The 60,948-nt window shown below is 47.2% G+C and overlaps 2 protein-coding genes across 3 annotated transcripts; one reads left to right on the forward strand and one right to left on the reverse strand.

Moving 5' to 3' along the window:
• The first annotated feature begins 28,048 nt into the window (after positions 1-28,048).
• LOC140197913 (beta-enolase) lies at positions 28,049-36,165 on the forward strand. Its single transcript, XM_072258511.1, has 12 exons — positions 28,049-28,150; positions 28,660-28,753; positions 28,996-29,091; positions 29,572-29,630; positions 30,536-30,605; positions 30,692-30,825; positions 31,012-31,234; positions 32,655-32,852; positions 33,181-33,382; positions 34,909-35,017; positions 35,139-35,197; positions 35,820-36,165. The coding sequence occupies exons 2-12, from the start codon at positions 28,669-28,671 to the stop codon at positions 35,887-35,889; spliced, it is 1,305 nt and encodes a 434-aa protein (XP_072114612.1). The 5' UTR covers positions 28,049-28,150; positions 28,660-28,668; the 3' UTR covers positions 35,890-36,165.
• Positions 36,166-40,767: 4,602 nt separating this feature from the next.
• Positions 40,768-60,543, reverse strand: spag7 (sperm associated antigen 7). 2 transcript variants are annotated; one of them, XM_072258513.1, is made up of 7 exons: positions 60,434-60,543; positions 52,644-52,711; positions 49,553-49,641; positions 48,674-48,758; positions 47,014-47,103; positions 45,519-45,678; positions 40,768-40,990 (listed from the first exon to the last, which is right to left on the reverse strand). In XM_072258513.1, exons 1-7 carry the CDS (start codon positions 60,516-60,518, stop codon positions 40,875-40,877), a joined length of 693 nt encoding a protein of 230 aa, XP_072114614.1. In that variant the 5' UTR covers positions 60,519-60,543; the 3' UTR covers positions 40,768-40,874. The 2 variants fall into 2 exon arrangements, with proteins under 2 accessions (XP_072114614.1, XP_072114615.1); XM_072258514.1 differs by lacking the exon at positions 60,434-60,543 and adding an exon at positions 53,120-53,172.
• Between the last annotated feature and the right edge of the window lie 405 nt (positions 60,544-60,948).

A 60,948-nucleotide genomic window follows, 5' to 3' on the forward strand; every position in this document is an offset into this window, starting at 1 on the left:
CTGCTGTAACTACGGAGGCTGATGTTCCCTGTTGTAACTACAGCGGCTGTTTTCCCTGCTGTAGCTACGGAGGTTGTTGTTCCCTATTGTAACTACAGCGGCTGTTTTCCCTGCTGTAACTACGGAGGTTGTTGTTCCCTGTTGTAACTACAGCGGCTATTTTCCCTGCTGTAACTACGGAGGTTGTTGTTCCCTGTTGTAACTACAGCGGCTGTTTTCCCTGCTTTAACTACAGAGGCTGTTGTTCCCTGTTGTAACTACAGCGGCTGTTTTCCCTGCTGTAGCTACGGAGGTTGTTGTTTCTTGTTGCAACTACAGCGGCTGTTTTCCTTGCTGTAACTACAGAGGTTCTTGTTCCCTGTTGTAACTACAGCGGCTGTTTTCCCTGCTGTAACTACGGAGGTTGTTGTTCCCTGTTGTAACTACAGCGGCTGTTTTCCCTGCTGTAGCTACAGAGGTTGTTGTTCCCTGTTGTAACTACAGCGGCTGTTTTCCCTGCTGTAACTACCGAGGTTGTTGTTCCCTGTTGTAACTACAGCGGCTGTTTTCCCTGCTGTAGCTACGGAGGTTGTTGTTCCTTGTTGTAACTACAGCGGCTGTTTTCCGTGCTGTAACTACGGAGGTTGTTGTTCCCTGTTGTAACTACAGCGGCTGTTTTCCCTGCTGTAACTACGGAGGTTGTTGTTCCCTATTGTAACTACAGCGGCTGTTTTCCCTGCTGTAACTACGGCGGCTGTTGTTCCCTGTTGTAACTACAGCGGCTGATTTCCCTGCTGTAACTACGGCGGCTGTTGTTCCCTGTTGTAACTACAGCGGCTGATTTCCCTGCTGTAACTACGGAGGTTGTTGTTCCCTGTTGTAACTACAGCGGCTGTTTTCCCTGCTGTAACTACAGAGGTTGTTGTTCCCTGTTGTAACTACAGTGGCTGTTTTCCCTGCTGTAACTACGGAGGCTGTTTTTCCCTGTTGTAACTACAGCGGCTGTTTTCCCTGCTGTAACTACGGAGGCTGATGTTCCCTGTTGTAACTACAGCGGCTGTTTTCCCATGCTGTAACTACGGAGGTTGAGCAGTGCTATAGCTACAGAGGCAGTTGGAGAGATGGATGGGGAGAGAGTGATGCGGATATGGAGATGGGGAGTGAGGCAGATCGGGATGGAGACAGATGGGGTGGAGGGAGATGCAGAGAGAGAGATGGGAAGAGTGAAAGAGATGGGGAGAGAGAGGAAGATAGAGAGGGTGGGAGATGAGGAGACGGGAAAATGGGGAGAGAGGCAAATAAGGAGTTGAGAGACAGGGAGAGGAAAATGTGAAGGGTGGGAGGGAGAGAGAGGGAGGCGAAAGGCAGAAAGGAAGAGAAAGAAGGGAAGTGATACAGGGAAGTGATAGAAGGGGAGAAATAGATGAGGTGAGATAGAGCAGGAAAGAGAGAGGTTGATATGGAGAGCAATAAGCTGAGTTAGAGAGTGAAGGATAGAAAGAGATGGCGAGCTGGAGAAAGTAAGAGAGATATAGAGAGAGAGAGAAAGAAAGCAAGATCGCTAGCTTGCTGGCGGTCACCTGTGTTTTGCTCCACCAGTGGATTATTGATAATTATTATTTTGTTTCTATTATTACTGCATTAACCATTTTTCTATCTTTCTGTATTTTATTCTTTATTTAAAAATTAGGCTGATCTTAGAGGTTTAAGGATCAGCACAACATTGTGCGTCAAAAGGGGCGGTGTGCACCTGAGCCCAAAGGTTACCAATAACCTTGTGGGCAGATTTTCTAGATCTGTGAGGGAGTATTAGATTAATTTGTCAGGAAAATGGGAACTGGAGTAATAGGGCTGTGGATGGCTGGTTGGTTTACAAACAGGCAGTGTGCAGTTAGACTGCAAGCAAGCAGAGGCTGATAATAGGGTAAAATTGCAGTTAATGGGATCAGTTGCAATATAAAAGGGTATGAAAATCGAAAGCTGTGATGAATGCAGGACTGAAGGTGCTATGTCTGAAAGCACGCAGTATACAGAATAAGGTAAATGAACTTGGCACACAGCTACAAATTGGCATGAATGACGTTGTGGGCTTTATTGATTGTGGCTGAAAGAAGATTATAGCTGGGAGCTTAATGTACAAGGATACACATTGTGTCAAAAGGACAGGCAGGTATGCAGATGGGATGGGTGGCTCTGATGGTAAAAAAAAATGGGTTGATTTGGAATTGAAAGCTGCGAAACAATTTTATTTAACTTCGTTATTAGGAGCTTCTTTACCTGTACAACTAGCCAAAATTTCTAATCTAAATTTATATCCTATGATTAAGCAGTCATTACGAATTTGGTACCAGTTTCGTAATTTTTTTAATCTCAAAAAATTTAACCTTTTTAGTTTAATTTATCAAAATTATTTATTTAAACCTTCACTAAGTGATACTACCTTTTTTCTTTGGAGGAGTAAAGGAGTCTATTCCTTCATGGATCTATTCCAAGAAGGCCAATTGATGTCTTTTGAGAAATTAGTAACTAAATACTCTCTCTCGTACTCACATTTCTGGCAATATCTTCAGGTCAGACATTTCTTACAAGAATATTTAAGTAATTTTCCATATATACCAGATTCTGACCTGTTAGACATTATTTTTAAAATGAATCCTTTAGTGAAAGGTTTTATTGGGAAAATTTATAATTTACTATTACAACAGTATGATTATCCTTTACTTAAGATTAAGCAAGATTGGGAAAGAGTGCTTAACATGACCTTGATAACAGAGGATTGGTTGCGAATTTTGAAGTTGGTTAACTCTTCTTCAATTTGTGCCAGTCACTCTTTAATTCAATTTTAAATTGTACATCATTACTATTTGAAAAAGTAGAGACTGTCTAAAATATTTCCTAATGTTGATAGTCAGTGTGATAGAGATAAAACTGAGACAGCTATATTGACACATATGTTTTGGTCGTATTCTGTATTGAAACAGTTTTGGAAATCTATTTTTCTCTACAATTTCTAAAGCTTTAAAAATTAATTTACAACCTAATAAATTGACAGTTTTGTTTGGTATAATCCCTCAATATATTCATGGTATTTCTATCAGACCAACGTGTAATTGCATTTGTCACATTATTGGCCAGAAGGGCTATTTTATTGAAATGGAAAGATGCTCCTGCTCCCACTTTGGTACAATGGTTCTCTCAGGTGATGCTATGTCTTAGTTTGGAGAAAATCAGAAGTCGAACTTTTGATCCTTGATTTGACTTTGAGAAAAGGTGAGGTTCTTTTACCTGCTACTATCATTTAATTTGAGTTAATTAAGGTGGTTCCCTTCTGATTCTTGTTTGAATGGATTTGAGTTGGCGGATTGATGTTTTTCTTTTATGGAAGCTTGTACGGCGTGTAGCTCCGGGGTTGTGCTCCCAATGGTTTTTTCTTTTCTTTTTGTTAGTAGGTTTTTTTTGTTTTAGTTTGTAGGGATTCTTTTTTCCAAAAAGAATAGTTTTAACATTTTATTTTTTCTTCTTATTATTGATATATTGTTTAGCTTTGTTAATCAGTTATTTGATAATTTAATTTCTCATTGTACATATTGACATGTTGACTTGATTACTTCAATGCATTTTTGTTGATCTTCAATTATAATTAATAAAAAAGATTTAAAAATGAAAATGAAAAAATTGAAATCAAATCATTAGAAAGAGGTGACATAGAATCAGAAAGTGAAGCATCATTGTTGATGGAGCTAAGAAACTCCAAGGTAAAAAGATCCTGATGAGAGTTATATACAAACCTCCAAACAGCAGTAAAGATTTGGTCTATAAATTACAATGGGAGATAGAAAATGCATTTCAAAATAGCAATGTTACAATAGTCATGGGGGGTTTCAATATGCAGGCAGATTGGAAAAGTCAGTTTGGTGCTGGATTTCAAGAGAGGAAAATTCTGAAATGCCTACAGATGGCCTTCTAGAGCAGTTTGTGGTTGAGCCCACTCAAGGATCTGCCATTTTGGATTGATCCTGTGCAATGAACGGGAATTGATTAGAGAAAAGGAACCCTTAGAGACCAGTGATCATAATATGAAAGAATTCATCCTGCAATTTGATAAGGAAAAGCTAAAGTCAGATGCATTAGTATTATTGTGGGAAAAGTGGATTAGAGGCATGAGAGAGGAGCTGGCCAAAATGGATTGGTAGGGAACACCAGCAGAGATGATGGCAGAATTTTTGGGAGCAATTCGGAAGGTGCAGGATAGATCCATCCCAAAGAAGAAGTATTCTAAAGGCAGGATGACACAACCATGCTGACAGGAGTAGTCAATCCAACATAAAAGCCAAACAGAAGGCTTATAACAGAGCAAAATTAGTGGGAAGTTAGACCATAAGACTTAGGAGCAGAATTAGGCCATTCAGCCCATCGAGTCTGCCCCACCGTTCCACCATGGCTGATCCCAGATCCCACTTCACCCCATACACCTGCCTTCTCACCTAATCCATTGATGCCCTGACTGATCAGGAAGTGTTCAACTTCCACCTTAAATATACGCACAGTCTTGGCTTCTACCGCAGTCTGTGGCAGAGCATTCCACAGACTTACTACTCTCTGGCTAAAAAAAAATCCTCCTTACCTCTGTTCTAAAGGGTCGTTCCTCAATTTTGAGGCTGTGCTTCTGGATACCCCACCATAGGAAACATCCTCTCCACATCCGCCTTATCTAGTCCTTTCAACGTTTGTAGATTTCAATGAGATCTGCCAGCATTCTTCTAAATTCCAGTGAGTACAGGCCCAAAGCTGACAAACACTCCTCATACGTTAACCTCTTCATTCCCAGAATTATCCTTGTGAACCTCCTCTGGACTCTCTCCAATGACAGCACATCCTTTCTGAGATATGGGGCCAAAAACTGTTGACAATACTCCAGGTGCGGCCTGACTAGTGTCTTATAGAGGCTCAACATTATTTCCCTTTTATATTGTATTCCCCTTGAAATAAATGCCAACATTGCATTTGCCTTCTTTATCACAGACTTGTCCTGTAAATTAATCTTCGGGGAGTCTTGCATGAAGACTCCTAAGTTCCTCAGCATCTCTGATGTTTGAATCTTCTCCCCATTTAGATAACAGTCTGCACTATTGGTCCTTTTAGCAAAATGTATTGTCACACTTTTCGTAACAAGGTGGATGAATTGAAAGTGCAGATTGTTATTAATGATTATGATATAGTTGGGATCACAGAGACATGGCTCCAGGGTGACCAAGGATGGGAGCTCAACGTTCAGGGATATTCAATATTCAGGAGGGATAGACATGAAGGAAGGGGAGGTGAGGTGGCGTTGCTGGTTAAAGAGGAGATTAACGCAATAGAAAGGAAGGACATAAGCCGGGAAGATGTGGAATTGATATGGGTAGAGCTGCATAACACTAAGAGGCAGAAAACGCTGGTGGGAGTTTTGTACAGGCCACCTGACAGTAGTAGTGAGGTTGGGGATGGTATTAAACAGGAAATTAGAAATGTGTGCAATAAAGGAACAGCAGTTATAATGGGTGACTTCAATCTACATGTAGATTGGGTGAACCAAATTGGTAAAGGTGCTGAGGAAGAGGATTTCTTGGAATGTATGCGGGATGGTTTTTTGAACCAACATGTCGAGGAACCAACTAGAGAGCAGGCTATTCTAGACTGGGTTTTGAGCAATGAGGAAGGGTTAATTAGCAATCTTGTTGTGAGAGGCCCCTTGGGTAAGAGTGACCATAATATGGTGGAATTCTTCATTAAGATGGAGAGTGACATAGTTAATTCAGAAACAAAGGTTCTGAACTTAAAGAGGGGTAACTTTGAAGGTATGAGACGTGAATTAGCTAAGATAGACTGGCAAATGACACTTAAAGGGTTGACGGTGGATATGCAATGGCAAGCATTTAAAGGTTGCATGGATGAACTACAACAATTGTTCATCCCTGTTTGGCAAAAGAATAAATCAAGGAAGGTAGTGCACCCGTGGCTGACAAGAGAAATTAGGGATAGTATCAATTCCAAAGAAGAAGCATACAAATTAGCCAGAAAAAGTGGCTCACCTGAGGACTGGGAGAAATTCAGAGTTCAGCAGAGGAGGACAAAGGGCTTAATTAGGAAGGGGAAAAAAGATTATGAGAGAAAACTGGCAGGGAACATAAAAACGGACTGTAAAAGCTTTTATAGATATGTAAAAAGGAAAAGACTGGTAAAGACAAATGTAGGTCCCCTGCAGACAGAAACAGGTGAATTGATTATGGGGAGCAAGGACATGGCAGACCAATTGAATAATTACTTTGGTTCTGTCTTCACTAAGGAGGACATAAATAATCTTCCAGAAATAGTAGGGGACAGAGGGTCCAGTGAGATGGAGGAACTGACCGAAATACATGTTAGTAGGGAAGTGGTGTTAGGTAAATTGAAGGGATTAAAGGCAGATAAATCCCCAGGGCCAGATGGTCTGCATCCCAGAGTGCTTAAGGAAGTAGCCCAAGAAATAGTGGATGCATTAGTGATAATTTTTCAAAACTCCTTAGATTCTGGACTAATTCCTGAGGATTGGAGGGTGGCTAATGTAACTCCACTTTTTAAAAAAGGAGGGAGAGAAAAATCAGGGAATTATAGACCGGTTAGCCTAACGTCAGTGGTGGGGAAACTGCTGGAGTCAGTTATCAAAGATGTGATAACAGCACATTTGGAAAGCGGTGAAATCATCGGACAAAGTCAGCATGAATTTGTGAAAGGAAAATCATGTCTGACGAATCTCATAGAATTTTTTGAGGATGTAACTAGTAGAGTGGATAGGGGAGAACCAGTGGATGTGGTATATTTGGATTTTCAAAAGGCTTTTGACAAGGTCCCACGCAGGAGGTTAGTGTGCAAACTTAAAGCACACGGTATTGAGGGTAGGGTATTGATGTGGATAGAGAATTGGTTAGCAGACAGTAAGCAAAGAGTGGGAATAAACGGGACCTTTTCAGAATGGCAGGCGGTGACCAGTGGGGTACCGCAAGGCTCAGTGCTGGGACCCCAGTTGTTTACAATATATATTAATGACTTGGATGAGGGAATTAAATGCAGCATCTCCAAGTTTGCGGATGACACGAAGCTGGGCGGCAGTGTTAGCTGTGAGGAGGATGCTAAGAGGATGCAGGGTGACTTGGATAGGTTGGGTGAGTGGGCAAATTCATGGCAGATGCAATTTAATGTGGATAAATGTGAAGTTATCCACTTTGGTGGCAAAAATAGGAAAGCAGATTATTATCTGAATGGTGGCCGATTAGGAAAAGGGGAGGTGCAACAAGACCTGGGTGTCATTATACACCAGTCATTGAAAGTGGGCATGCAGGTACAGCAGGCGGTGAAAAAGGCGAATGGTATGCTGGCATTTATAGCGAGAGGATTCGAGTACAGGAGCAGGGAGGTACTACTGCAGTTGTACAAGGCCTTGGTGAGACCACACCTGGAGTATTGTGTGCAGTTTTGGTCCCCTAATCTGAGGAAAGACATCCTTGCCATAGAGGGAGTACAAAGAAGGTTCACCAGATTGATTCCTGGGATGGCAGGACTTTCATATGAAGAAAGACTGGATGAACTAGGCTTGTACTCGTTGGAATTTAGAAGATTGAGGGGGGATCTGATTGAAACGTATAAAATCCTAAAGGGATTGGACAGGCAAGATGCAGGAAGATTGTTCCCAATGTTGGGGAAGTCCAGAACGAGGGGTCACAGTTTGAGGATAAAGGCGAAGCCTTTTAGGACTGAGATTAGGAAAAACTTCTTCACACAGAGAGTGGTGAATCTGTGGAATTCTCTGCCACAGGAAACAGTTGAGGCCAGTTCATTGGCTATATTTCAGAGGGAGTTAGATATGGCCCTTGTGGCTAAAGGGATCAGGGGGTATGGAGGGAAGGCTGGTGCAGGATTCTGAGTTGGATGATCAGCCATGATCATACTGAATGTCGGTGCAGGCTCGAAGGGCCGAATGGCCTACTCCTGCACCTATTTTCTATTTTTTCTATGTTTTCCCAACACTGTATTCCATCTACAATCGCATTGCTTCCTCAGCACTACCTACCCTTCCACCTATCTTCATATCGTCTGCACACTTTGCCATAAGGTCATCAATTCCATTATCTAGATCATTGACAAACAATGTCAAAAGTACCATTCCCAATACTGACCCCTGAGAAACAGCATTAGTCACTGGCATCCAACCAGAAAAGCCCCCTTTTATTCCCACTCACTGCCTCCTGCCTGTCAGTCATTCCTCTCTCCATGTCAGTATATTTCCTGTAACATCATAAAATGTTATCTTGTTAAGTGGCCTCATCAGAATCAGAATCAGAATCAGGTTTATTATCATCGACATGTGACGTGAAATTTGTTAACTTAGCAGCAGCAGTTCAATGCAATACATAATCTAGCAGAGAGGAAAATAATAATAATAAAACATAATAAATAAACAAGTAAATCAATTACATATATTGGATAGATTATTAAAAAATGTGCAAAAGCAGAAATACTGTATATTAAAAAAGTGAGGTAGTGTCCAAAGCTTCAATGTCCATTTAGGAATCGGATGGCAGAGGGGAAGAAACTGTTCCTGAATTGCTGAGTGTGTGCCTTCAGGCTTCTGTACCTCCTACCTGATGGTAACAGTGAGAAAAGGGCATGCCCTGGGTGCTGGAGGTCTTTAATAATGGACACTGCCTTTCTGAGACACAGCTCCCTAAATATGTCCTGGGGGTACCTTGTAGGCTAGTGCCCAAGATAGAGCTCACTAGATTTACAACCTTCTGCAGCTTCTTTCAGTCCTGTGCAGTAACCCCTCCATACCAGACAGTGATGCAGCCTGTCAGAATGCTCTCCACGGTACAACTATAGAAGTTTTTGAGTGTATTTGTTGACATGCCAAATTGCTTCAAACTCCTAATAAAGTATAGCTGCTGTCTTGCCTTCTTTATGACTACATCAATATGTTGGGACCAGGTTAGATCCTCAGAGATCTTGACACCCAGGAACTTGAAGCTGCTCACTCTCTCCACTCCTGATCCCTCTATGAGGATTGGTATGTGTTTCTTCGCCTACCCTTCCTGAAGTCCACAATCAGCTCTTTTGTCTTACTGACATTGAGTGCCAGGTTGTTGCTGCGGCACCACTCCAGTAGTTGGCATATCTCACTCCTGTACACCCCCTCGTCACCACCTGAGAGTCTACCAACAACGGTTGTATCGTCAGCAAATTTGTAGATGGTATCTGAGCTATGCCGAGCCACACAGTCATGTGTATACAGAGAGTAGAGCAGTGGGCTAAGCACACACCCCTAAGGTGTGCCAGTGTTGATCGTCAGCGAGGAGGATATGTTATCACCAATCTGCACAGATTGTGGTCTTCCGGTTAGGAAGTCAAGGATCCAGTTGCAGAGGGAGGTACAGAGGCTCAGGTTCTGCAACTTCTCAGTCAGGGTTGTGGGAATGATGGTATCAAATGCTGAGCTATAGTCGATGAACAGCATCCTGACGTAGGCATTTGTGTTGTCTAGGTGGTGTAAAGCCGTGTGAAGAGCTGTGGAGATTGTGTCTGCCGTTGACCTATTGTGACGATAGGCAAATTGCAATGGGTCCAGGTCCTTGCTGAGGCAGGAGTTCAGTCTAGTCATGACCAACCCCTCAAAGCATTTCATCACTGTCAATGTGAGTGCTACCGGGCGATAGTCATTAAGGCAGCCCACATTATTCCTCTTTGGCACTGGTATAATTGTTGCCTTTTTGAAGCAAGTGGGAACTTCCGCCCATAGCAGTGAGAGGTTGAAAATGTCCTGAATACTCCCGCTAGTTGGTTGGCACAGGTTTTCAGAGCCTTACTAGGTACTCCATCGGGACCTTCTGCCTTGCAAGGGTTCATCCTCTTCAGAGACAGTCTGACATCGGCCTCTGAGACAGAGATCACAGGGTCATCAGGTGCAGCAGGGATCTTCACAGCTGTAGTTGTGTTCTCACTTTCAAAGCAGGCATAGAAGGTGTTGAGTTCATCTGGTAGTGAAGCATCGCTGCCATTCATACTACTGGGTTTCACTTTGTAGGAAGTAGTCCTACAGTCCCTGCCAGAGTTGCCGTGCATCTGCTATCGCCTCCAACCTCGGTCGAAATTGTTCCTTCACCCTTGAAATAGCCCTCTGTAAATCATACCTGGTTTTCTGTTACGGGCCTGGGTTGCCAGCCTGACAGATCTAGCCTTCAGCAGACGACGTACCTCCTGGTTCATCCACAGCTTTTAGTTTGGGAATGTACAGTAAGCCTTTGTGGGCACACACTCTTCCACACAGGCTTTAATGTTGTCGGTAATAACTGCAGCATACTCATCCAGATTCAAAGATGAATCCCTGAATGCAGTCCAGTCCACCGATTCAAAGCAGTCCTGTAGGCGCTCCTGTGCTTCCTCATGTGTGGCACCTTGTCAAAGGCCTTCTGAAAATCCTAGTAAATGACACCCCCTGCCTCTTCTTTGTCCACCCTGCTTGTTACTTCCTCGAAGAACTCTAACAGATTTGTCAGGCAAGATTTCTCTTTACAGAAACCATGCTGACATTGAATTATTTTATCATTAGTCTCCAAGTACCCCAAAACCTCATCCTTAATAATAGATTCCCAACACTTTCCCAACCACTGAGGTTAGGTTAACTGGCATATAATTTCCTTCCTCTTGCCTTCCTCCCTTCTTAAAGGGTAGAGTGACATTTGCAACATTCCAGTCCTCCAGGACTATACCAGAATCAAATGATTCTTGAAAGATCATGACCAATGCATTGGTTATCTCCTCAGCAACCTCTCTCAGGACTCTGGGATGTAGTCCATCTGGTCCAAGTGACTTATCCACCTTAAGACCTTTGAGTTTGCCGAGCACTTTTTCCTTTGTAATAGCAATGGCATCACTCCTGCTCCCCAACACTCATGGACCTCTGACACACTGCTAGTGTCGTCCACAGTGAAATAGATGCAAAGTACCCATTAAGTTCATTTGCCATTTCTTTGTCCCCCATTACTACCTTGCAAGCATCATTTTCCAGTGGTTTAGTATCAACTCTCAGCTCCCTTTTAATCTTTATATAACTGAAAAAATGTTTGGTATCCTGCCTTATATTATTGGCTAGTTTGTCCTCATATTTCATCTTTTCTCCTCTTAGCTCTTTTAATTGCCTTTTGTTGGATTTTAAAAGCTTCCCAGTCATCCGGCTTCCCACTCACTTTTGCTACCTTATATGCCCTTTCCTTGGCTTTTATGCAGTCCTTAACTTCCATTGCCAGCCACAGTTGTCTACCCCTGCCATTTGAGAACAACATCTTCTGTGGGACATAGCTATCCTGCGCCTTGTGAACTATTCCTAGAAACTTCAGCCACATTTGCACTCCCGTCATCCCCACCAGTATCCTCCTCCAATCCACCTGGGCAAGCTCCTCTCTCATGCCTCTGTATTTCCCCTTATTCCATTGTGATACTGATACATGTGACTTATGCTTCTCCCTCTCAAATTGCAGTATGAATTCAATCATATTATGATCACTGCCTCCTGAACGTTCATTTACGTTAAGCTCTCTAATAAGATTTGGGTTATTACACAACACCCAACCGAAAATAGCATTTCCCCAAGCAGGCTCAAGCACAAGCTGCTCTAAAAAGCCATCTTGTAGGCATTCAACAAATTCCCTCTCTCGCGATCTGACACTAACCTAATTTTCCCATTCTGCTTGCACATGGAAGTCCCCCGTTACAATTGTGTCATTACCTCTATTTGATGCCTTTTCCAGCTCCCTTTTCAATCTCAACCCCACATCTTAGATACTACTTGGAGGCCTAAGCTAGAGGACTGGGATGTTTTTAAAACCAACAGAAGGCAACTAAAAAGTTATTAAGAAGGAAACGATGGAATACAATGGTAAGGTAGCCAACAATATTAAAAAGGAAACCAAATGTTTCTTCATATATATATATATATATATATATATATATATAAAGTGTAAAAGAGAGGTGAGGGTAGCTATTCGAATGCTGGAAAATGATGCTGCAGAAGTAGTAATGGGCAACAAGGAAATGGCAGATGAACTGAAAAAGTATTCAGCATCAGTCTTCACTGTGGAAGACACTAGCAGTATGCCAGAAGTTCAAGAGTGTCAGTGACCAGAAGCGAATGAAGTTGCCACTACTAAGGAGAAGGTGCTCAGGAATCTGAAAGGTTTGAAGGTAGATAAGTCACCTGGACCAGATGGTGTACACCTCAGGATTATGAAAGAGCTGGCTAAAGTGATTCGTAATGATCTTTCAAGAATCAATGGATTATGGCATGGTTCTGGAGGACTTGAAAATTGCAACTGTCTCTCCACTCTTCAAGAAGGGAGAGGGACAGAAGAAATAAAGTTATAGGTCAGTTAGTCTGACCTCAGTGGTTGGGAAGATGTTGGAGCCAATTGTAAAAGAGGTGGTATAAGGGCACTCGGAGGCAAAGTTTCCTTAAGGGAAAATCTTTGAAGAAGTAACAAGCATGGTAGACAAGGAAGAATTGGTGGATGTTGTGTACTTGGATTTTCAGAAAGTCTTTGATAAAGTGCTACACATGAAGAGAAAATGGAATTACAGGAGAGATTCTAGCATGGATAAAGTAGTGGCTGATTAGCAGGAAGCAGAGTAGGAATAAAGGGAGCCTTTTCTGGTTGGCTGCCGGTAACTAGGGGTGTTCCACAGGGGTGTGTGTTGGGAATGCTTCTTTTTACATTATATGTCAATGCTTTGGATGATGGCATTGAAGGTTTAGTGGCCAGGTTTGTGGATGATACAAAGGTATGTGGAGGGGCAGGTAGTTTTGTGGAAGCAGGGATTCTGTAGAAGGACTTCAACAGATTAGGAGAATGGGCAAAGAAATGGGAAATGGAATATTGTGTCAAAAAGTGTATGGTCATGCACTTTGATAGAAGAAATAAAAGTATAGACTATTTTCTAAATGGAGAGAAAATTTAAAAATCTGAGGAGCAAAGGGATTTGGTGTGCAGGATGCCCTAAAGGTTTACTTGCAGGTTGAGTCAATGGTGAGGAAAGTAAATGTGATGTTAGCATTCATTTCAAGAGGACTAGAGCATAAGAGCAAGGATGTAATGTTGAGGCTTCATAAGACACTGGTGAGGCCTCACTTGGAGTACTAGAAGCAGTTTTGGGGCCCTTATCTAAGAAAGGATGAACTGACATTGAAGACAGTTCAAAGGAGATTCACAAAAATTATTCCAGGATTGAAAGGCTTATCGTATGAGGAAAGTTTATGGCCTTGACTCACTGGAATTCAGAAGAATGAAGGGAATCTCACTGAAACTTATCGAATGTTGAAAGGCCTCAATAGAGTGGACATGGAGAGGATGTCAGGGGAGTCTAAGACTAGAGGACACATCCTCAGAATAGAGGGACATCCATTTAGAACGGAGATGAGGAGGAATTTCTTTAAGCAGAGGGCTGTGAATCTGTGGAATTGGTTGCCACGGTGATTCTGGAGGCCAAGTCATTGGGTATATTTAAGGCAGAGGCTGGAGGATCCTTGATTAGTCAGGGTATGAAAGAACACGGGCAGAAGGCAGGACATTGCATTAGAGAGGGAAATGGATCAGCCATGATGAAATGGTGGAGCAGACTCAATGGACCAAGTTGTCCAATTCTGCTCCTGTATTATGGTGGTGTTACATTAACTCTAATAATGTTATTTCTTATAAACTTTAACAGTATACAGTGCCTCATTTTTTGTGGATACCTCTTGCCACTGAATCAGTAAGAATCAGGGATAAGGCGTGAGAGAATAGGACCAATCAAGTGTGACAGTGGGAAAGTGTGTATGGAACCAGAGGAGATGGCAGAGGTACTTAATGAATACTTTGCTTCAGTATTCACTACGGAAAAGGACCTTGGCGATTGTAGGGATGACTTACAGTGACTGAAAAGCTTGAGCATATAGACATTAGGAAAGAGGATGTGCTGGAGCTTTTGGAAAGAAACAAGTTGGATAAGTCACTGAGACCAGATGAGATATATCCCAGGCAACTGTGGGAGGCGAGGGAAGAGATTGCTGAGCCTCTGGCAATGATTTTTTGCATCATCAATGGGAACAGGAGAGGTTCTGGAGGATTGGAGGGTTGCAGATGTTGTTCGCTTATTCAACAAAGGGAGTAGAGATAGCCCAGGAAATTATAGATCAGTGAATCTTACTTCAGTTGGAAAGTTAATGGAGAAGATCCTGAAAGACAGGATTTATAAACATTTGGAGAGGAATAATATGGTTAGGAATAGCCAGCATGGCTTTGTCAAAGGCAGATCTTGCCTTATGAACCAGATTGAATTTTTTGAGGATGTGACTAAACACAGTGATGAAGGTAGAGCAGTAGATGTAGTGTATATAGATTTCAGCCAGGCGTTTGATAAGGTACCCAATACAAGGCTAATTGAGAAAGTAAGGAGGCATGGAATCCAAGGGGACATTGCTTTGTGGATCCAGAATTGACTTGCCCACAGAAGACAAAGAGTGGTTGTAGACAGGCCATATTCTGCATGGAGGTTGGTGACCAGTGGTGTGCCTCAGGGATCTGTTCTGAGACCCCTTCTCTTCGTGATTTTTATAAATGACCTGAATGAGGAAGTGGAGGGATGGGTTAGTAAATTTGCTGATGACACAAAGATTGGGGGTGTTGTGGATAGTGTGGAGGGCTGTCAGAGGTTACAGCGGGATATTGATAGGATGCAAAACTGGGCTAAGAAGTGGCAGATGGAGTTCAACCCAGATCAGTGTGAGGTGGTTCATTTTGGTAGGTCAAATATGATGGCAGAATATAGTATTAATGGTAAGACTTGGCAGTGTGGAGGATCAGATATATCTTGGGGTCTGAATCCATAGGACACTCAAAGCTGCTTCACAGGTTGACTCTGTGGTTAAGAGGGCATATGGTGCATTAGCCTTCATCAATCGTGGGATTGAGTTTAAGAGCTGAGAGGTAATGTTACAGCTATATAGGACCCTGGTCAGACCCCACTTGGAGTACTGTGTTCAATTCTGGTCACCTCACTACAGGAAGTATGTGGATACTTTAGAGAGAGTGCAGAGGAGATTTACAAGGATGTTGCCTGGATTGGGGAGCATACCTTATGAAAACAGGTTGAGTGAACTGGGCCTTTTCTCCTTGGAGCAACGGAGGATGACAGGTCACCTGATAGAGGTGTATAAGATGATGTGAGGCATTCATCGTGTGGATAGACAGAGGCTGAACTGGCTAACATGAGGGGGCACAGTTTTAGGGTGCTTTGAAGTAGGTACAGAGGAGATGTCAGGGGTAAGTTTTTTCACACAGAGAGTGATGAGTGCGTGGAATGGGCTGCTGGTGGTGGTGGTGGAGGTGGATACAATAGGATCTTTTAAGAGACTCTTGGATAGGTACATGGAGCTTAGGAGCTATGGGTAACCCTAGATAATTTCTAAAGTAAGTACATGTTCAGCATAGCATTGTGGGCTGAAGGGCCTGTATTGTGCTGTCGATCTTCTATATTTTTCTAATCAAGGAACAAACCTTAAAATATTTTCATTTCAGTATCCCACCACTCTCCATGAAATGAAATTGCCTTGCAAATGTCCCCTCCCCCTTTTAAAACTATGCCCTAGAGTATTTGAAATTCCCACCCTGGGGAGAAGCTTCTTATTGCCCACACTTCTCATAATATTATACACAGTAGTGACTAGCAGGTTTCCAAAGTGTCACATCAACCCCTGCAGTAACAGGAGGAAAGGAACAGGATCATTTCATAGTTTCATCGAAGTAAGAGTCAGAGAATGAAAGTCCTCACAAGCTGCCCATAGTTTTCAGCGCCCAATTCATTGAATTCCTGAGAAAGTGATAGAAATGACCTATTCAGAGTGTTGGGTTTGAACAAACCTTTTGACAAGGCTCGAAGCAGCAGACTGGGGAACAGAGCAGGTGCCTGGGATCCTAGGGAGATATGCAGTTTGGATCCACAATTGGCTCATTGGGTCTGTTGTTCCCAATGACTTCCTTGGGCTTCAGTTCACAGGACTTCAACTTCAATTGTCAATCAACCATGCACACGTATACAGTTAAACAAAAGATTGTTCATCTGGGGCCAAGGTGCAAAACAGCACATACAGTCACAAAATAATACTAGCACAAATCTCTGTGTGGCATAGCCTGGAGATTAACAGGTTGACATAAAGCTGTGAGGTGCATGCTAACGTAAGAGAGTATAATGTTACCAACACTGTTTTAATAAAACAAGCAGTCGTATAAATATGTGAAACAGCACCAATAAAAGATGAAGAGCGACAGCCCAGGATGAGTGTCTGTGAATTGGAAAGGGGTGAATGGCAACAGGGCATTCAGACCAGCTGTACACACGTGCTGGGAAGCAGCAGAGAGTTAAGAGGTCTAACAGCCTGGAGAAGAACAGTTACCCAGCCTGGCAATATCGCTTCTTGTGCTGTAGTACCTTCTGGTTGATGGTAGGAGGTCAAAGAGATTGTGGGAAGAATGGGAGGGGTCTTTGACCATGCTGGAGATGCTGTGAGATGTTCCGAGGGAGAGACCCCGATGATGTAAATATGAGTGAATAACTGATGAGGTATTGAAAGCAAGACAGAGAGTGGGACACGGGTAGTCAGTGAGCTGAGCAGCAAAATGGGAAATGTAATCTAGTCGTACAAGACACCAGAAATATGTGATGAGGTGAGGAGCAGACAGTAAGGAAGGTATTCAAAGTTCAGAGTAACCTTATTATCAAAGTACGTATAGATCCCATATACTGCCCTGAGATTTAAAGTATGTATAGATCCCATATACTGCCCTGAGATTCAACTACGTATAGATCTCATATACTACCCTGAGATTCAACTACGTATAGATCTCATATACTACCCTGAGATTTAAAGTACGTATAGATCCCATATACTACCAAGATTCAACGTACGTATAGATCCCATATACTACCCTGAGATTCAGCGTACATATAGATCTCATATACTGCCCTGAGATTTAAAGTACGTATAGATCCCATATACCAGCGGTCCCCAACCACTGGGCCGCAAAGCATGTGCTACTGGGCCGCGAGGAAGCGAGATGATTTGGCGATATGAGTCAGCTGCACCTTTCCTCATTCCCTGTCACGCGCTCTGTTGAGCCTTTACGCATGCAAGGTCATTACCCGCACGTCATCCATTTCAGCGCAGGAAGGAGATCAACTCCTCGAGTTTGCAAATGACGGCGGGCTGGGAAGTATGTTTGACATAACATCTCTGCCGGCATTCTGGATCAAAGTCAAGGCTAAAAGTCCTGAGATAGCCATGAAAGCACTGAAAATGTTGCTTCCATTTCCAACATATCTCTGCAATGAATGCAAAGAAAACTAAATTGCAGAATAGACTGGACATAAGGAACCCTCTTCGAGAATCGCTGTCTCCCATCACCCCTCGATAGGACCGTCTTGTTGCAAGAAAACAAGCCCAGGGCTCCCACTGATTCAGTGATATTGGTGTGTTGCAATGACTTTATATGTTCATACGGGGAAAATATGTGCTGTGCGTTTAATATCCAAACGTTACTTAAAATGTTATGATGCTATTGACTTATATAACTATATAGCAATTACAGCACAGAAACAGGCGATCTCGCCCCTTCTAGTCCGTGCCGAACGCTACTCTCACCTTGTCCCACCGACCTACACTCAGTCCACAACTCTCCATTTCTTTCCTGTCCATATACCTATCCAATTTTTCTTTAAATGATAATATCGAACCTGCCTCTACCACTTCTACTGGAAGTTCATTCAACACTTACTTCAAGTTCCCCCGTCCTCCCCTGATAATTGACTTATCACTATATTCAATAGTCAATAGTCAATAGACAATAGGTGCAGGAGTAGGCCATTCGGCTCTTCGAGCCAGCACCGCCATTCACTGTGATCATGGCTGATCATCCATAATCAGCATCCAGTTCCTGCCTTATCCCCATAACCATAGAAACCATAGAAACTACAGCACAGAAACAGGCCTTTTGGCCCTTCTTGGCTGTGCCGAACCATTTTCTGCCTAGTCCCACTGACCTGCACACGGACCATATCCCTCCGTACACCTCCCATCCATGTATCGGTCCAGTTTATTCTTAAATGTTAAAAAATAACCCGCATTTACCACCTCGTCTGGCAGCTCATTCCATACTCCCACCACTCTCTGTGGAAAGAAGCCCCCCCTAATGTTCCCTTTAAACTTTTCCCCCCTCACCCTTAACCCATGTCCTCTGGTTTTTTTCTCCCCTTTGCCTCAGTGGAAAAAGCCTGCTTGCATTCACTCTATCTATACCCATCATAATTTTATATACCTCTATCAAATCTCCCCTCATTCTTCTACACTCCAGGGAATAAAGTCCTAACCTATTCAACCTTTCTCTGTAACTGAGTTTCTCAAGTCCCGGCAACATCCTTGTAAACCTTCTCTGCACTCTTTCAACCTTATTTATATCCTTCCTGTAATTTGGTGACCAAAAAATGAACACAATACTCCAGATTCGGCCTCACCAATGCCTTATACAACCTCATCATAACATTCCAGTCCTTATACTCAATACTTTGATTAATAAAGGCCAATGTACCAAAAGCTCTCTTTACGACCCTATCTACCTATGACGCTACTTTTAGGGAATTTTGTATCTGTATTCCCAGATCCCTCTGTTCCACTGCACTCCTCAGTGCCTTACCATTAACCCTGTATGTTCTACGTTGGTTTGTCCTTCCAACGTGCAATACCTCACACTTGTCTGTATTAAACTCCATCTGCCATTTTTCAGCCCATTTTTCCAGCTGGTCCAAGTCCCTCTGCAGGCTCTGAAAACCTTCCTCACTGTCCACTACACCTCCAATCTTTGTATCATCAGCAAATTTGCTGATCCAATTTACCACATTATCATCCAGATCATTGATATAGATGACAAATAACAATGGACCCAGCACTGATCCCTGTGGCACACCACTAGTCACAGGCCTCCACTCGGAGAAGCAATTCCACTCTTTGGCTTCTTCCATTGAGCCAATGTCTAATCCAATTTACCACCTCTCCATGTATACCTAGCGACTGAATTTTCCTAACTAACCTCCCATGCGGGACCTTGTCAAAGGCTTTAATGAAGTCCATGTAGACAATATCCACTGCCTTCCCTTCATCCACTTTCCTGGTAACCTCCTCGAAAAACTCCAATAGATTGGTCAAACATGACCTACCACACACAAAGCCATGTTGACTGTCCCTAATAAGTCCCTGTCTATCCAAATGCTTGTAGATTCTGTCTCTTAGTACTCCCTCCAATAACTTACCTACTACTGATGTTAAACTTACTGGCCTATAATTTCCTGGATTACTTTTCAATCCTTTTTTAAACAACGGAACAACATGAGCCACTCTCCAATCCTCCGGCACCTCACCTGTAGACAGCGACATTTTAAATATTTATGCCAGGGCCCCTGCAATTTCAACACTAGTCTCCTTCAAGGTCCGAGGGAACACCCTGTCAGGTCCCGAGGATTTATCCACTTAAATTTTCCTCAAGACAGCAAGGACCTCCTCCTTTTCGATCTGTACAGCTTCCATAATCTCACTACTTGTTTCCCTTAATTCCATAGACTTCATGCCAGTTTCCTTAGTAAATACAGACGCAAAAAAACCTATTTAAGATCTCCCCCATTTCCTTTGGTTCCGCACATAGCTGACTACTCTGATCTTCAAGAGGACCAATTTTATCCCTTACAATCCTTTTGCTCTTAATATACCTGTAAAAGCTCTTTGGATTATCCTTCACTTTGACTGCCAAGGCAACCTCATGTCTTCTTTTAGCCCTCCTGATTTCTTCCTTAAGTATTTTCTTGCACTTCTTATACTCCTCAAGCACCTTATTTACTCCCTGTTTCCTATACATGCCATACAACTCCCTCTTCTTCTTTATCAGAGTTGCAATATCCCTTGAGAACCAAGGTTCCTTATTCCTATTCACTTTGCCTTTAATCCTGACAGGAACATACAAATTCTGCACTCTCAAAATTTCTCCTTTGAAGGCTCACACCTACCGATCACATCCTTGCCAGAGAACAACTTGTCCCAATCCACGCTTTTTAGATCCTTTCTCATTTCTTCAAAATTGGCCTTCTTCCAGTTAAGAACCTCAACCCCAGGACCAGATCTATCCTTGTCCATGATCAAGTTGAAACTAATGGTGTTATGATCACTGGAACCAAAGTGCTCCCCTACACAGACTTCTGTCACTTGTCCTAACTCGTTTCCTAACAGGAGATCCAATATTGCATCCCCTCTAGTTGGTCCCTCTATATATTGATTTAGAAAACTTTCCTGAACACATTTTACAAAGTCTAAACCATCTAGACCCCTAACAGTATGGGAGTCCCAATCAATATATGGAAAATTACAATCTCCTACCACCACAACTTTATGTTTCCTGCAATCTCTCTGCAGATTTGCTCTTCCAATTCTCGTTGACTATTGGGTGGTCTGTAATACAATCCCACTAATGTGGCCATACCTTTGACTCCGCTATCTTTAAGAGCTCAATCCATCTCTTTTTTGAAAGCATCCAGAAACTTGGCCTCCACAGCCTTCTGGGGCAGAGCATTCCATATATCCACCACTCTCTGGGTGAAAAAGTTTTTCCTCAACTCCGTTCTAAATGGCCTACCCCTAATTCTTAAATTGTGGCCTCTGGTTCTGGACTCACCCATCAGCGGGAACATGCTCCCTGTCTCCAGCGTGTCCAATCCCTTAATACTCTTATATGTTTCAATAAGATCCCCTCTCAGCCTTCTAAATTCCAGAGTATACAAGCCCAGTCGCTCTAATCTTTCAATACATGACAGTCCTGCCATCCCGGGAATTAACCTTGTGAATCTACGCTCAATAGCAAGAATGTCCTCCCTCAAATTTGGAGACCAAAACTGCACACAGTACTCCAGGTGTGGTCTCACCAGGGCCCTGTACAGCTGCAGAAGGACCTCTTTGCTCTTATACTCAAATCCCCTTGTTATGAAGGCCAGCATGCCATTAGCTTTCTTCACTGCCTGTTGTACTTGCATGCTTGCTTTCAGTGACTGATGAACAAGGACACCTAGATCTCGTTGTACTTCCCCTTTTCCTAACGACTCCATTTAGATAATAATCTGCCTTCCCGTTCTTACCACCAAAGTGGATAACCTCACATTTATCCACATTAAACTGCATCTGCCATGCATCTGCCCACTCACGCAGCCTGTCAAGTCACCCTGCATTCTCATAACATCCTCCTCACATTTCACACTGCCACCCAGCTTTGTGTCATTGGCAAATTTGCTAATATTACTTTTAATTCCCTCATCTAAATCATTAATATATATTGTAAACAGCTGCAGTCCAAGCACTGAACCCTGTGGTACCCCACTGGTCACCGCCTGCCATTCCGAAAGGGACCCGTTAATCGCTACTCTTTGTTTTCTGTCAGCCAGCCAATTTTCAATCCATGTCAGTACTCTGCCCCCAATACCATGTGCCCTAATTTTGCCCCCTAATCTCCTATGTGGGACTTTATCAAAGGCTTTCTGAAAGTCCAGGTACACTACATCCACTGGCTCTCCCTTGTCCATTTTCATAGTTACATCCTCAAAAAATTCCAGAAGATTAGTCAAGCACGATTTCCCTTCGTAAATCCATGCTGACTCGGACCAATCCTGTTACTGCTATCCAGATGTGTTGTAATTTCATCTTTTATAATAGACTCCAGCATCTTTCCCACCACCGACGTCAGGCTAAACGGTCTATAATTCCCTGTTTTCTCTCTTCCTCCCTTCTTAAAGAGATGGACAACATTAGCCACCCTCCAATCCACAGGAACTGATCCTGAATCTAAAGAACATCGGAAAATGATTACCAATGTGTCCACGATTTTTAAAGCCACCTCCTTAAGTACCCTGGGATGCCTAATATAAATTTCCTTCAATTCATCCATTACCCTAGGTCCTTTGGCCACTATTACATCTGGGAGATTGTTTGTGTCTTCCCTCGTGAACACAGGTCCAAACTCGTCTGCCATTTCCTTGTTCCCCATAATAAATTCACCCGCTTCTGTCTTCAAGGGCCCAATTCATGCGAGGAAAATATGCGCTGTGTGTTTAATATTAAGTTCGTTAGATAAACCGTTTTAGAAAGGAAATTGAGTGTATTAGCCACTTATCACCTATAGTTCAGTCGTGATTAACACCCCCCCCGAACAGAATCGCCAAAAACAATTTGTAGAGAAAAATTGTATACGCCTGCGCACTGGTGCCCGCGCAAGGCTTCATGGTCATTGTAGTCTTCAAAGGGTAAATCCAGCGTATTTGACTGCTACTCTTGTCCGTTGGCAACCCTACCTCCACCACCCACGCCCCCCCCCCACCCCCGGTCGGCCGGTCCGCAAGAATATTGTCAATATGAAACCGGTCCGCAGTGCGAAAAAGGTTGGGGACCCCTACCGAGATTCAACGTACGTATAGATCCCATATACTACCCTGAGATTCATTTTCTTGTGGGCATTCACATTAAATACAAAGAAGCACAATAAAATACATGAAAACCACACACAATAGGGACAAACAACCAATGTGCAAAAAACAAGCCGTACAAATAAAAAAAAATAAATAAATAAAACAAAATATTGAGAATATGAGATGAAGAGAGTGTTTGAAAGTGAGTCTATAGGTTGTGAGAACAGGTCAGTGAAGTTCTGGTTCAGGAGTTTGACGGTAGAAGTGTAATAACTGTTCTTGCACCTGGTGGTGTGGGACCTGAGGATCCTGCGCCTCTTCCCGGATGGCAGCAGTGAGAAGAGAGCATAGTTTGGATGATGGGGTTGCTCGATGATAGATGCTGCTTGCCTGCACAACTCCCCTTGTAGATGTGCTCAGTTATGCGGAGGGCTTTACCAGTGATGGGCTGGGCTATATCCACTATTTTTTGTAGGTTTGCAGAAACTGTGGAACCACGGAAGGTGAACACAAACCCTTACAGGCATAAGACCAATCAGTAAGGTGGTGTGACAGGCACACACACACAAAGCTCTTGCTTATTAGCTATGGCACGGAATACAAGAGCAGGGAGATTGCGCAGGAATTAAGAAGGTCACATCTCATGCATCAGAGACATCATCAAACTGCAGAGTGTCCAGAGATTTACAGAGATATTGTCACAACTGGAAAAGTGTAACTGTGGGGACAAATATGAGAAAATCTGCAGATGCTGGAAATCCAAACGTACACACAAAATGCTGCAGGAACTCAGTGAGTCATGTTGGGAATTAGGGAGGCTGAGGTTACTGTGCAGGAGGAGATAAAGCAGAGATCTGTAAAAAGGGGTATCTGAAAAGGCAGGCACCATTGCAGGTAGCAGCCAACCATTTAGTGTGGCTATCAAGTAGGTTTATTGTCACGTGCATCAGGTATTTTAGGTATCCAGCACTTGAAGTTGCTTTTTAGTTTTCATTTACTGTAATGTTATGATGATTACAGTACACCTTCCAATCATTCAGGTATAATGAAAAACTTGCCGCTAAATCACAGGCATGCAGCTAGAGACATAAATTATACAAGCCAGTATTCAGGAGAGAATGGGGAAACCCTTCAAAACAAGATCTTAGGCAGGGTTCACAAACCTTTTTATCCCATAAAGCAAGAGGGTCCATGCACACTTCTGAGTAATCAGAGACAGGCCCGTGGTGTTCTGTGGCTGAGGTAGGGTTAGAGATGGGCCTGTCGGTTTGGTAAGGTGCATTCTAGAGATAGGGTAGATAGCAAATATTAATATCACCAGCCAACAATGAACATGGATTGTAGATTGAATTTAAAATGCAGCCCTGAACAATGGTTTTCCTGGAGCTGAGGACTGGAGTTGATTGCAAACCAGACAATGCTGATTAACATTCATTTTGGGTGTCTGTCCGAAGTGTGGGTGAATATGTGATTCAAAGGAAGCATGGTAAGTATATTGTAACTATAGAATTGTCCTGCTGTTATCGTTGATCGTTAACATATACCATGCAATATTGGGTCAGGAGGCCTATTCCCCCAAGGTCTCAATATGATGCCTGCTGCTCGTTTTTGTTGAATAAAACACTTCTGTATCCACTAGCTTCAAAGTCTCTCCATTGACTTTCCTCAAGTTACAACAGGTTGAAAAACTGAACAGTCCTGAACATGACTGTGTGAGAGTTGAAGAGGGCATGGCCTGGAACGTCATGATGGATGCTGTCAGTGGTGGAGAGAGCAGCAGCCATCATGGACTAGGGCGTGTCCATTATCCTCAGTAGCCAGCTGTGGTCCTGTGTGTTTGGGCATTCACTGCCTCAGAATCAGACACCCAAACCTATCTGAGCCCCACCCACCCTTCGCTGCATTCTCCTCATCCCCCCCCACCTTCAAGCCTCTCCCTCCTCCCCAACCCACCCAAGCCTCTCCCTCCTCACTCCCCCACCAGCCTAGAGCCCCTCCTTCCTCACTCTCCCACCCTAACCATATCCCCACCCACCCAAGCCCCTTCCTTCTCACTTCCCCACCCTAACCACATCTCCACCCACCCAAGCCCCTTCCTCACTCCCCCACCCTAACCACATCCCCACCCACCCGAACCATTCCCTCTTCATTCCCCCACCCAACCACTCCCTCCTCCACCCTCAGTATCAGATTCACAACATCTCCATTCCCTCGATGCCCTCCGCACTCCCCTGAAGGATCCCCACGGTCCATTTTGCGCCCCCCCCCCCGCCACTACACCGGCTGAATGAGCCGCAGTGATGGACTCATGGGCAGTAAAAGTTCGCAGTCGGTGGGCATAAGGACACGGTGGCAGCACCACCGGGACTGAAGTCCGATGACCTTGGAGTCTCCTTGGGTGCCTCGGCGCGCAGAACGGGGTGTGGGCACGGGGAAGCATGGGCAGAAGGGCCGAGTGGGGAAGTATGGGCAGAGGGGGCGAGTGGGGGGTGTCTGGGGGCAAACCAGGATGTTGCGGCAGCATTTGCAGCGAGTGCTGCATGCTGCAGATTTACGTGCCTGGTTACATGTCTGCACCGGTCGCTCGTGAACCCTGACCTTTGCACAACTGCGGCTGGTGAATGCGGTAAGGAACCGTCCACATTTTCCACGGTATTCGCTAGAACTGTTCCCGGTCACCCCGGCAGCTGCCAACTGCATAGGTCAAACTCCGGCGGTTCCTGTGTGCTATTGAAACATACGTACTGTATATTGCAAGAAGCTGCTGGAATCCTACACTAGCAAAGGGGCTTTGTAAGATGACCAAGAGCTGGAGAAGTCGGGGTCTGGAGCCGGACCTCGATCTGTATCTTAGCTGTTTTATCTGGCGAGGCTAAGCCAACACATTTAGAATAATGAGAGATAATTTTATTGCAAAACAGACATAATGGGGGTAGACTGAGATGGAGCCTCCCCCATCCCCCGAAATATAACCCATTTCAAATGACGTGCTATCTGCAATAAACCCTCATCTGGAGAGAGAGGATCTACAGACGCTGCTCGACCCGCTGAATTTCTGCAGCCGACTGTATGCTGCTCCGGAATGGGCGGCTGCCTCTTCCCGTGTCTCAGTGGTCCGTCTCATACAGATTGGAGGAAGAGTTTCTTCTCAGGGTTGTGGGCCTTCGTAATTTCTTACCTGGTTTTATGGGGGTTCTGTCCCAAAGATTCTGAGCGTGGGTTAGGCAAGGTTGCAGTGAACAGGCTGGGAGAAGGAACGTGTGGACGGAGCCCATGGCGGATTGCTCCTTACGTTCTCGAGTAGGTCGGGAAAGGGTGACGGAGGAGGAGGGGATTGAGGTTACTTAAGGCATGATTATGGAGGGAGGCTGGGTAAAGAAGGGGGAAGGGGAGAAGTGGAAGACAGGAGGGTGGGGGTAAAGAAGGGGTAAGGGGAGAAGTGGATGAGAGGAGGGTGGGGGTAAAGAAGGGGGAAGGGGAGAAGTGGATGAGACGAGGGTGGGGGTAAAGAAGGGGGAAGGGGAGAAGTGGAAGACAGGAGGGTGGGGGTAAAGAAGGGGAAGGGGAGAAGTGGATGAGAGGAGGGTGGGGGTAAAGAAGGGGGAAGGGGAGAAGTGGATGAGACGAGGGTGGGGGTAAAGAAGGGGGAAGGGGAGAAGTGGATGAGACAAGGGCGGGGGTAAAGAAGGGGTAAGGGGAGAAGTGGATGAGAGGAGGGTGTGGGTAAAGAAGGGGAAGGGGAGAAGTGGATGAGAGAGGAGGGTGGGGGTAAAGAAGGGGGAAGGGGAGAAGTGGATGAGACAAGGGCGGGGGTAAAGAAGGGGTAAGGGGAGAAGTGGATGAGAGGAGGGTGTGGGTAAAGAAGGGGAAGGGGAGAAGTGGATGAGAGAGGAGGGTGGGGGTAAAGAAGGGGGAAGGGGAGAAGTGGAAGACAGGAGGGTGGGGGTAAAGAAGGGGTAAGGGGAGAAGTGGATGAGAGGAGGGTGGGGGTAAAGAAGGGGGAAGGGGAGAAGTGGATGAGACGAGGGTGGGGGTAAAGAAGGGGGAAGGGGAGAAGTGGATGAGACAAGGGCGGGGGTAAAGAAGGGGGAAGGGGAGAAGTGGATGAGAGGAGGGTGTGGGTAAAGAAGGGGAAGGGGAGAAGTGGATGAGAGAGGAGGGTGGGGGTAAAGAAGGGGGAAGGGGAGAAGTGGAAGACAGGAGGGTGGGGGTAAAGAAGGGGTAAGGGGAGAAGTGGATGAGAGGAGGGTGGGGGTAAAGAAGGGGGAAGGGGAGAAGTGGATGAGACGAGGGTGGGGGTAAAGAAGGGGGAAGGGGAGAAGTGGATGAGACAAGGGCGGGGGTAAAGAAGGGGGAAGGGGAGAAGTGGATGAGAGGAGGGTGTGGGTAAAGAAGGGGAAGGGGAGAAGTGGATGAGAGAGGAGGGTGGGGGTAAAGAAGGGGGAAGGGGAGAAGTGGAAGACAGGAGGGTGGGGGTAAAGAAGGGGTAAGGGGAGAAGTGGATGAGAGGAGGGTGGGGGTAAAGAAGGGGGAAGGGGAGAAGTGGATGAGACGAGGGTGGGGGTAAAGAAGGGGAAGGGGAGAAGTGGATGAGAGGAGGGTGTGGGTAAAGAAGGGGGAAGGGGAGAAGTGGATGAGACGAGGGTGGGGGTAAAGAAGGGTAAGGGGAGAAGTGGATGAGAGGAGGGTGGGGGTAAAGAAGGGGGAAGGGGAGAAGTGGATGAGACGAGGGTGGGGGTAAAGAAGGGGAAGGGGAGAAGTGGATGAGAGGAGGGTGTGGGTAAAGAAGGGGGAAGGGGAGAAGTGGATGAGACGAGGGTGGGGGTAAAGAAGGGGAAGGGGAGAAGTGGATGAGAGGAGGGTGTGGGTAAAGAAGGGGGAAGGGGAGAAGTGGATGAGAGGAGGGTGTGGGTAAAGAAGGGGGAAGGGGAGAAGTGGATGAGACGAGGGTGGGGGTAAAGAAGGGGGAAGGGGAGAAGTGGATGAGACAAGGGCGGGGGTAAAGAAGGGGGAAGGGGAGAAGTGGATGAGACGAGGGCGGGGGTAAAGAAGGGGGAAGGGGAGAAGTGGATGAGACGAGGGTGGGGGTAAAGAAGGGGGAAGGGGAGAAGTGGATGAGAGAGAAGGGTGGGGGTAAAGAAGGGGGAAGGGGAGAAGTGGATGACAGGGGAGGGTGGAGGAAGATTATAGGAGAGAGGAAGAGTTGGAGGGAAGGAGATTACAGAGTGCAGGTAGAAGAGAAGGAGGTTATAGAGAAGACGAGGATGGAATGGTGAAGTGGAGACAGTGCTGAGGCCAAGAGTCAGCGTAAGTCCGATCTAGAGGAACGAAGCTTGGTCAAGTTAGGTCAGTGCAGCCGAGTTAGGGAGTGACGGCGAGCTGGAGGGGATTGGGTTTCAGCGGCGCCGGCAAGCAGAGACAGGCGGGCCGCGATTTGGAACACGTGTGTGGAGGAGACAGCGCCCGAAAGAGCGGTTGGAAAATGCGGATGGTCCCTGACGCGGCGGTGGGCGTGGTGGACGGGAGGCTTTAAAATGCAGAGCAGGAAGTGGCTGCGTCAGCGAGCGGCAGAGCGGCGGTGCGGCAGGTTAGTTCCTGCAGGGTGTGGACGGGCTCTCCCCGGGGATACTTGAGGGTGGGTTCTGGAGGTCTCCAGGTATCTGAGAATGTACAGGATGAGGGACCGTAAGGGTTTTTCGAGACCGCACTAGGGGGAGGCGGATGAGATGCTGCTCCCGGCCTCGTTACCTTCCCCACCCACTCCGTTATTTCCTGCCACTTCCAACATTGCTCGTCCGGCTTCCCCTTTCTCTCATGCTGTGTGTTGTTCAATCATACCGCCCGGCTTGTATCCATGTGTTTGTAGTTGCCAATCAGGCTGTTCGGCCCATTGGCACGCGGCTAGCCCTAGGTGGCGCCCCGCCGGTATCGGGCACGCTGCTCCTGAGGGTTTGGGCCATTGGTGTGGCGAGACTCCACGGGTTCCTCACCCTACACTCCAGATTCTGGGGTGGGGTGTACCCTACTCTCATTTTCTCTCCCTTCCCCCCCGCCGTCCGTACTTCCCTTCCCCGGTAACGGATCGATGTGTTGCAGGAACGGAAGATGTCCATCCATAAGATCTTCGCCCGGGAGATCCTGGACTCCAGGGGAAACCCCACGGTCGAAGTCGATCTGTACACGGCCAAAGGTGAGCTGCCCACCGGGACACGGGGACCGGAGAGGATGCGGGTGGATGAAGGGTTCCCAGAGCAGGAGGGGATGGTGGTGGGGTGGGGTGGGGGCGGTGTGTAAGGGTGGCTGGGTGGGTGGGACCAGGGTGGTGAGGGGGAACGGTTGCGTGGGGGGTGGTGCCACTGACTAGAGCTGGCCATAGTTAAATCTGTTTGGCTGTTCTGACCTCTTTCTCTGCTCTTCTTCCCCCTCCCACAGGCCACTTCCGTGCTGCGGTACCCAGTGGGGCATCCACAGGCATCTATGAGGCTCTGGAGCTAAGAGATGGTGACAAGTCCCGGTACCTGGGCAAAGGTAAGGAATTTCCATTAGGCTCAGAGTTGGGAACAGGAGGGTAATGGCCAACATTATTCCCCTTGATTCTCCCCACCGCCATCCTCCCCCCATGAAACGAGTGTGAAACTGAGCAGCTGGGGCTGATCCAGTGGTTGGTGGGGGGGAATGTTGGATCACTGCCACAGCCAGAGTAACAATGCCCCCCTCCCTCTGGGGTCAATTCCCCTGAAACTGGGTCAGCTGTGGGACAGTGGTCTTTCCACTGTGAACAGCAGGTTACTGGCTTGACCTCTCCCCACCCCCTCCTGCAGCCCTGTCTCATTCATTCTGTCTGGAGCTGTGGATTAAGTTACAATCACTCACTGAGCAGAGAGGCCATCTGTCTGAGCGCCTCTGCTCCGGTTGCTAGGAGATCACTGCACTGTGTGTCAGGCTGAAAGCAGTGCTGGCTGTGGTCTTCCGGACAGCCATCATTCATCTGTCTTTTTGTTCCTACAGGGGTCCTGAAAGCCATACAGCACATCAATGACACTTTAGGCCCAGAGCTCATCAAACAGGTAATGTCCCTACACCCTCACTGCCGGCTGTGTCCTCAGATCCTTGACACTCACACTATTAGAAACATCCACTCTATGTAGGCTTTTCAGTATTCTGTAAGTTTCAATGAGATCCTGCTTCAGACTGCAGAGCTGTCTCTCTCTCAAACTCCATTCATTCCTGGGATCATCCTTGTGAATGTCCCCTCTGCACTTTGCTTGGCCCCATGCCTGCAGAAGCATAGGGCAAAGATTGCAGGCGTGCCAGCACCCTGGCCTGTGCCCTGTATTGGGCTGCTGCTGAAGCCCTCTGAGGCTGGAGAGGGACTGGAACTACTGAGCAGTCTCCAGCCATGAACAGGCCACTCTTGGGTTGGAGGAGCAAGACCTTGTGTTCCTTCGGGGTAGCCTCCAGCCTCAACATTGATTGCTGTAGCTTTTCCCTCCCCTCCTCTTTTTTCCATTTCCAATTCTGACTCCCCTCTTTTTTTTGCCTCCTCACCTCCTTCCTTCCCTTTCTTCCATGGTCCAGTCTCCTCTACTGTCTCATTTCTTTCAGCCTTGTCCACCTTTCACCTCCCAGCATTTTATTTCGCCCGCCCCCCATGCCTGGTCGCACTTGCCACCTGCCATCTTAACCTACTTCCACTCCCCCAACCTTCCTATTCTTATCCCTCATTTCCAGTCTTGGTCGAAAACGTTGACTGTTTATTCCTCTCTCCTATACCGGCTGACCTGCTGAGTTCCTCCAGCATGTGTGTGCAGGCTGCCTTGGGAATTAATGGGCATTCCCTGGCCCGTTGTGTCCTTGATTTAATAAGTTTTTGAAGTGCGCTCCGTCCAGGAGATGGGCCTGTGCTCTTGCTGCATTGTGAAATCCCTCTGGAACGTGGTGGGTCAGATCTAACCATCCACTTTGTCTACAGAATTTGCCGGTGGTGGAACAGGAGAAAATCGATAACTTCATGCTGAAGCTCGACGGGACCGAGAACAAATGTAAGTGTGGCTCCACCCCCTCTTCCCTATTTCACTTGCTGTGTTAACCCTGCAGACTGAATGGTAATTGTTGCTGTCTTCCCTAGCTAAGTTTGGTGCCAATGCCATTCTGGGAGTCTCCTTGGCTGTTTGCAAGGCTGCAGCAAAGGAGAAAGGTGTGCCTCTGTACCGCCACATTGCCGACCTCGCTGGTAACACCGAAGTGATTCTCCCAGTCCCGGTGAGTGCTCCTCACTGTCACCTCCCCACCCTGTGCATGTCCAGATCCAGGTGGAGGGGGCTCAATCACAACTCGGGGGGAGGCAGGTTATCACTGGCCTTGTGTCAGCAGCAAGCTAATGCTGGGCTTGTTACTGGCGTTGGGTTGGCAGACAAGCTGGACTCACTCCACCCTCTTGTCTTGCAGGCTTTCAATGTGATCAATGGTGGCTCCCACGCAGGCAACAAGCTGGCCATGCAGGAGTTCATGATCCTGCCAGTGGGAGCTGCAAACTTCAAGGAGGCCATGCGCATCGGGGCTGAGGTCTACCACAACCTTAAGAGCGTCATCAAGGCCAAGTACGGCAAGGATGCCACCAACGTGGGTGACGAGGGGGGCTTTGCTCCTAACATCTTGGAGAATAACGAAGGTAAGAGATGTTCTGTTGAGAGGTGGGGGTATTCATTGTTCAAAGTCTCTGCTTCAGGTCCATTAGACATGTAAGGTGTGGCCAAAAGATGAGGGGTCCTCACCATCTTTCCCCAAACCACTGAGAAATCCGTCCACCACCACCACCAAGGGGCCCAGGATGAAGTTGTCCAGGGTTGTTTCCCCTGACCTGCTACTTGCACCTTCCCCAGGGGCCTACAGCACCCTCAGATGAACCTGGGCTGCTGAAAGGGGTAGAGAGCAGAAATCTCAGGCAGCTACAGACACAGGGTTGGACAGTTCCTAGCCATCACTGGCTGATGGATCACAGTTCTCAGGACCACAGATCATTACGCATGGGTGCAGGATTCTGCCATTGAGTCTGCACACCCATTCTTCCACCTTCTCCCCATTAACCCTAACCCCTTCCAATCAAGAACCTATCAATTTCTGCCTTAAATGTACCCCCCTCCACACCTCTGTGGCAATGAATTCCACAGGTTCACTGCCCTCTGCCCTTATTTCAGATCTAAAGGGATGTCCCTCAATTCTGAGGCTGTGCCCTCTGGCACTAGATTTCCCCCACTATAGGAAACATCCTTTACCCCGACTTTTCAATATCCAGTAAGTGCAATGGTGTCCCACCAACCATCTTCCTTAACTCCATCGAGTATGGGCCCAAATTCATCAAATGCTCCTGTTAACACTTTCATTCCCGGCTTCATTCTCATGAACCACCTCAGGACTAGCACATCCTCCCTTGGGTGCAGGACCCAGAATTACTCTCAGTATCTCAATGTGGTCTGGCCACCACCCCATAAAACCTCAGCTTTTTAAAAAAATTTTAGTCCTTTGGAGAGGAATGTGTGTGGTAGCTGGTGACCCAACATCAGCGCTACAGCACTTGCTGATTATCGGCTTCTCTTTTGAGATGGAGCAGGTTGCTGGCCAGTCGTTGCTGAGCAGGGGCACCAGCTGTTGGTGGGCAGTGTGCCAAGCCCTCCGGGGCAGCTGCTGCGAGTCTGTGGGAAGGGTGTGTGAGCTGACCTTTGTTATCAGCACCTCTAGTATGGCCTTTGACCTTCACTTTCAAATGTCAGGGCCCAATTTAGCACTGGAGAGGTAACAAGATCAGGGACAACTTTGTGTCGTTTGGAGAATTTGCCGGCCGGGTCTCCAGGAACAGTCTGGGCACTGCACTGAACTTTGGTCTCTGAATGGTGCCAGGGATTTGCTCTATGACTGCCCCCTTCAGATTAGGGTTGGGATTGTGGCTGTGGTGAGGGTTATCAGTGATCTTGTGTTTGGGGTGGGGAGAAGTGTTTGACAGGATGCTGGGGCTAAGGGGAGTTTCTTTGGAGGTGGCAGTGAGGGGATCCACTGGGTGCTCGTGTTAAAAAGCCACCTGGATTTCTCCCCAGCTCTGGAGCTGCTGAAGTCAGCCATCGGGAAGGCCGGCTATTCCGACAAGGTGGTCATCGGGATGGACGTGGCAGCATCAGAGTTCTTCCGCAAGGGGCAGTACGACCTGGACTTCAAGTCTCCGGATGACCCCAGCCGTTACATCTCAGGCGACAAGCTGGCAGATCTGTACAAGAGCTTTGTCAGTAACTACCCGGGTAAGTGGGAGGGGGTATGTGACTGTGGGAAAGGGGGTTGGGGAGGCCATGGCTGGGTGGGGGGGGGGGAGTGATTGGGGCAGAAAGGGTTGTGACTGGGGTGGGAGTTACGGGGTCAATGGCAGGGTCTTTGCCCTGGGGCAGGGTGATGGAGAGGTGAGGGTTTTGTGACTGGGGGAGGGTCTTTGGGTTCTGATCCCTGACTCTTCCAAACCCCACTCCCACTCGCAGTGATGTCCTTCGAGGGCTCTCTTGACAGGAGGGGTGATGGGGCTGGGACAGAGAAATAGGGCTCTGCTTGCTGACTCTCTCCCTCTCCTTCACTCAGTGGTGTCCATCGAGGATCCCTTTGACCAGGATGACTGGGAGAACTGGAGCAAGTTCACTAAGGGAACAACCATTCAGATCGTTGGGGATGATCTCACTGTCACAAACCCCAAGCGTATCCAGACGGCTGTGGACAAGGCGGCTTGTAACTGCCTCCTGCTGAAAGTGAACCAGATTGGCACGGTTACAGAGTCCATCCAGGCGTGAGTGGTGCGGGGAAGGGCATCGGGGGTCAAGGTTTTGGGTAGCAGCTTCAAAGGTTGTGGTGTGGGGGCTGGGAAGAATGAGTGTGCTGGGATGTGGAGGGGGTTTTGGGATCAGTGTTGGGGAGATGGACAAGAAGGGTAGGGTGGAGTTGAAGAGGTGTTGTGGGGGCATCTGCATATGTGGATGAGGGGTATCGGAGAATGTCTGGGGGTTGTGGAGGTGGGGAATCCAAGCACACATTCTGCTTTGAGCTTTTGTGTGGGCTTCCATGAGCAGTGTACTTTTGGAGGAAATGAGCCCTGGGCATGAGTAAGCTAGCAATATTCAATGGTCTGAATTGCCTGCTCCCTCCTGTTATCAATGAAGCCATCACAAGAGTTCAGAAACCAACAGCGATGGAAAGGGTAATTTGGGTTATGAGATGCAACTTGAAATGCCACGACCATTTGGAGTAGTGACCTGGAGACATCTGACCTTTCCCTACAGCTGACTGCCGCTGCCTGAGAGATCACGGGTTAAATATAGAAACATGTCCCTGCTACCAACTCCATCCCTCCTCTCTCCTTGGCACAGGTGGAGATGTGGCACGGTCCACACGAGCACTGCTCCCAGGATATCGCCTATCTTTCAATACTTCCTGTAACTGCATTCCCCTGCAGCTGACCGCCCCACAACTGAACAAGCCACGCTCCATTTACCCAACCTTATATTGGTGATCCAACCTCACTCACCTGCCTCCACGTTGATCTTTTACAGCGTACACAGATGTTGCTGGAACTTGGGGTATTAGAGAAAGGATGAGTATAGGACTTCCTGGAGTGTGAGAGAATATTGGGAGATTTGATAGATGTATACAAAACTGAGGGGTATGGATGAGGTAACTGCAAGTAGGCTTTTTCCTCTGAGGTTGGGCGCAACTAACACTGCAGATCATAGGTTAAGGGGGAAAAGTGTAGATTTTAAGGGGAACATGAGGGGAAACTTCACTCAGGGTGGAGGGAGTGTAGAACAAGCTGCTAGCACAAGTGGTGGATGTGGGTTCGATTAAAGATTTAAGGGAAAATTTGACAGGTACACAACTGGGTATTGAGGGCTATTGTCCAGATGCAGGTTGATTGGACCAGGCACAGACTAGATGGGCTGAAGGGCTGGTTTCTGTAGCTGAGTGGTTGGGGTTTGTGCTAATGATGCTCTGCAGTGTCCCAGGGAGCTATGGAATGTGACAACATGCCTTTCACCTCATCAAGTCTGTCCTGACCACAATCACCCATTTCACTAATCCATTCTGCCCACTCCTGCAGACTCTACCCCACACTGTGGGCAGTTTACAGCAGTCTTTGGGAGGGACCCAGAGCTCCCTGGGGGGTGGGTAGAATGCTGTCTAACTGGAGTCTGCACATCGGTGGTGGGTTTGAACCAGCGCTCTGGGGTGGCAGCTCTACCCGGTTGGAGTGCCATACCAGTGGGGTAGGTAGGGCAGGGCTCGTTCTCTCGCATTCTAACCAACTGCCTCTGTTCACAGCTGCAAACTGGCTCAGACCAGTGGCTGGGGTGTGATGGTGAGTCACCGCTCTGGCGAGACAGAGGATCCTTTCATCGCTGACCTGGTTGTGGGCTTGTGCACCGGCCAGGTGAGTCAGATCCTGGAGTGGTGGGGGGTGGCTCTGTTTGTCATTCATGCTGACTGATCAGAGGGGGGAGAGCTGTCTGAAGAGTGTCTCTGATAGGTCACTGAAACTTGTTCTCCTGCAGATCAAGACTGGGGCCCCCTGTCGGTCTGAGCGTCTGTCTAAGTACAACCAGCTGATGAGGTGAGACTCAGAGGGTGATTTTTGGGTATGGTGGGGGGGGGGGTAGAGAACAGGCTGGTTCTGTGTTCTGTCATTGTCCCACCCTCACCCTGCCTCCAATCTCTTTGTATACAACCTCGGGAACTATACATGGTAGGTGTTGAGGGGTAGTTTCCTCTATGCCTGTGCAGTTGGCTCACCATTGTGGGTCAACATACCCTTCGTCCTATTATCCATGCTCACCATGATTCATCCACTCGTCCCAGTGGCCTGTCTTTGGCCATATACCTGTAAACCTTTGATATTGGTGTACCCGAGTCCATGTCCCTGCTTGCCTGGGGATGGGGAATGCAGCCTTGAGAGTTGAGGCTTTGGAGAGGGTGCAGAAGAGGTTCACCAGTATGCTGCCTTGATAAGAGGGCATGTGCTATCATGAGAGGCTGAATCAACTCGGATTGTTCTCCTGCAGTGGCGGAGGCTGGGGGTCGCTCTGAAGAGGCAATAGAGGCTTTTAAGAGATGTTTGGATAGGTACAGGAATGTAAGGATGGAGGGATTAGTAGTTTGCTCTTTAGCTGGTTCAGCACAACTGTGGGCCGAAGGGCCTGTTCTGTGTTTACTAACTCTTCCTGTGCTTCCTGCAGGATTGAAGAAGAACTGGGAGCCAAAGCGAAGTTTGCAGGGCGTGACTTCCGACAGCCCTTGAAGAAGTAGTGAGTATGACAGATATCGAGGGAGACAGGAGCAACAAGGCAGCTAACGCTCACTGAGACCCGACATGTCGGCCACTGTCAGAATTATGAATTACTGTATTTCCCTTTCCTCTTCACTTCCAACCCATCAGTCGATATGCAATGGTGACCTCTGCACAGGTGTGTGCTGTACACCGTGAAAAATAGTGATGCTTCCTCTGTCTAGTGTTGTACACTGAATAAACAATGATCCTTGCACTGTTGTGCATTGTACACCATAAATAAACAGTAACGCTTGCTCTGGCCTTGTGTTGTAAATTGTGTAAACAGTCACCCTCCTACACTGACCCTCACATGCCTGCATTGTAAACTGACTAGTGACTCTCACACAGCCATATACTGTAAATAGTGACCCTTGGGTCGTCCACTCAGATTTGGGGCAGTACCTGTTTGGGGGGGGAGATTGGGTGGCTGACCTTGGGCCAGCACTGGCTCAGCTGCTGGATGCTCTCTGGCTAAGACCAGAAGTTGAGAAGAGCAGGGGGCCAGCCAGGGCTCCCAGCCAAGGCCAGTGATCAAACACAAAGCAGAGCCTGTTTTGCTGCTGTGAAGATGGAATCGTTGTACAAACTACTGGATACAGGGCTGCTTGTGGAGAAGTGGGAATGGTTCAGGTCACTGAACATTTCTCAGCCCAGCCTCAAGCTTCCAACGATCTGTTTTCACTGAGTTTGAGTGGCTGTGCAACTTGGAAATACAGGGGCAAGTGTGTTGGTGGTGAGTTATAGTCTCACCAAAGCAGCAGTCAACAGCAGGTGGCTGAGGAGCCAGTAGGAACTTGCAGTTGCAAGCTGATCTGGAGGGTGACCTGGTTGTTGCTGCACACCCCTCACTCAAAGGACAGTGGTCAGTCAGCCCCACCACATTGCTGAGCTGACAAGAATTCTCACTGCCAGAAATATACAGTGCAATGCAAAAATTTGGGCACCTTGGTCAAAATTCCTGTAACTGAATAGTTAAGTGAGTGGAAGATGAACTGATCAAACATTCCTCAACACTTTAAGCAAGATTAGTTATTATTTTTGTTTTGTACAATTTTAGAGTGAAAAAAGGAAAGGAGCACCATGCAAAAGTTTGGGCACCCCAAGAGATTTGAGTTTTCAGATAACTTTTACAAAGGTCTCAGACCTTAAATTTACTTGTTAGAGCTATGGCTTGTTCACAGTCATCATTAGGAAAGGCCAGGTGACAAAAATTTCAAAGCTTTATAAATACCCTGACTCCTCAAACCTTGTCCCAACAATCAGCAGCCACGGGCTCCTCTAGGCAGCTGCCTAGCACTCTGAAAATTAAAAATAAATGATGCCCACAAAGCAGAAGGCTATAAGAAGACAGCAAAGCCTTTTCAGGTAGCCGTGTCCTCAGTTGGAAATGTAATTAAGAAATAGCAGTTAACAGGAATAGTGGAGGTCTGGAAGACCAAGAAAACTTTTTGAGAGAACTGCTCATAGGATTACTAGAAAGGCAAATCAAAACCCCCATTTGACTGCAGAAGACATTCAGGAAGATTTAGCAGACTCTGGAGTGGTGGTGCACTGTTCTACTGTGCAGCGACACCTGCACAAATATGACCTTCATGGAACAGTCATCAGAAGAAAACCTTTCCTGCGTCCTCACCACAAAATTCAGTGCCATAAGTTTGCAAAGGAACACCTAAACAAGCCTGATGCATTTTGGAAACAAATCCTATGGACTGATGAAGTTAAAATAGAACTTTTTGGCCGCAATGAGCAAAGGTATGTTTGGAGATAAAAGGGTGCAGAATTTCATGAAAAGAACACTTCAACAACTGTTAAGCACGGGGGTGGATCGATCATGCTTTGGGCTTGTGTTGCAGCCAGTGGCACGGGGAACATTTCACTGATAGAGGGAAGAACGAATTTAATTAAATACCAACAAATTCTGGAAGCAAACATCATACCGTCTATAATAAAAGCTGAAACTGAAAAGAGGATGGCTTCTACAACAGGATAATGATCCTAAACACACCTCAAAATCCACAATGGACTACCTCAAGAGGCGCAAGCTGAAAGTTTTGCCATGGCCCTCACAGTCCCCCAACCTAATTATCATCAAATATCTGGATTGACCTCAAAACAGCAGTGCATGCAAAAGGCCCAAGAATCTCACAGAACTAGAAGCCTTTTGCAAGGAAGAATGGGCAGAAATCCCCCAAACAAGAATTGAAAGACCCTTAGCTGGCCACAGAAAGCGTTTACAAGCTGTGCTACTTGCCAAAGGGGGTGTTACTGAGTACTGACCATGCAGGGTGCCCAAACTTTTGCTTCGGGCCCTTTTCCTTTTTTGTTATTTTGAAACTGCAAAAGATAGAAATAAAAAAGTAATCTTGCTTAAAATATTAAAGAAATGTGTCATCTTATGCCTTTTGGAAATCAGGTCATCTTTTACTCACTTAGCTATTCACAGTAACAGAAATTTTGATCACGGCTGCCCAAACTTGCATGCCACTGTAAGCAGAACAGCCATGAAAATGGTATCTAGACAGTGACGGAGTCACCAGCAGGGTTGGTAAGGATGTATCTGGTCATGGATTGCTAAGTGTTGGGTCACTGACAGGAAACTGCTGCACTGGAATCGTAAATCAGTTGGCCACTGCATGAATTCCTCCAGACAGGGCACCAAGCTACTCAGGGCTAAGGATGGCCTGCTGATGAATGGTAGAACAAGCCTCTAGGCTGAATGATCTTGTTCTTTCTGCTAGAATCAATGTGTACAGAGCCAGAAACAGGCCCTTTGGCTCACCTCACCCATGCTAACCCTGAGGTCTGCCCATGCTAACCCCACCTGCCTCTATTAGGTTCATTTCCCTACATCTCCCTGTCAGGACTTCTGTACCATATCCAAAGCTTCCTTATCTTTCTATGGTCTGGCAATCAGAATGCAGACAAAGTGAAGCGAATCAAAGTTTTGTTCTGCTGCAATCTAATCACACTGCCACTGCCAGTGTTATCCACTCATGGAACAGCCTCCACTTACATCACCAAGCTCCACTTAACAAATGCCTAGCCCCACCAAGGACAAATCAGTCCTGAGGAGGAATTTCTTTCGCCAGAGTGGTGAATCTGGAATTTGTTGCCACAGGTGGTGGTAGAGGCTGAGTCACTGGGTGTATTTAAGACAGAGGTTGATAGGTTCTTGATCAGTCAGGGCATGAAGGTATAAGGGGAGGAAGCAGGAGACTGAGGCTGAGAGGGAAATGGATCAGCCAAGATGAAATGGCAGAGCAGACTTGATGGGCCAAATGGCCTAATTTTGCTCCTATATTTTATGGTTCCTGAAATGAGCTGCACAACCCCACCCCTACCTCGGTAACAGAACACTAAAGCACCTCTTACACCACCGAAGAGACACAGCGAGGTTTGCTTTATTTGTAACGTACATCAAAACACACAGTGAGGCAACGACAAATGCAGTCCAAGGACAGAGCGATTGTGTGACCACTGTGCTACCATACCACTCATGGACTAACCATCCAGGCACTGTCTTTCCTGTGCTAGGGTCTTGCGGTTGTGGTCTATCCCCGCCCCCAGTGTATGGTATAATATTTATGTAACTTCATGCACTGTCTGTAACTTTGTACCTACAAAGGCACTGCAAGTATGATTTCATCCTACCTGTACCTCGCCGTACTTGTGCATGAGGGCAATTATCTCAACTGGGCTTGAGGACTTCTCCCAGAGAGCAGCCTGGGGCCACGTGAAAACCACCTACCCACCTTGGCTGAATGAGAGATGAGCAGTGAGTATTAGCCACAGTCGGTTTCCATAGGGTTCCAGCGGTAATAGATCACATGTAAGCTGACAGAAAGGTACAACTGCATGTTTATTTGCCATGGGATAACAATTTCAGCATTAACTTTATCCAGCATCTCACCAGAATATAATTTACATTCAGACACTGCAGATAAAACAATTTAAAAGGTGGGAGTTACAGCCCAGTGGAGAGAACATTACCTGAGCAACAGGAGGGGTAGAAAGGGTAGAGTAATGGACAGGGTGTGGGGGCAGGCAGAGGGGATGAGGGAGAATGGGGGTGAAGGACTAATGAGGTGGGGCAGGTAGATTGGATGATGGAAAGTTGGGGCAGTTATAGGGATGAGGGAGAGTGGCAGTGGTTGAGGGTAAGGCGAAGGAATGAGCAACCCTCGCGGTGCAGGGGATAGTAAGAGGATGAGGGAGCGTGGGGGGAGGGGGAGATTGGGGTATGAAGGAGTGACGGGGAGGGGAAGGGAATGAGGGAGCATGGTGTGGGGGGGAGAGGAAGGGGAATGAGGCCTGCCCAGGAAGCCTTTGCTAGAAAATCACCCATGATTGCAGCCATCACCATGGACAGGAGCTCTTCTGACTGGAGTTGGTATGGCCTGCAGCCTTGGTGCTGGAGTCACGCTGACACTGTTCACAAGGCCAGGACAGGTGCAACCAGTAGCTCTGGGCGCAGGGAGCCAGAGGCCTGGAGGGGCAGCAGTCGGCACATTCAGAGCAGCTATGTCTGCCAGAAAAGAAACATCACCCACAGCCCTGCACAGACTCAGAGGGGCAGTCCATTTCCCCTCACCATGATGGGGCAAAGCAGGACTCGCCCGCATAGGTTCCTGCCGACCACACACATTCATTGAACTGTGCCAGAGACCTGCTCCCCCAACCATATCTACTCCCCCGCCCCACCCAATCAATCTATTTTCTCACCGACCCCACTGAACCACCGCCTTAAATCTTCCATTCCCACCCCCTCAATTCAAGTTCATCCACCCACCCACTCCCTGTAGGAAGCCCACATCCCCACAAACCAACCACACCTCCTTCCCCCCCCCCCACCCCCCAGTTGAAAGCATGCTTCTAACAGCAGGGGCAGGGCCTGGCCTGCACGAGGCCTCGGATCTTGCCAGGAAGGTCACTCAGCACGGAAGGGGGAGGAGGGTGCAAGGCGTCAAGGGCCCCCTGACACGCCTGTTCCTTCATCCAACACCTTCATCTTCTTCTTCGCCCTGATTTCGTTCATCGCCTCTTCAATGGATCGCGTGTCTCGCTTGTTGGCTGTGGGCACTGAGAAAGGAGGGCAGCAAAGGTGAGGCAGTACCAACAGCTTTTACCATAAGATATAACAGCAGAATTAGGCCATTTAACCCATCATGGCTGCTCCACCATTCCATCGTGTTTGATTGATTTTCATTCTCAAACCCATTCTCCGTCATCTCCCTGTAACCTTTGACGCCCTTATTAACCAAGAACCTATCATCCTCCTCTTTAAATATACCCAATGACTTGGCCTCCACAGCCTTCTGTAGCAATGAATTCCACAGATTCGCCATCCTTAGGCTAAAAAGATTCCTCCTCATTCTAAAAGGATGTCCTTGTCTTCGGAGGCTGTGCTCTCTGGTCCTAGACTCCCCAACTATAGGAAACATCCTCTCTATCTAGGCCTTTTAATTTTCAAATGGTTTCAGTGAGATTCCCCCCATTCTTATAAATTCCAGCATGCACAGGCCTAGAGCCGACAAATGCTCCTCATATGTTAACCTTTTCATTCCTGGAATCATTCTCATGAGCCTCCTTTGGACCCTCTCCAATGCCAGCACATCCTCTCTTGAATGCGAGGCCCAAAACTGCTCAAGATACTTCAAACGTGGTATGACCAATGCCTTATAAATCCCCAGCATTACAGTCCTCTTGAATTGCCTTCATTACTGCCATCTCAACCTGCAAATTTACCTTTAGGGAATTCTGCACCAGGACACCCTAGTCCCTTAGCACCTCTGATTTCTGAAATGTCTCCCCAAACAGAAAACAGTCTATGATTTTATTCCATCTACCAAAGTGCATGATTATACACTTTCCTATACTGTATTCCATCTGCCACTTCTTTTCCTGCTTCCTCATCACTACCTGCCCCTCCACCTATGTTCATATTGTCCACTAACTTGCCCATAAAGCGATTCAATTCTGTCATATAATGTTAACATATAGTGTGAAAAGTGGTGGACCCAAAGCTGACCCCTGCGACTTATGCCCACGTGGGTAGGTTCTCTGGAAGCTTTGTGGAGCAGATTGATTGGGAAGTTGCCACAGTAACAGGAAAGAGGTTCACTGCAGGGGGAGCAGGAAGCCAGGCACCAGTGGAAAGTGGGTGGGTAACCTGTACTGTATTAACCTACACCATTCACAGTTGCAGCTAGAAGACTGAAACGACCTTGTTGGATGTCTGTAACGGGGAAGAGGGCTGTGCCAGCGGGGTGGAGAGGTAATCTAGCAGAGCAGGGGGCCGGACTAGCAGGGTGGAGAGGTAAGGAGATTAAGAAGGACTGGCACTGCCTGAGCTCATCTCCCCTTCTCATCACGTCCCAAGGTCATTCAGGAGCGAGCAGCCTCTACTGCAGCACGGGTGAATGCAGTATCAGCATGGTGAATCCAATCAGGTAACCTGCTTCAGTAGCATGGCGAAACAATAAACAAACACAAGGAATTCTGCTGATGCAACACACACAAAAGGCTGGAGGGACTCTGCAGTCAGGCAGCATCAATGGAGATCCTTCATCAGGTCTGATGAAGCAACTTATTCTGCAAACTGGGCGCGAGGGAGAGATTGGACCCACTGAGGTCACTCAGGCGAATGACCTGAGACAGGAGCAGGTTCTGGGCTAAACAGAGCATATCATCTTCTTCAGAGAGATCATTGTCTCCCCCTGTTTCTATTCTGGGGAAATCAAGCCCAGTAACTCTGCTCAGAGGAGGTGAGGCTTGGGGGAGAGAACTGCAGAGAAGTCACCAAACTGTGTGCATAGAGAGGCCAGAGCTGATGGCATGGTGATCTTGGAGGCAGGAAGATGCCGTAGAACAGGCTCTGGGAGTGGAACACGGCCTGAATATCATCATGGTTGTTATACAGAAGACACACAGCATGGAAACAAGCCCTTCGCCCAATCTATTTACAGTGGGATGCGAAAGTTTGGGCACCCCCATCAAAATTTCTGTTACTGTGAATAGTTAAGTGAGTAGAAGATGAACCGATCTCCAAGAGGCATAAAGTTAAAGATGAAACATTCTTTTCAACACTTTAAGCAAGATTAGTGTATTATTTTTGTTTTGTACAATTTTAGAGTGGGGGGAGAGAAAAAGGAAAGGAGCATCATGCAAAAGTCTGGGCACCCCAAGAGATTTGGGCTCTCAGATAACTTTTATCAAGGTCTCAGACCTTAATTAGCTTGTTGGGGCTATGGCTTGTTCACAGTCATCATTAGGAAAGGCCAGGTTATGTAAATTTCAAAACTTTATAAATACCCTGACTCCTCAAACCTTGTCCCAACAATCAGCAGCCACGGGCTCCTCTAAGCAGCTGCCTAGCACTCTGAAAATTAAAATAAATGATGCCCACAAAGCAGGAGAAGGCTATGAGAAGATAGCACAGCGTTTTCAGATAGTCGTTTCCTCAGTTCGTAATGTAATTAAGAAATGGCGGTTAACAGGAACGGTGGAGGTCAAGTTAAGGTCTGGAAGACCAAGAGAACTTTCTGAGAGAACTGCTCGTAGGATTACTAGAAAGGCAAATCAGGAAGACCTTCAGGAAGATTTAGCAGACTCTGGAGTGGTGGAGCACGGTTCTACTGTGCAGCGACACCTGCACAAATATGACCTTCATGGAAGAGTCATCAGAAGAAAACCCTTCCTGCGTCCTCACCACAAAATTCAGCATCAGAAGTTTGCAAAGGAACACCTAAACAAGCCTGATGTATTTTGGAAACAAGTCCTGTGGACTGATGAAGTTAAAATAGAACTTCGCCGCAATGAGCAAAGCTATGTTTGGAGATAAAAGGGTGCAGAATTTCATGAAAAGAACACCTCTCCAACTGTTAAGCACGAGGATGGATCGATCATGCTTTGGGTTTGTGTTGCAGCCAGTGGCACGGGGAACATTTCACCGGTAGAGGGAAGAATGAATTCAATTAAATACCAGCAAATTCTGGAAGCAAACATCACACCATCTATAAAAAAGCCAAGGATGAAAAGAGGATGGCTCCTACAACAGGATAATGATCCTAAACACACCTCAAAATCCACAATGGACTACCTCAAGAGGCGCAAGCTGAAGGTTTTGCCATGGCCCTCACAGTCCCCCGATCTAAACATCATCAAAATCTGTGGATAGACCTCAAAAGAGCAGTGCATGCTCTGAAGCTGCCTGGGACAAGTGTTTGTCTATGATACAGGCTTGCTCTGTTAACAGCAGGCACCAACTGATCCAGTTTAAGTTGTCCACCATCTCCACTACTCTAAATTTAGAATGCACAGGATTTACCCTTCTGTCTCGCCAATGTGTGATAGATGCCAAGGGACGGAAGCCACATTGTCACACACCTTTTGGTTTTGCCCATTACTGACTGGATTTTGGTCCAAGATATTTGACTGGTACTCAAAGGCCTATAAAGATCCTTCCCCTTGGAAGCTGGTCTCGCTATACCTGGCTGCTCGCAATCTACTATTTGTTTCCCTGCAGCCATACAACAGTCTCTGTTGCTGGGGATGATTGTTGCCAAAAGATTTATCTTGAGGGAATGGAAATCACCTTCTCCTCCTTCCTTTTGGAGATGGATGGCTGATATGATCTCAGTCATACAGATGGAGAAACTTAGGTTCTTGAGAACCAATTCAAATAAAAAATTTTCGGCTATCTGGGATCCATTTCTTGCCTACCTGGACGAGGCCGGGGGCAGATGCACAATTTACCCCCAGCTGATTTCTCACGGCCCTCACTTGAGATTTAATGTTTAGTATTTTTGAGTACTTTGTACAATAGGCATCCCTCTAATGTTATGTCCCTTTTTTTTTGCTTATTTCATTTTTATACATGTCTGAGCTGGTATGTTTTTGTTGATTTTTTTTTGAAAATTTTGAAAATGAAGTATTAAAAAAAAACAGAACTAGAAGCCTTTTGCAAGGAAGGATGGGTGAAAATCCCACAAACAAGAATTGAAAGACCCTTAGCTGGCTACAGAAAGTGTTTACAAGCTATGATAATTGCCAAAGGAGGTGTTACTAAGTAACGACCATGCAAGGTGCCCAAACTTTTGCTTCGGGCCCTTTTCCTTTTTTGTTATTTTGAAAGTGTAAAAGATGGAAATAAAAAATGATTAAAATATTAAAGAAATGTGTCATCTTTAATTTATGCCTTTTGGAAATCAGGTCATCTTTTACTGGCTTAGCTATTTACAGTAACAGAAATTTTGACCAAACTTTTGCATGCCACTGTACTTCAGCCCTACACTCATCTTTTACACTCTCCCCTCACTCGCAGCAAGTGCCCCGGATTCTGCCTCCCACCCACACCCTAAGAGGTCATTTTCAGCAGCCAGTGAGCCACCACTTTGGGACATGGGAGGAAACAGTGGCACCCTGAGGAAAACCCAAAAAGAAGGTGGTGCAAACGGCAGACAGACATCACCAAAGTCAAGATGAAGCTGTGAGACAGAGGCTCCACCCACTGACTGGACACTGGCAGGCAGCCTCCAATGTGTATGTCACTACCGGGTTCCCTGCACCAGTGTCAATCCCGTGTCAGTCTGTGCACCCGCTCACATACCGCAGCCATAGGCCTTGTTTGCCTGCAAGGTGTGTGCTCCCTCTTTGGCAGCCACGGTGCCAATCAAATGGCTGTATTTCTGTTTGTAGTTGGAGTGGGGGGAGGATTCCTGCGAGGGTCCGTGCTCTGCAGACTGCTCCGCCTCCTTCTGCGCCAATTCCTGCGGCAGGGAAAACTGTGTCATCACAGGCTGGGAACAAGTCCCCAACACCTCCCCTCACTCTTAACCTCTCATCACAGGCTGAGAACAAGTCCCCAACATCTCCCCTCACTCATACCCTCTCATCACAGGCTGAGAACAAGTCCCCATCACATCCCCAAACCCACACCCTCTCATCACAGACTGAGAACAAGTCCCCATCACATCCTCAAACACACACCCTCTCATCACAGGCTGGGAACAAGTCCCCAACACCTCCCCGCAGTCACACCCTCTCAACACAGGCTGGGAACAAGTCCCCAACACCTCCCCTCACTCACACCCTCTCATCACAGGCTGGGAACAAGTCCCCAATATTATCCCTCTCATCACGGGTTGGGAACAAGTCCACAACACTATGCCTCACTCACACACTCTCATCACGGGTAGGGAACAAATCTCCAACTTCTCCCCTCACTCATGACCTCTCATCACAGGCTGGGAACAAGTCCCCAACACCTCCCCTCACTCACACCCTCTCATCACAGGCTGGGAACAAGTCCCCAACATCTCCTCTCACTCACACATTCTCATAAGTGGGATGAAGTCGGTCACTCACAGCAATAGAAATAGTTCCTACCTCTCTGGTACAGGGGAGGCAGGAGACGGGACCAGCTGCCTGCGGCGGGGTGGGGGGGGGGGACAGTACATTTTAATAGGATGGGGAGGGGTTTTCAGGAAGGCAAGACCCTTGGGTAGCAGAGAGGGGTGCGAGGGGACAACAAGACCATGGATAGTAAAGGTTTAAGACAGGGGGTAGGCTAGGGACGGCAAGCCCTTTTGGTAGGAGGGGGTTTAGGACAGGGACAGGAGGGAAAGTAAGAGGAGACCACAAGAAAGGGCATTGGAAGTTGCCTGCATAGTTGATTTCAGCTAAACCACTCAGCTAATAAGGGCAGCAGGTCGCAGGGATGGCATTAACTGACCTGTAGAGATGCTCCATCTGAGAGCCATGTGGAGTGTGGGGGCGAGGGCAGTGGGAGTAGGGAGGGTATTGGAGGAGCAGTGTGGGGGTGTGTGGGCAGAGTGGGAGAACTGAGGATGTAAGAGGCAGCGAGGGACAGAGTTGTAGTATGGAGGTGGGTGGGGGGCAGTAATAGACAGAATGGGAAGAGTGAGGGAGTCAGTGGGAGGTGTGAGGGGGGTTGGGGACAGTGATGTGCAGAGTGGAGGTAGGGTTTGGGATGGGTGGAGTAACAGGGCTAGTGGGCAATGATGGCTAGAGTGGGGTGAGAAAGTGGGACGGGAGGCAGTGGGGTCAGATTGGGGGGAAGGAGTGCTCCCGACATTCATTACCTTGCTGCGCTTTCTCTCCTCAGCTCTCTGAGGGTCCCACTCCTCTCCACTCCGGTACGCCTCCAGCTCCTCATCTGAGGGAGCAAATTCCTAGAAAGAGGAAAAGAATCAGATTTGTAAAGCACGGAGGCAGCCTCTTCAGCCCACTCTCCACATGGACAATCTTTCAGCATGGGTATAGTCCCAGTTGTCTGCATTAGGACCGCATCCTTTTGCACCTCACCTGTTGAAGTGTCTGTCTAAATTTCTGTTAGTAACTGTATCCGATTCCACCAGCTCCTAATATCAATCACTGTGTAAAAACACACATCACATTCCTTATAAAACTATTGCCCCCCCCCGCCACCATCTTGTTGTTTCATACCCCTACCTACCGTGGGAGAAAGATTCTGACTCTCTACGCTATCTACGACTCTATATACCTGTCTCACGTCACCCTTCACCCTCCTTTGTTCTGGGGATAACAAGCCCAGCCTCTCCAATCTCTCTACAGAACTTCAGTCGTCCAGGGTTACATCATGGTGAATCTCCTCTGCACCCTCTCCCGCTCAGACCCATCCTCCCTGAACAGAACTGTACACAGCACTGAGTGCGAGCTAGAAGTTGCAACATCACACCCCCATCTCTTACACTGAGTACTCTAGACCAGTGAAGACAAAGTGTCACCTCTCCTCTTCACACCACCCCAATCTGACCTTTCTGAGTTCTCCCAAGGTCTCCCTGTTCATCAACACTCCTCAACATTTGTTAGGCTGTGGAATTGTTACCTTTCATGTATTTTTCTTGGAGTTTATCTTTCCCATGCTTGCTTGTATGTTTATATCAAAACCTATAAATGTATAATTGTTCAGTGATTCTTGCAGTATTTGAAGCACGGCTAAACTTCGAGAAGCTTCTCAGTTTTTCTGTAGCAGGTATGACCTCACTTGAATCTGGCAATTTCATTGGTTATTGTTACCAGTCACTGGAATTTTTTTATCTTTTTAGTCGGAGTTAGTTAATGTACAAAATGCCAATGACCATGGCACTTTTGTTCTTCTCTCTCTGCTTTGTTGGTGTGAGTGTGGGGAAGGGGAGGGGGAAAAAAGTTGATACTTTTGCTGCCTCTTGTGTGAGGGAGTGGGGGGGGCTTTGGGGTTCTAATGCTTCTGTCACTCATTCTTAGGGTTTTTTCCTGTTTCGGATGTCTGTAAGAGTAAGAGTTTCAGGTTTATTGATTGAGAAACAGTGCAGACTAGGCGCTTCTGGCCCTATCCAGCAATCCCAAGATTTAACCCTGGCCTAATTACAGGAGAATTCACAATGACCAATTAACCTACCAATCGGTATGTCTTTGGAATGTGGGAGGAAACCCATCCCACATAGTCACAGAGGTGAAAGCTTAATAAAACGGTTGTAAGCAACACATTTTAACCCTCATTCTTGACTTTCAAATATCTATATCACAAAAATATCAGGATCCAACACAACCTACCACTATGTCATAGCACTATCTGACTTCCCAGAATGCATCACCTCACAGGTGTCAGGATTAATGAATAAATAAATGAGGGTAGGACAGTCGATCACCCACAGCCATCAGACCAATTGTACCCTCTGCATTCGAACTGTCCCAGCCCTCCCCCACCCCCATTCTCCCCCAGCCACCCCAGGCTCTCACCTTCTTGAAGATCATCACATATCTATTGTCATCATCCTCTCCGAATGAGAACGAGGTCAGCCCAGCCACCTCGACCACATCATGCCTGGGCACAGGGGAGCAGAGACACGGTGAGTGACGGGCAGCTCAGCCCTGAAATCGGCAGGGTGGGGTGGGGGGGCAGAGGTACGAGGTAAAATGGGGGTACTGAGATACACAGGGAGAAAAGGGCACAGGAGAAAGGGGGAGGGCCTGAGGGAGAGGGACGGCAAGGGAGACCCAGGGTGCGAGGGAGACACAGAGAGGAAGAGAGAGGAGGGAGGGTGGAGCTGAGGGAGGTGGAGAGGGAAAGGTGGAGGTGAGGGAAGGAGAAGAAGGTGGGGGTTGACGGAAGGGAATGTGAAGGAGAGGGCAAAGGTGAAGGTGAAGGAGACACGGAGGGAGGGGGAGGGAAAGTTTAGGGGTGAGGGAGGGAAGATGGAGAGGAGTTGGGCAAATTAGACAGGCAGAACAAGCAAGGGGAGAGAAAGGGGGCTGAGGGAGGGAAGAGAGAGGGGAGAAGGTGGAAGTTGAAGGATGGGGGGAGGTGGAGCTGAGGGAGAGGGCAAAGGAGAGGGAGTTGAGGAGAACAATGGAGGAAGAGAGGGGAAACGGGGAGTGCTAAGGGTGCACTGTCAAATAATTTACAATGTTTAATTGCATCTTCTGTATAGAAAGGCAGCTCACTAAAGCTGGTGAAACATGATCTAATGTGAGAGGAGATTAATTCTGGATTGGGGTGGATTTAGCATGAGTGGAGGTGTAGAGGGTGAGGCAGTGGATCAGCAGTTACCCTGACGGAGGAGGTGTAGGGAACCCGCCCCTGACCCAAGCATCCCTGTGCCTCAGGGCCATACTTACAAGATGCTTCTCTCCAGCTTGTTCATTGGGTCAAACTTCTTACTCCTCTGTGCACTGCTCTGGATAAAATCTGAGATCAACTTCTCCATCTGTTGGGGTAGAGCAGACAGATTATCATAATCTGCATCATCCGTATGCCGCTGGCCCAAGTCAGGGAGTTGTGTTGAAGTAAAAACAAAGGCAAATAATTTCTGTGGCCAGGCTGCACGTATGTCTCTGTCTGGGAGGCTGGAACAAACCAGAGGACACCACGTGCTCCCTGTCCAGAGAGTATGGATGGCACACAGCCGTGGTCCACACTGGAGAAGGGGGGCTTCAACCGGAGCAGCCCCTCTGTATTGGAGCCCACAGACCAGGTGAGAGGAGTTGGTGTAACCTGAACCAACCTCAAATTATGCTCCTCTGTTCCACGTCCACACTTAAAGAGTGTGGTTATCCATATCTCTTGCCCTGGCCATGGTGGTGTGGTTCTAGATCAACTGCCCAGCCAGTGTGGTCTGGTTCTAGATCTCCTGGCCAGTATGGAATGGTGGCAGACTGCAGTGGTGTGGTTCCAGATTTTTTAGCCACCCTGGGGAGGTGTTGCTCCTTCGCTCCTGGCCAGTCTGCGTGGTGTCGTCTCGATCACTTGGCCAGCCCGGAATGATGTAGTTCTAGATATCCTGGCCAAGTCAGACCAAAATGTAACTTCCCATCCATTTCCGAGGCTAGGAAAGTAGCATGGTCATGACCGTTACACTGGCCTTGACGGTCGTGGGACTAACAGACTTCCTTTAGCTGTTCCTTATGTAGTTAGTTTGGATGATAACAGAAAACAGCAACCACTCCAGATGCAGCTGGCACCAGGATGCAAGAGGGCTCCAACACAGAGATAATGGGCTCACCAGGGGATCTAGAAACACCACCCATGAAAAGCAGGTGTTTAAGGACCACACAATCCCAGGCTGGCCAGGGGATCTAGAAGTACACAACCACAAGCTAGCCGGATCTAGCATCAAGCCACCCTGGGCTGCCAAGGTAATTTGGAACCACACCACCTCTATCTGGCCAGGGGATGTAGAACCACATAACCACAGGTTAGCCAGGAGATCTAGATACGTGCCAGTCCAGACAGGGTAGCATGCCTAGAACTCCATCAACCCATGCAGGCCAGGTGATCTAGAGCCATACAACAACATGCTACCCAGGAGTTCTAGCGCCACACCACCCCAAGCTAGCTGGGGATCTGGTGCCATACAACCCTGTGCTGGCCAGGAGATCTAGATCCATGGCAGTCCAAGCTGGACAGGAGAATTAGAATCACACCACCCCAGTCTGGCCAGGGGACCTAGAACCACATTACTCCAGACTGGCCAGGAGATCTAGAACCCCAACCAACCCAAGACGGGCAGGTAATCTAGAACCATACAACCACAGGGTAGTCAGGAGGTCTAGAACCACACCATCCCAGCTGACCTGGTAATCTAGAAATGCACCACCCCCGGATGACACGGTAATATAGAACCACACCACTCCAGGGATGAACACATAACAGTAGAGTAATGCTTGTGGCCTTGCTGAGTCTATATTCCCTGAACAAGAGGTCGTTGCCCCTTTTTTGAGGATGCACATCCCCCATGGCAAGTGTTCTGAGCCAGCTGGAGATCTCCAGGAGAGAGGACTGGGATGTGAGAAGAGAACAGGCATCAGGGACAAAGGCTCCAGCTCTTATATTAACTCACCTGTAGCGGATCATTGTCTGGGTGAGGCATTGCCGCAGGTCAGCTGTAGCACACCTAGGTAGGACATGACAAAGGAGCTATTTCTAGGGAATGTTGTAGAACAGACTGCCCTAAGGGATTCAGATCCATAGTTGCCAGAAACTGGTAACACAGGTCGACAGAATAGAGAAGGTGTCTGGCATGCCTGTCTTCATAGTTTGGGGCAATCAGTGTAAAAGTTATGCTGTGAAAACTTTACAAAGTTTGGTTTAGGCCACACTTGGAGCACTGTGTCCAGTTCTGGTCACTGGTCTTATATGAAAGACATGGCAACACTACAGAGAGAGTGCAAAATGCAGAAGGCTGTTGCCTGGATTTAGCTGATTTCAGTTACACAGAATGGTTAGATAGACTGTTTTTTGCCCCCTTGAGCAGTGGAGGCTGAGGAGAAATGAAACAAAGATATACCAGATGATGAGAGGCATAGAGTAGCAAGCAGGCTCTTTACCCCATGGAAAGGATATCAGAAACAAGGGGACATAGTTTAAGGTGAAACAAGTGGGATGTAAATGGAATTTGAAGTTATTTTATCTACACACAGAGTGTTGATGACCAGAGGTGCTGGTGGAACCAGATGCATTCTCCACATTTGGGACACTAGGGTACAATCCGAATGCAGCAAGTGGGATTGGTGTGGACGGGCAGATGGTCAGCATGGAGATGGTGGCCTGAAGGGACTGTTTCTGGGCTGTACAACTCGATGAGACAGGAATGAGACCCTTCCCCACCCAAAATGCACCAGGTGACCTGGGCGAGGAATTGGGGTGTATTGGTATTATAATGACAAAACACTGTTCCAGCGGCCATGTGATATAACAGTATAGCGGGAGCCTCCTTTGGTGTCTGACCCCGGGAATGTGTGATGGATGATGTGGAGGGAGCTTCTCTCTGTGTCTGACCCCGGGAGTGTGCGATGGGACGGTGTAGACAGAGCTTCTCTCTGTGTCTGACCCCAGGAGTGTGTGATGGATGGTGTGGAGGGAGCTTCGCTCTGTGTCTGACCCTGGGAGTGTGTGATGGGATGGTGTGGAGGGAGCTTCACTCTGTGTCTGACCCCGGGAGTGTGTGATGGGATGGTGTGGAGGGAGCTTCGCTTTGTGTCTGACCCCGGGAGTGTGTGATGAGACAATGCAGAGGGAGCTTCAGTCTGTGTCTGACCCTGAGAGTGTCTGATGGGACAGAGTAGAGGGAGCTTTACTCTGTTACTGACCCCAGGAGTAAGTGAAGAGATGATGCAGAGGGAGTGTCTCTCCATGCCTGACCCCGGGAGTGTGTGATGGGATGAAAAGAGGGAACTTTTCACAGGGCCACCAAGTCCCTGTAAATCTCACCCGCTTCCTGAATTCTGCTTTCTGTTTCTTGTCCTCCTCTTGCATCTTTTTTAATCTGGCAGCTTGCTCTGGGTAGAAAACAAATGAACAAGGTCATGTTCAACAGCTTGACAGTGATGACAGTAAAGACTGCTTCCACTAGTCACAGCCACAGCGCTGAGATAGTGCAGAGGCTCCCAGCCACCCAGCACCCTGCTGCAGCAGCGATATGTCAGCAATAGCAGAGATTCTGCACAAGGGTTACAACATCTGCACTCACTCTGTGACTGAGCTATACCCACCTGGGACACCCAGACATTCACAGTCCTCACATGGACATAAAACATTATCGGAGAGAAACAGGCCTATCGGCCCACAACGTCTCTGCCATCCGTATTGTCAACTTAAACTGTGCATCTGGCTGCATATGATCTATTGTATGTCCGTCACTCCCTTCCTGCTTATGTGCCTAACAACATCTTAAACATTGCTATCACCTCTGCTTCCCCTGGCAGCCTGCTCCAGGCACCCATGACCCTCTGTGTAAAATCATCTTGCTCCGCACATCTCTTTCAAACTTGCTTCCTCTCAGCTAGTCCCAATTTCCTGCATTCAGCCCATCTCTCTCCAAGCCCCGCCCCTCCATGTGTTTCTTCAATCATGCTGTTGTTCCTGCCGAAACCACTTCCTCTGGCAGCTCGTTCCATATATTCACCGCCCTCTGTGTGAAAAAGTTGCCCCCTCAGGTTTCTTTCAAATCTTGCCCTCTCACCCTAATTCTATCCCCTCCCCTGAGGAAAAGGCAGTTACCATCTACTCTCATTACTTTAACCACTTTTATAACATCACCCTTCAATTTTCCTACATTCCAAGCAGTAAAGACCTAGCCTGTGCAACTTCTCCCTACAACTCTGGCAACATCCTCATAAAACTTCTCTGGACCCTTTCTAACTTAACCACATCCTTCCTTTAACAGGGTGACCAAGACAGTACTCAGCACTCCAAGTACAACCTCGCCAACGACTTATACAACTGCAACTCCTACACTCAGTGCCCTGACTGATGAAGATCAGTGTGCTAAACACCTTTTTCACCACCGTCTACCGTGGCACCACTTTCAATGAACTATGTGTTCGTCCTCCTCGTCCCTCTGTTCCATTACACTCCCTCATGCTCTACCATTCATAGTATTTGTGTCACTGCAAACTTACTAATCACCTTGGCTACATTTTTGTACATTTTTATAATACATACAACAAACAGCAGATCCCTGTGTAACACCACCTGGCAAAGAACTCCAGTCAGAGTAACGCTCCTCTGCCAGAACAGATCCCTGAGGCACACCACTGGTCACCAACCTCCACATAGAATATGACCTGTCTACAACCACTCTTTGCCTTCTGTGGGCAAGCCAGTTCTGGATCCACAAAGCAATGTTCCCTTGGATTCCATGCCTCCTTACTTTCTCAATAAGCCTTGCATGGGGTACCTTAACGAATGCCGTGCTGAAATCCATATACACTACATCTATGGCTCTACCTTCATCAATGTGTTTAGTCACATCCTCAAAAAATTCAATCAGGCTCATAAGGCATTATCCACCTTTGACAAAGCCACGTTGACTATTCCTAATCATATTGTGCCTCTCCAAATGTTCATAAATCCTGCCTCTCAATATCTTCTCCATCAACTTACCAACCACTGAAGTAAGACTCACTGGTCTATAATTTCCTGGGCGATCTCTACTCTCTTTCTTGAATAAGGGAACAACACCTGCAATCCTCCAAAACCTCTCCTATCCCCATTGATGACGCAAAGATCATTGCCAGAGGCTCAGTAACCTCCTCCCGCACCTCCACAGTAGCCTGGGGTATATCTCGTACAGTCCTGGAGACTTATCCAACTTGATGCTTTCCAAAAGCTCCAGATCATACTCTTTCTTAATGCCTATATGCTCAAGCTTTTCAATCTACTGCAGGACATCCCTACAATCTCCAAGATCCTTTTCCAAGCAAAGTACTCATTAAGTACCTCTGCTGTCTCCTCCAGTTCCATACACACTTTTCCACTGTCGCACTTGATAGGTCCTATTCTCCCATGTCTTATCCCCTTGCTCTTCACACACTTGTAGAATGCCTTGGGGTTTTCTTTAATCCTGCTCGCCAAGGCCTTCTCAGGGCCCCTTGTGGTTCTCCTAATTTCATTCTTAAACTCCTTCCTGCTAGCCTTATAATCTTCTAGATCTCTATCATTACCTAGATTTTAGAACCTTTCATAAGCTTTTCTTTTCTTCTTGACTAGATTTCCAACAGCCTTTGTACACCGCGGTTCCTATACCCTACCATCCTTTCCCTGTCTCATTGGAACGTACCTATGCAGAACACCACTCAAATTTCTTTGTGGAATTGCACAGCACTGAAACAGGGTCTTTAATCCACACCGGGTCACGGTACTGGGATTTCCTTGTGGAATTGCACAGCACTGAAACAAACTCTTTAATCCAGACTGTTCATGGCAGCCATCCCAGCAATTGGTTCAAAGCCTTCTCTGCCTTGTTCATTCAAGTGCTTGTGGTCTCGTTGATGAGGGTAGCGGTGGAGGGGTGTCACTCTGACTAGAGGTCTGTGACCAGAGGTGCACCACAAAGTTCCCTGCTGGAATCTCTCTAGTTTGTGGTATATATGAAAAGTTTTGTCCTTCATGACCGTCTAATCCAGAAGATTAAAAGACAAGGAATCGAGGGAGATTCACCACTGGATTCACCATTGATTTGGCCACGGGAGACAAAGGGCAGTAGTGGAGAAGTGTTATTCTGACTAGTGTCTGTGACAGGTGGTGTTCCATAGGGATTTGTTGTTTATAGCATATTTTATAAGTGTTGTACAAAAACACAGCCAAGCTGTTAAGTTTGTAGATGACACAAATACTATGAATGGCTGGGCACGAGGGAGTGTAATGGAATAGGGGTATAGTGTCACAGAGTCAGTCATGGAGTTGTACGATATACAAACCCCATTTCCAGAAAAGTTGGGATATTTTCCAAAATGCAATAAAAACAAAAATCTGTGATATGTTAATTCATGTGATCCTTTACTTAACTGACAAAAGTACAAAGAAAAGATTTTCAATAGTTTCATTGACCAACATAATTGTATTTTGTAAACACACACAAATTTTGAATTTGATGGCTGCAACACACTCAACAAAAGTTGGGACAGAGGCATGTTTACCATTGTGTTACATCACTTTTCCTTTTAACAACACTTTTTAATCGTTTTGGAACTGAGGATACTAATTGTAGTAGATTTGCAATCGGAAATTTTGTCCATTCTTGCTTGATATAAGACTCAACAGTCAGCAGTCCGTGGTCTCCGTTGTCTGATTCTCCTCTTCATGATGCGCCATACATTTTCAATAGGAGATAGATCTGGACTGGCAGCAGGCCAGTCAAGCACACGCACTCTGTGTCTACAAAGCCACGCTGTTGTAGCCCGTGCAGAATGTGGTCTGGCATTGTCCTGCTGAAATAAGCATGGACGTCCCGGGAAGAGACGTCGCCTTGATGGCAACATATGTCTCTCTAAAATCCTAATATACGCCTCAGAGTCAATGGTACCTTCACATACATGCAACTCACCCATGCCGTGGGCACTGATGCACCCCCATACCATCACAGATGCTGGCTTTTGCACCTTTCGCTGATAACAATCTGGATGGTCGTTTTCATCTTTGACACAGAGAACTCGACGCCCGTTTTTTCCGAAAACTAGCTGAAATGTGGACTCATCTGACCACAGCACACGGTTCCACAATCTTTTGGTCCATCTGAGATGAGCTCGGGCCCAGAGAACTCGCCGGCGTTTCTGCATAGAGTTGATGTATGGCTTCCTCCTTGCGTAATACAGTTTCAGAGTGACAATGGTTTTCCGAAGTACTCCCGAGCCCAGGTGGCTATAATTGTCACAGTAGCATGACTGTTTCTGTGCACTTTTCAATCTTATTTTAACTCTGTCCTAACTTTTGTTGAGCGTATTGCAGCCATCAAATTCTAAATTTGTGTATATTTACAAAATACAATTAAGTTGGTCAGTAAAACTATTGAAAATCTTTTCTTTGTACTTTTGTCAGTTAAATAAAGGTTCACGTGAATTAACATATCGCAGATTTTTGTTTTTATTGCATTTTGGAAAATATCCCAACTTTTCTGGAAATGGGGTTTGTAGTAACAGGCCCTTCAGCCCACCACATCCCTGCTGACCTAGCCTATCTACACTTATCTCATATGCTTCAATGCCCTGTTTATTCAGTATCTGTCCGGGTGCCTCTTAAATGTTGTCGCTTAAGCACAGTTCCTGCCTCCATCACCTCCTCTGGCAGCTTATTCCAGATAAGAACCACATTTATTCCTAAGATTGTCTTTAAACCTCTCTCCCCTCACCTTCAACCTGTACCCTTTAGGTTTACACACCCCTACTGTGGGGGAACAGACACTGTAACTAGCCACTCTATGCCTCTCATAACCTTACCTCTCAGCCTCCTTCACTCTAGGGAAATCAACCCCAGCCTGTCCAATCCCTCCTGGTAGCTGAATTCCAAGCAAACTGAATCTTTTGTGCACCCTCTCTAACTTAATCACACCCTTCCTATAGTATGGTGCCCAGAAGTGCATGCTCTAGCCCCTGTCTAGCCAAATTCAAGAGGACACCCAAACTCTTGCACACAATGCCTCTGCCACGAAGGCAAGTATACCGTGTACCTCCTCACTACCCAGACTACCTGCACTGTCACTTTGAGGGAACTATGAGCATTGTACCCAAAGACCTCTCTTTGTTCAACAGGTCTGCGGTTCATGTTCTGTGTGGGTTTTTGTTTAATTTTTGTTGCATGTTTGCACAAATTGTTTTATTCCCCCCCCCCCCCATACTGGCTGTGTGATGACCTTTGTTATGTGTGTTTTTTTTAAATGAGTTCTATTCTGTTTCTTTGTTTTGTGGCTCCCCGCAACAAGACCAATCTCAAGGTTGCGTACTACAGCAGTACGATATCCACCAGCTGGTTATACATACGCCCCCAGCTGGTTATACAAACGTTTGTACATACGCCCCCAGCTGGATATACATGCGCCCCCAGCTGGTTATACATACGCCCCCAGCTGGATATACATATGTCCCCAGCTGGTTATACAAACGTTTGTACATACACCCCCAGCTGGATATACATACGCCCCCAGCTGGTTATACAAACGTTTGTACATACGCCCCCAGCTGGATATACATACGCCCCCAGCTGGTTATACATACGCCCCCAGCTGGATATACATATGTCCCCAGCTGGTTATACAAACATTTGTACATACGCCCCCAGCTGGATATACATACGCCCCCAGCTGGTTATACAATGCCCCCAGCTAACTATACATATGCCCCCAGCTGACTGCGGCTGTCCAGTCTGCTATCAAGCAGCCGGTGTCACTGCCCGGACAAAGAAGAGCATGTGGGAGAATTACTACAACTCACCTACATGACTCTGTGCTCACGGGTCTGGGAGGGTGTCTCTGAGCAGGAGCTGCTTCATTGGTAGAATTCCAGTGACAGGCCTTTCTGCCCATTATTCTGTTCTAGCATTTATGTAGAACCAAGCCCCTCTCACCCAGTTTGCTTCACCTGCTCCTCACCAATTTCTGTGTTCCTGGTGGGATTACTGGTTAGCATAACTCTATTACAGAGCCTGCGATCCGGGTTTAAATCCCACCACTGTCTGTAAAGATTTTCTACATTTCCCCTGTGACCACGTGGGTTTCCTCCGAGTGCTCCGGTTTCCTCCCACATTTCAAAGGCATACAGGTTAGTAGGTTAATTGGTCACATGCGTGTAACCAGGTGACATGGGCTCATTGGGCCAGACAGGTCCGTTACCGTGCTGTATCTCCAAATTAAAAATGAATTCTTCCAAAAAATTAGCAGCTTCCCAAGCAAGCAACCAAGTTGCACACTGCTCACAAAACAACTAGATACTCTTCTTCTAGATATACTTCTTCCGAATTGCAATCGATTGCAGTCTGTAACTTCCCTTTTAAGAACATATTTTTTAGCTAATTAATTGATCAGACATTTTTGTGATTCCCTGGGAGCTTTGGCGAGGATGAGAGTGGAGAGTACAGGTATGGCTGGGGTGGCCATCGCTGGGGCCAGCTACATCGATTCCTGATGGCGGAACACGAACCCGTGGTTGACGCCATTACTCTGTGCCGATTAAAGCGTTGAGCAAGATTAAAATCATCAAGGACAAGAGTGGAAAATGAACGGGCGTTCAGCGCCATCTGCCTGCATTTGACCAGTCTCCCTCTCTTCTTGCTGCTGCCATCAGGCAGGAGGTACAGGAGTCTTGGGTCTCAGGCCACCAAGTTCAGGAGCAGTTGTTGCCCACAGCTGCTGGGGCTCCGGGCTGGCTTTCACTCACCTCAGCACCGTAGCTGTGGGCTCATTTTTGGGGACTCTACACTTCATGTTCCAGATGTTTGCATTCACTTTTTAAAAACTGCTTTATTTGCATAATTTGATTGAGGGCAAATGACGAACCATTGTTCAACTCACTACTCCACTGCAGTTACTTGCTTTAGTGCTGAACTGATCCTGAAGCTTTGGCCTGTAACCAGCGGCACAGTGATGAACCAGCTCTGTGGCTGCAGCTGGCAGCCACGGCTCTCCTACACGGATTTCACTTGTCTCAGCATTGAACTGGCTCCATGGCTGTGGACTCATCTGCCGTTCATGTTCTGTGTGTTTTTTGTTTAATTTTTGTTACATGTTTGCACAAATTGTTTTATTCCCCCCCCCCATACTCGCTGTTTGATGACCTTTGTGTGTTTTTTTTTAAATGAGTTCTATTGTGTTTCTTTGTTTTGTGGCTCCCTGCAATAAGACCAATCTCAAGGTTGTGTACAGTACACATATGTTCCTTAAACTTAAAAATTAAAATGATCTAACCTCCCTTGAATTTTTCTCTTGTGTTAGGTGCCTCAGGAGATTCCCCAGATGGGAACAGTGGGCAAGAGGATTGGGGTGTGGGGTTGGGGGGAGGTGGTGGTCACAGAGTCACACAACATATACACGGGCCTTTTGACCAAACGAGTGTATGTAGACCAAGAAGGGACATCAGCAGAGTGTAGCCCAGCAGTGAAGTTTGTTTGCCTTGGAGCAAAGGAGGATAAGGAAGCACCTGGTGAGGAAATAGATCCCCCTATGGCAGAAACGTGGGTTTAGGCCAGGGCTTCCCAACCTTTTTTATCCCATTAAGCAAGGGATCCGTGGAGCCCTGGTTTGGGCCGAGGGTATGCAATCAGTACCACACTGCCTGAGGAGGTGGTGGGAGCAGAGTCCCTCACAAGGCTGAGGGATTATCTGGATTTACACCTGAATCACCAAGGGACAGGCCGAGACTAGAGAGTGCGATCAATATTGAGGGGTAGCATGGATGGATGGACCGAAGGGCCTTACTGACGGTTCAGGGTAGGCGATGCGGAAGCACCAGCTCAGGACTCAACCAGATCTGATTGGCGCGGTGACACCCAGATTGACCAATTCAGCAATATCCCCGCCCCCTCGGCAAAGTGTTGACATGCAGCTGAAGCAATGGTGAAGCAGGGAGGACCAGACTAGCAGCCTATCCCAACCAATCACAGAGGGCGTAGAGCACGGGGTTCACGCCCAATAGTTCTTCGGATTTCGCGTCAGCGCGCGGGCGCAAAGGCGACGGGGAAACGGTGCGGGTAACGCCCCGGGGAAGCGCGGGGACTCGGTGCCCGTTCGGTACCTCGCGCCTTGCGGCGGGTCTCTTGGTCGCCGACGGTCGGCGGCTTCTCCATCGAGCTCAGTATTGAACCGAGGAGGTCCGCCATCTTGAAGCCGCAGCCGCAGCGGAAATTGCGTCTTTTAAAGGCAGGTCGCCTTAAAGGAGATAACATCTCGAGAGTGTCTGCCGACTTTAATTATAACTCCCCCCCCCCCCCCCCCCCCCACCAACCCAGCTGCATGACCCCAATTGTAGGGGTGGTTGGAACCGGACCCCAGGAGGATGAGGTCCATTGAGTGGGGAGGTCTAGTGAGAGTGTGTCTGTGATGAGCACAAAGATAGAGAGGGAGGGAAGGATCTGGGGTGAGGGTTTATGACCAGAGGGTGCTCCAGCGGTGGAAGAGGGCATGGGGCTTGGATGAGGTTAAGAAATGGGAATATGTTGGCGAGCATATTTGGGACCTCACACTTGTTTTCAATCAGAAAGTATGAGCAAGAGTTGGCCACTCAGCCCCTCAGATCTATCCCACCATTCA

The sequence above is a fragment of the Mobula birostris genome, chromosome 5 (assembly GCF_030028105.1).
Source record: "Mobula birostris isolate sMobBir1 chromosome 5, sMobBir1.hap1, whole genome shotgun sequence".
Taxonomy (NCBI): Eukaryota; Metazoa; Chordata; class Chondrichthyes; order Myliobatiformes; family Myliobatidae; genus Mobula; species Mobula birostris.

Coding starts and splice junctions, on each gene's coding strand:
- LOC140197913 (XM_072258511.1), top strand. CDS start 28,669: ATGTCCATCCATAAGATCTTCGCCCGGGAGATCCTGGACTCCAGGGGA. Junction 29,092..29,571: donor GTCCCGGTACCTGGGCAAAG/GTAAGGAATTTC, acceptor TTGTTCCTACAG/GGGTCCTGAAAGCCATACAG. Junction 35,198..35,819: donor AAGTACAACCAGCTGATGAG/GTGAGACTCAGA, acceptor TGCTTCCTGCAG/GATTGAAGAAGAACTGGGAG.
- spag7 (XM_072258513.1), bottom strand. CDS start 60,518: ATGGCGGACCTCCTCGGTTCAATACTGAGCTCGATGGAGAAGCCGCCG. Junction 49,642..52,643: donor AAGCAGAATTCAGGAAGCGG/GTGAGATTTACA, acceptor CTACCCCAACAG/ATGGAGAAGTTGATCTCAGA. Junction 48,759..49,552: donor AAGCTGGAGAGAAGCATCTT/GTAAGTATGGCC, acceptor CCCTGTGCCCAG/GCATGATGTGGTCGAGGTGG.